This window comes from Bos indicus, chromosome 21 (genome assembly GCF_029378745.1).
Source record: "Bos indicus isolate NIAB-ARS_2022 breed Sahiwal x Tharparkar chromosome 21, NIAB-ARS_B.indTharparkar_mat_pri_1.0, whole genome shotgun sequence".
Classification (NCBI taxonomy): Eukaryota; Metazoa; Chordata; class Mammalia; order Artiodactyla; family Bovidae; genus Bos; species Bos indicus.
The window spans coordinates 31,129,980-31,185,977 of record NC_091780.1 but is presented as its reverse complement, the minus strand read 5'-3'; the positions used below and the strand labels follow the sequence as shown (position 1 = coordinate 31,185,977).

The window sequence follows — 55,998 nt, the reverse complement described above, 5'->3', positions numbered from 1 at the left end:
TACCGGGGCTTTTTTATGCCCCAGGGTGGAATTCTTACTATGTTGTTTTCCTTTAGGGTGTTAAAGATTTGATTTCCATTATCTGTAGCCAGAATTTGACTCCATTGGTCCTCTTAGGCATCTCTGTATGCTCTTTCCTCAGGCAGATCCTGAATTCTCTCCACCCTCTCACTATTCCACCTCTATTAGTCCAGTTTTTTGTTTTTTTTTTTTTTTTACTTTTAATTGAAGGATAATGGCTTTACAATAATGGCTTGATTTCTGCCTTACATTGGTATGAATTAGCCATAGGTGTACCTATTGTCCCCTCCCTCTTGAACCTTCCTTCACCCTTTCCCACCCCTCTAGGTTGTTACAGAGCCTCTCTCCATTCATCTCACCCTCTCCTTCCTCCCCATCACCCTTGTGCATGTTTGTTCTCTATGTCTGCATCTGCACTGCTGCCCTGCAAATAGGTTCATCAGTACCATCTTTCTAGATTCCATATATATGAGTTAATAGACAAAATTTTTCTCTGACTTACTTCACTCTGTATAATAGGCTCTAGGTTCATCCACCTCATTAGAACTCTCTCAAATGCATTCCTTTTTATGGCTGAGTAGTATTCCAGTGTATATATGTACCACAGCTTCTTTATCCATCTGTCGACGGACATCTAGGTTGCTTCCGTATCCTAGCGGTTGTAAATAGTGCTGCAATGTTTGTTGTTTCTACTTTTCTTAGGATTAAGAGATGGGAATGAAGATCAAATCTGGAAGGTATGGTGAGAATTGAAGAGACGGGACTCTAGATCCACAATTACTTCCTCCAGCAAGCATCTTTCCACTCACTGAACCTTTTTTAGAAATACATTTTGCCACTTGCCTTTTTCACTTTAAACAAGATTTCCTTGTCTTTAAGAATAATATTCTTACACATAAATTTTTTGTCCTTTATGAGTCTTTAAGATACACTGCTCAGTCATACACTGAGTATGAGAGAATGACCATTTCTAAGGCTCTTAATACATGTGTTTTTTTTTTTTTAATAATGCCAAAATTGGATACCATGATAATGAATAAAGCTCCAATCCGATAGACAAGAAATGTCATCACTGTTGTACTAACAATTTTTTTCATGTTCCACCTGGCCACTAGGACACTTAGGTAGTGGTTCTCAAAAAATTCAGTGCAAAAAATTGGAGTGAAACGAAATGAACAATGTGCAGGGTGAGATTATATATATGGTTTTATATTATGATATCCTATAAAATGGCCCACTAGTCTTATGACACAACTATATACCTACATTGTCTAAAATGCTAAAACCTAGTGCCGTCCCGTGAACACAAATTCACAGACAACACAGTTATCAGTATACAAGCAAGTTTTGTGGGGATTAGACACACATCTGCTTCTGCAATAAATGCTCCATTTTTGAAGTATATAAACCACAAGCTTTATAATCTGATATTTTGGAAAACTTATGAGCTAAACTCACATTAAATCAAAACAAGCTGAAGCTAAATTATTTTATAGTTAAAAACCGGCATCAAGTGGAAACCATAAATTAACAAAGTACAACACTGGTGTTGCACTAGGCTTCCTTGAACTCTGGGTATTCAAACTACACCATGTGCCTGTCTTGGTACTGAGCAAACAAATTTCTTAGGATACTGGAGTCCTTAGAATACTCCTAATAATGTACCAGTTTTAATTTATGAATATCAAGTTTTAACAAACTTTACTCATTTAGGTTGCTGTTGAGGAAAAGGGCAGAATTTTTAGGTCAATGGGCAGCTGACCATATTTACAAAACATTTATCATAGAGACTCATGGTCCTGGTTCCCTGCTCCAGATGACTCACTTCACGGGTGCTTCATCAGTGCTGATGAATGGCCAGTGGAAGGAGGAAGTGACGCCATCAGCTAGATCTAAAGCATGGAGGCTCATACAAACATAGCACTTCCATCCTGCACCTCTCAAGGAAAGGCCCTTTCCTCCAGTAATACACAACTTCGTAGCATGAGATGAATTTAGTCCTAAATGTTCACTTTAACATAAGTTACCATTAAAAAAAAGATCTATAGTATGAAGGTTATGTTCAGAGCAATTTGTGGAGGGTCTAACTTATTCATTAAATTTGTATTTTATATATAGTTGTACTAAAGCACTTTAAGAGGCAAAGACAAATTAGGGAGAACTAGAATCAGTAGGTATAAGCTACAAGGAGGTGAGTTCAGCTTGAAATAAAATTTAACCATCAAAACTCAGTCAGTGGGCTACCAAGTGCAGTAGACAGTCTCCCATCTCTTGAATGTTCAAGAAAGGATTGCCCAGTTACATGATGTTATTTGTACAAAGGATCCTGCTTTGGGTGAGAGATGTCTTTTCAACTGTAAAATGTGATTTTATGAATCAAAGTACCTGTTAGAATGACCTTTGAATCAACTTCAACTTAATTGTTTCCTCAAGGCGATCCCTATTGCAAGCTTTATCTTGGCTTTCCTTCTCATTTACCAGTCATACTGGGAATAAATCATATCTGAACAGCTAGATAACATGTTTGAAGAGAAATTTCTGGATGGCATCCTATTTCTTAAGTTACGGTATTTTATTTTCAATTATCACAAAGTATTTTATAATAAGAGTCAAATATGTGATAATACAATTTTCTTTATTAAAAATAATTTACAGCATCAGTAACATATACACAATTGTCATCAACTGAACTTTGCCTCCAATATATTTCTATACAATACTTAACATTACTGAACTTAAAACTGTTATACTGTTTTGTTGGCTTTAAATAATAGACAATGATTTATAGTTACTTAAGTGAGATATATGGTTTCATAATGACATACTATGTGTAAAACTGATAAACATCGGCACTATCACACTTCAGGAAAAAAGTCACTAAAGAAGACTAAGTCCACCTCCTTCCCCTCTCTTTTATTTAGTATTCCAAATCAAACTAAGATAGGGTCAACATCCAGTATCTTAGCACTTTCTGCTAAACCTAAAGGCAAAAGAACGATGTCTTTTAATTCAACTACAGAAAAACGTTAGTCAAATAATTTCTCCTCATCCTGTCACTTAACACTGAGCGGGTGAATGCGCACAACACTGTTTCCCTAGCTGTAAACAACTAGAATTTTCATTTAGGTCTTAGCTGTGCTTTTTGTCCTTTAGTACCAATGAAGTTTGATTCCCAGTGAAACACTGAGCACTTTGCTAAAGGGATTCTAATACCTCTCATTCAAATGTCAGCTTGGAGATACAACAGGAAATAACAACTACTATCTCCGAAACTTTTTAGGTATATTAATGGCATCCAGTGACTGGATGACATTTTCACCAATTAGAAAAACCAAAGGCATGAAATAGTGCAATGGTATGTAGCATAATGTTTTTTAAAATATGACATAAATGCTGTTGTTGATAATGACCTTTGAAATTTTACTTTTAAGTTCATAGCACTAATTTGCTTATTTCATGGGCCTATATTTCTTCCCACAATATCTGTGTATTTTTTTAAAAACACAAAATTATCCAGATATAGTCAATAAAGGAGATATGAAAAACAATAAAAACCAAGAGGTGCCACATTTTTGCAAACACAATTTGGCTGGAGGAAGAATTACAGGTGCACTCAGGGTCATACACCCACAAGTCTCTCCCCAATTGATAGCCACTGCTTATCAAGTTTTTTGGTTCACTGTATATTAACAAGAGATTTTAAGAGAACCTTTTTTTTTTTTTTCCTGAAATAAAAGATCTGCTTGTACTTTTACTGGACTAGGTAGACTGGAAACATAAATCCTTAATTCATAGCTTGCTAGCTTTATCATCTCTTCATTTCCTGGATCTGATGTCCAGGCCTCTGACCACAGGCTACACATTGTATTACAGAATGGCTTAGAAATAATACAGATGTTTTCCCCACACACAATCTGGATTATCATCTCCTCAAAAGCCTATAACTGATATTTTAACTTTCAACTTGTAAATTCTCCAACCTTAATTCATGTTTTCATGTAAATTAAAAACACATGCACTGACAAATACACAGCATAATAAAATATCAAGAACACAATCTGACTTGAAAGTACCAAAGAAAATACTTATAAAAATTTTTAAATAAAAGGGAAATCGTTTTACCAAACTCTAGTCCATCTAATTGTCTAAACACAGAATATTTTCGAAAGATTGTATGACGGATTATGTGCAAAGTTCTCAGTGGTCTTTACCCACTGGTTTGGTAGTTTCAGCATTTTAGCTTAAAACAATTTATTTTGTGCAATGTAAGCTAATTCTGAATTGCAGTAACTTAACCAGGTCATATGATGATCTCCATGTGGGGGTTGGGGGCGGAAATCACTACAATGAACCTTCTGCCTGCTAACTTTAACTTCTTAATTTTTTAAAAAAGGTATAGGACTTTCGGAATTAATTATCCAACCTTTTCTTAAAAGTCACCAAACTTTTTGTTAACAGAACATTTGATGTGGTAAACAAACATGCATACAGAGAAAATATGGTATTCAGACAGCAATAATGTAAGTGTTTTATCCTAACGGTCAGCAAAAGCATATATAATTAATAGTATCATGCATCCCAGGTAAAATGATGACTCAAAATGACAGGAAATTGATTTATATAATTAAGAAGAAACCAACATTTAAAAAATGTTTAGGGTTGAACAACCATATAATTTAGGGTGGAAAATTTTAAAATCTAGAGGAAATCATGTTAGTGTTTAATGATTAAATAAAGTTCTCCTTAGCAACTGTAAATGAGTGTGGAATTTTGGTTAATGATACCTAAAATATAGGTCATAGAAGTTACAGTATCACATAAAGTGAGCAAAGTAATCTAATCCAATTAACATAATGCCATCTGAGACTTGCCAGGGTCACAGGAGCAAATTACTGAAAAAATAAGGGCTGCATATGTGGTACATATTTTCACGGCTAATACATGGTGCTGCACAATCAATTGTATTCTGTAACAGTCCATCTTCAGATGTGGAGGGAACCTCGACTGGATTGGACAGAATGATTGTGTCCAGGGCAAGTTCTATCCTTTGACTGAGACTTAGGAAAACCCTGGCTTATATTACAAATTAAGAATGCCACTACGTCCAGCTCAATTCTGGAAAGGAATGAACATATCTGAAAGTCCATTTATAAATCAGATTTCACTTTCCACAATTTTAGAATTATCTGGCTTCTTAAATTTCCATCCACTACTCTTAAACCAACAAACAGTAGTATACAGTTTTATAGGTGCAAAACTAAACAGGAGACTTCAGGAAGGTTATTCATATAAGAATCTTCAACACAAGTTCAAATTCTGCCTTTATTTACAAAATGGTCTGATAAAATATTCCCCCTTACTTATAAGCCTCTTCCACAACACACTTCACACACTGATTTTAGCAATGTTATTAGCACCATTCGTATATTATTTAAAATCAAGATTTCATTTCAGTCACTACGTTGATTCATAATCATTTACATCCATGGATGAGATAAGTGGGCATACTGGGACTATCTGCAGCTCCATGGTAAGGATTCCTGGGTCCAGCACAAAAGGCTTTGTTTGCAGTCACCAGTTATGAAAGGTATTCACGGTGAGTAGATACTATGAGAATTTCCGTGCCACAAAGTTTAATAATCCTCCATGTTTGTACAATGTTATCTCCACATCATTTTCAAATGAAGCAATCACGCTGAATACTTTTCCAGTGCTTGTCTTTAAACAAACAAAAACATCTCACATGAGTGGTAAAATCTTGTAATGTTACTTAGTGGTTAAGACTATTTGTCTTCCTATTCAATGACTATACTCATCACATATTCTGTCTGAGAAACATTTCTCTTGCTTGAGAAACAAGTAAGATACCTAATTATAGGCTTCACAGCTAAGTAGAAAAACAAATATTTCATCCCTAATTCTAAAGAACAAGTACTGTTATCATTTAAAGTATTAAATCATTCAGATTTTGACTTACTAGTTAGGGATGTTATACTAATTACTCATGTTCATTTTGTTAAAAATCAAATATTCACTGCATATAATATCTGCTACTCATTTTCCTTTTTTCTTAGTTGTAAAGTCTGTGATACTCTAACCATGAACACTCAACTCTGGCTTCTAATGAAGTGGTGTACATGCCTGGACTAAAAATTACATTATCACAGAGAGCTGATAACAAGGAAAAGGAAGTTGAAACATGTAACTGGAAGTTCATGGTTTTTTTTTTCTGGACTAAGTATATACATTTTCTACTTTTCCTCAGAGACCAACTATATTAACACAGGTTTAAGTACCAACAAAATAAAGCCTTCTTAAACTACAATTTGTTTACTAGCTGACATTAATATGTAATTTACAGACATTGTTTATTACTCAGTTTACAACCATCTAGTTAAACATATAGTACTGTACATGATCATATATTTGAGAAATTTAGGTATACCTTTATATTTAATGTAACTCCAGGAGACAGTTCTTCAGGAAATGTTAAAGAAAATGTTTCTCTGCCAGAGAGGCCCAGGGAATCTGCACTTTCTCCTGGAAGGAACTGAAGTGGAGCTATGCCAATTCCAATCAAATGATCTTTGTGAATTTTTTCATAACTTTCAGCTAAAACAGCTTTCACACCCTGTAACAAACATGCATTTTATTTCCTTCATTCTACTACACAATTTTAAAAGGGAAAAAACTCTACTTTTGGCTTTTCTGTAAAAACTTCAAACCCATTACCCCATATGAAGGTCAATGTTATATCAAAGTATTTAAAGAAACCTTTTACAGATTATTTTCCTGTATCTCTAAGTAGCTCCTTAACTCTAACTGCCCCTCTGCCACTCCAGGATTAAGTACCGCCAGTGCCTACCACATACTAAATGTTCTCCATAACTGGGGGCAGTTGCTTGAAACTCAAAAAGGGCTAAAGCGGATTTCTGTTTAATTATGGTAGATCTAACATATGTGTTTATCAACACTCCCTCTTAAACTGCCATTAAAATAAGGGAATAGAGAAGTATAAATCCACAGCAACAAAGAGAACAGGATGTGCAAATTCTGTAAATATTTAGAAAACAGAGATGGGTGACTGACTTAGCAGAGAATGTTGAAACTACAGATTGACAAACTGAAATTAGAGTGATACCCAATCTAAGGTTTGAGTCACTCTGCAACAAAGAACCTAGAAATGGCTTGAGGCTCAGAGGCATAAGGTTCTCAGAATACTGGGATACTAGTGAGAAGTCTGTAAAAAGAAGTAAGATCTCCAGCTCAGTCCCCACTCAGAAAGAGTGGAGGTTATTCTCTGGAGAAAATAAGCTGAAGACTTGTGTATCTCTCCTTTTTTCCATTATCCTCCTCCTAAGGAGCCTTTTTTTTTTCTTTTTTAAGACATTTCCCTTCTAAACACATCTTTCTCCTATCTGCCCACCTCCCAAAATTTAATGTCACAAAGATACTGTGTATCTGTTTAAGTATATATATGTGTGTGTACTTTACACATACAAAGAGTAAGATTTTGTGTCACCCCTTGGGAGTGCACCACCCTGTAGAGCAGGGGTGCTCTCCACTGAGGAGGAACACCAGGCTCACAGGAAGGCCAGGTGAGAATATTATCAGATTCGGGGCAGGAGTAAGTCTGTTTCTTCAGTGGGTCTCCTTCCATGAAGAAACTGCATGGCCTCAAGTGAAAATATTTACAGATACTGATATACAGGGCTCTCTCAATGAAAAAGGTAGCTTATAATTAGTAAGGCCCACTAACAAAACCCAGCCCACAATCCCAGCTTGTAATCATTTTTTTTTTTTTAACATCTAACTGAATAGACAGCCAGGATCAACAACTATATGAGGAAAGCCTGAAATATTAAAAAACAAAAAAGGGGGGGGGGGGCTAAAAAACTCCAGAAAAAGAGAACTTATAATTAATATTTGTGATACAGGAGATACCACCTTTTTACCGAGCTTTCCCAATAGTGCTTTTTTGTTCTATTTTTAAAAATTGAAGTTTTGTGGCAACTCTATGTCAATCAAGTCTACAGGTTCCATTTTTCTAAGAGCATCTGCTCACTTGTCTTTGTCACATTTTGATAATTCTTATACTACAAATATTTTCATTATTATTTTATTTGTTGTAGTGATCTGTGATAACTGATCTTTGATGTTACCAAACGACGCTCAAATGATGGTCAGCGTTATCATTATTTTTTAATTAAATGTACAGTTTTTTTGATTCAATGCTGTTATACACTTAGTAGACCACAGTATAGTGTAAACAATTTTTATATGCACTGGGAAACAGAAAAACTTGTGCAACTTGCTTTATTGCGATAACTGCTTTACTGCAATGGTTAAGAACCAAAACTGGACTATTTCTGAATTATGTTGGTACTTAAAATTATTATTTTACAAAGATGAAAGAATTAGGCTTATTCCTGCAACTCCTTAAGAGTATCCACATTTTAAGGAGGGAGAGGTTAAAGATTAAAACCAAATGACATTTGTACGATTATGAGAGCTAAGAAGGCTATATCTTGACCAGCCTTTTTCACAAATACAACTGTAAAGAGAAACACAGATAAGGAATGGCAGAAAGCACGTATCACACGACCATTCTCCCCAGCAGATCCCCTATTTGCCCAACAAAGAAATGGTCTCAAGAGAGAGGTCTTTTAGCTGATAGCCAGGGACCATCATCCTCTATTTGAAAATAAAACTAAATTTTGGCTCACTATCTCTAAGTCTGTTAACCCTTCATGGAGCAAATCAGAGAAAATTAAATGAAAAAGGGGCAAGTAAAACTACCAATAGGTATAATTATTATTATAAAGCAGTAAGCTGAGACAGAATCTCCTTTCCCTCTATTATATTTATTTTCACAAATAAGACTGATGTAGGTTTAATCAAATTCAGAGTACTAAGATGCAATTAGGGACTTCCCTGATGGTTCAATGGTTAAGAATCCACCTGCTAATGCAGGGGACACAGATTCAATCCTTGGTCTGGGAAGATTCCACATGCCAGGGGGCAACAAAGCCTGTGCACCACCAGTGCTGAGCCTACGCTCTCGAGTCCTCATGCTGCAACTACATAATCCCTGCTGCTGCTGCTGAGTCGCTTCAGTCGTGTCCAACTCTGTGCGACCCCATAGACGGCAGCCCACCAGGCTCCCCCGTCCCTGGGATTCTCCAGGCAAGAACACTGGAGTGGGTTGTCATTTCCTTCTCCAATGCATGAAAGTGAAAAGTGAAAGTGAAGTCGCTCAGTCGTGTCCGACTCCTAGCAATCCCATGGACTGCAGCCTACAAGGCTCCTCCGTCCATGGGATTTTCCAGGCAAGAGTACTGGAGTGGGGTGCCATTGCCTTCTCTGACATAAGCCCTAGAGTCCTGCAAAAAGAAAAGCCACGGCAATGAGAAGCCCACACACAGCAACTAGAGTGCCCCCCATTTGCCACAACTAGCGAAAAGCATGCACAACAACCAAGATCCAGTGCAGCTAAAAAGAAAATAATAAAATACATGAATAAAATCTAAAAATTTTTAAAGCACTAGTACAATGCATATAAGATCACCTAAAAAAAAAAAAACCTATAAATGAGATCCAAGTAGACATAAAAATAAAAAGTCTAAATAAGCAAAATAAACTTTGATAGAATGTTACTGACAAAAAGGAATATTTAAAACTCTTTGAACTTTAAGATAAAATTTAAGAAGCAATACCAGCAGGTATGGTCCTTTGGCAGCCCAATCTCTTGAATTTCCTGAACCATATTTCTTCCCTGCTAAAATAATCAGTGGGATACCTTCCTTCTGGTACAGCTCTGCAGCCTCAAATACATCCAGCTGTAGATTAAAACAAACATAAAAATTTTAATACAAATTTTAATCTAGTTAGCAACTGCTTAAACACTCTGTATATATCCTTACCGTCTGTCCTGATGGAAAATGAATTGTTTTGGGAGCTGGTTTTCCAATAAACTTATTAAAAAGCTTGATATTTGCAAAAGTGCCTCTTGTCATTACAGCATCGTTACCTCTTCGGGCTCCGTAAGAGTTGAATTCACGAGGGGTAAGGCTGCAAGAGTGTTAGTTTTTATTTCAGATGGAAAATAATCACATTATTTAACTGTAAAACATTTAAAAAAACCACTTTTTTATCAAGATATCACATTTTAACTGGACATGTTTCAGTTTGTTTCTCTAAAAGATATGGACTTAAAAATACTACCTTGATACAAATAAACAAAACCTCTAAACTTCTTAGTATCAGCTAGCCAGTAAATACTCAAATCTCCCTGGTTTTCCTTTTTAGCTGTTGGTTTGCTCAAATCAGATCCAGGTATGTTTTATAAATTCCTTCAGTTTTCTCAAGACTTTTTTATAATCTGTATGTTCCTTTTCCCTCTTTGTCCCCTTATATACTTTATGTAAAGACATAAGGTCATTTGTAGTACAGTTCCTATATCTAGACTGCACTGACTACATCGCCACACTATCATTTCATATGTTGTTTTCCCTCCTGTATTTCTTGTTAACCAGATGTCAAATCTAGTGACCTGCTAAGAGTCAGGGTTTATATTTTTGCAATGATGCTTTATAGATCTTACTTCCATTGCTTCCATGATACCCACTTTTCTTTCTGAAATGCTACCAGTGACTGATCATCATCATCTAGACTGCATTAGGGACTGCAAAATGATGATGTTGTATTTCCATTATTCCTTCATTTTTCAAGCTGGAAAACCTCTATAAAGACAAACTTTCCTTCATCAATGATTTGGTTATATTGAAATACATTCCATACACAAAAGCCTTTATTGTTAAATAATGAGATGGTTCCTCATCATCTTCCAAAGGTAACTTGGTGTTTTTAATTTTTTTTCTTCTAGTATCATTATGAACTCATGGATTTAAACATATTCATTATGTTTCAATCCACTCCAGTTATTCTTTATTGATGCTCAATATATCCCATCTTTGAGCAGTGACAGATTTCAAGTTGGGTCCTGAGACCTTTTGACAGAAAGCCTGGTAGTTTTTCATAGCTCTTGCTCTTTCTTGGTTTAAGACATAGAATCAGCTTGTACATTTTCCAGTGCCAAATCTGGAATCAACCATTTCTACACGAAGAACTGGTTGCCTGTACTAAGAATTGGTATTTAGACAGCATAATCTGTGTGCTGTGGGTGTTTTTTTGCTACTGGATTGGTCACTATATAAATGAACTTTTAAGGACAAGAGAAAACTAGGCACAAGCATCTCAGCAACCAACAAGCAACTTCCATCTATCTTTAATTTCCTCTTTTATGTTAAGACAACAACTGTTCTTCTAATTTAAATATCTTACCTCAGGATGTGCATTTAAACATTGGTGGTGGGGGGTTTGAGTGTCTTTTAAAAATAAAAATTCAAACTGACGACTACTGTATTAACTATGCTAAGAAATCCATACCAGAAATTACAAAAAATATAAAAATTGTGTATTTGAGAGACTTTTTTTGGGGGGTGGGGGGAGATGGAATCTATATCACAATTATGACCAAGATGGAAATTACAACCTATTAAACAATATTTGGGAGAAAGAAAATTTTTATTTCTCACCATATAAAAAGCCGTATGTAAAACAATCTGATTTGTTTTCACTAAATCACACCAAACAGAGTTGCTATTAGCGATTTCTACCAAAGTGCTTTAATTTACACCAAACTACAATTAACTAGAAATTCAAACACAGATTTCACAATAGGACTAATGAGATTATAATAAGAGCTATGCAGTATTACATGTCAAATCAAGCTGTCAAATGTAGCACTGATTTTTATTAAGATATTTTCAATGAAAATGTCGTTTGCATAGCTCAGGCATCAAAAAGCTGATCAGGCAGTGGTACCACAAGTTCTACCTTTACCAAAACTTTATCTCTGGTGTCAAAATAATTCTTTGAAGAGGGAGCAACTCTTACGTTATTAACCATGTAGAAATGAAACAAAACGTTTCTAGTTTTGGGTTTATATATCCTATGTAAACGATTTTTACATTCACATTTATTATTCTTGTGAAATTTTCAGCTCAAGAAGATCAAGCCTAGCCTATGCATGTATATTTTTATAGCCCCCAATACACATTTAAACTGTGCAGTCCAACAATGGAAGATGGTTAGCACCATCAGGCTTTATTTGGTAGGTGAAACCAATTCGACTTTTCAACAAAGTAGCACTGAAAAAGAAAAATCCTGTTTCCAATCATTTGTTTACTTGAGGACAAGGGCTCAATTTAAGATCGGAACTTCAATTTCTAAAGTTACAAGCAAAAGCAAATACAACAGGTATTCCAGTTATTGCTTAGGTCAAATACACTGACAATCAGACACCCATGATAGCATGTAATTTTCTGAATAAAGGAACATGACGCAGTAGAAGTCTCTTAATAAGGATGATAAAACAAAACAGTCTACAAACATACACACATACCCTCTGTTTGTCAAATACTTAGCAGCAGCACTACTCCTAGCGATGCTTCCAGCAGGTGATATGTGATCTGTTGTGATAGAGTCTCCCAGGTATAATAAGACATGGGCATTTTCAATAGGCTGGAGTGCAACTGGCTCTTTGGTCTAAAAAGTAAAAAAATGTTGAAGGCGATTAACTCTTCATGAGGTTTTTTCAACTTCCTAACAATTTTTTAAAGATTAAATAGTAAAGCAGTACTTACAAGCTTATCAAAAAATGAAGGACATCTGATATAAGTAGATTTTAAATCCCATGGAAACAAAACTGAATCTGGTGCTTCTAAAGAATTCCACCGCTTATTTCCCATCTGTGAATATGGTTTTCATTGATAAACCAAAAGAAAGATAAAATGGAGTCAGAAAATGAGGGTTATGAAAACAATCAAGAAAATTAAAACAGTACTTAAGCTAGAACGAAAAAAAGAAAACAGGCCTCATCCATTTGCAAAGAAAGCCAAGATGGTGCATTCTATAGAATTATGACATCTTTGGACAGAATGGATAAAATCTGCTCATCAAATGCCAGCACATCAGATTTTCAGGAATACCCAAAGAAATAAATTTCAATACAAAGTGAATGTGAAAGGCTTCACAGAACTCCAGAAAATCCAAAGAATTTAGAAAGATCTAAACATGTTGCTAAAGAGATTAAGTGTGTTTTGAGGTATACTTTCAATCTTTAAGAATATTATCATGGAGAAGAACTTGTGTTTTTCAAAATATCTGTCCTATATCACTGCATTATTAGTCCTGCCTTCAAACTATATTCACAACTTCACCATTCACCACCTCCATTTGGTACCTAAAATGTTCCATCCTATTACCATTTTTTATTTTGGACTACTACATACAACAGGTTCTCCTGATTCTATCCTTCTCATCACCCAACCCTCCTGCCCCAAGATATTTTCAATTTCAAGACAGCAATCTTTTTTGATTATGACACACCTGTTCCACACTTTCCAATGACTACCCATCTCTCTTCAATCAGAGTAAAAGACTAAATTTTAATAATGGCCTGTAATTCCATATATAATCTGGACATCATTTCCTATCACCATCTTTCCTATTTCCTATGTTCTAGTCACACTGCCTTCACTACGGTTCCCTCCCTAAGGCCTTTTACACTGGTCCCTCTATCTGCTTAGTCCCATTCTTTGTTTAAATATATGACTAACTGTTTACCTCTTAAAAACTTTGCTCCAATACCATGTTTTCAACTATCCTATATATAAAACTGCAATCTACTTTCTGAATTTTACACAATTGGTTCTTTTTACCCTGCTCTTTAATTTTCTACAGCACTGATTACTTTCTAACATGCTGTATAATTTACCTAATTATTCTGTCTACAGTTTGCTACCTGCCTCTCCCCTTCAGAACTTTGTGTTTTCTTCACTGATACACTGCAAACAGCTAGAAGAGTGCCTGGCACATAGTAGGGGCTCAATAAGTATTTGTTAACTGACTAAATATCATTTTTGCTCTCATATTTATATTCTAAGTTCTTTTTAAAAAGTATGAACATACGTATTTGCTTGTAGATACACAAAACATCTCTGAAACAACGCTTAAGAAACTGACATAAACTTGTTGCCTTTGAGGAGGTAAACTAGATGGCTAAGGAATGGGTGGGAGAGAGACTTCACTGTCTGCTCGTATTTCTTTTGAACTTTGAATCATGTAAATGGGAACAATAAACAAGGGCAGTTTCTATGAAGTGTGTCCATGTTCAGGATGCCAAATATAAATGGTTGCTATACATTTCTAATAAGTAAATAAAATCAATTCTGATACTCTAAGTCTCTTAGATATTAGAGATTTCAGATACAAAATGACCATCATTCATCAAAAACTGTGTATTCAAAATAATATAATTTTAATTTTGATCCTATTCAGAAAGATGCATAAAATAAACACACACTGCCACTTCACTACGGAGAAGGCAATGGCAACCCACTCCAGTACTCTTGCCTAGAGAATCCCATGGATGGAGGAGCCTGGAAGACTATAGTCCATGGGGTCGCTAAGAGTCCGACACCACTGAGCGATTTTACTTTCATTTTTCACTTTCATGCCCTGGAGAAGGAAATAGCAACCCACTCCAGTATTCTTGCCTGGAGAACCCCAAGGACAGAGGAGCCTGTTGGGCTGCCATCTGTGGGGTCGCACAGAGTCAGACACGACTGATGTGACTTAGCAGCAGCAGCAGCAGCCACTTCACTAAACTATTTAAGAAACAAGTGAGTCTTACCTCTATCTTCTCTTTTAATGCTTTAAACATGGATAATACAACATGTTCTTCCTCTATCTGATGAACTTCTTCTCGACTAGGCCAAATATCATGCAGGTAAATGTTCTTGCCAGTAGGGTCAGTACCTGGTTAAAATTTTTTAGTATGAAATTCAGTATAAAAAGTAATTACATCAAAATGTTCACATCTTTTCAGACATATAGAAACCAAGTATATTATTCAACAGAGTGCTTCAGGCATACACAGCTAAAAAAACTGATTACTTGTACATTTTATATTCTTCATATGAATCAAAAATTAATAATGCATGCATTGTGATAAGATTTCTTGAAATAGTTCAAAGAATGAATGGTCTAGGAAACATTTCAAAAATATAACTTTTGGGGAAAAAAGTATGTGCAGGGTATATATGCATACATACAAAGGAAAACATACCTAAAGGCTCTGTCTGGAAATCTATATTCACTGTGCCTGCTATGGCATAAGCTACCACTAAGGGTGGAGAGGCAAGATAATTGGCACGAACACAATCACAAAGACGACCTTCAAAATTTTTATTTCCAGATAAAACCCCACAAGTAACCAAATCACCCTAAAAAAGAAAAACACACACACAAACAAATATATTCAAGAGATGGTACAAATGTGGATACACACATATAAGCAATCTCAAAATATTATATTTCTGAGGAAAAGATAACCAAAAGTCTATTTCTAATTATTAGGCACAGAACTATCAATTCTGTAAACCAGGAAGGAATTATTTCAAGGATCTAAAAATGATTTCAAAGAATCATTTTATGATTGATAAGTTACTTTTCTCAAGAGATGCAAAGACTACAGAAATATAAATACATCAATATGTATATGTGATAATTTAATAGTGAAATACAGTTAAGGAAAACCATTTGGATGTCCTAGTGATCCACATAGTTTACCTGTTTTACTGCATTTAAAACTGCTTCTGATAAGGGTGCTGTATTTCCCACACATGTTGAACATCCATAGCCAATGATTTCAAATCTGCATTTCAAAAAATACAATGTGATTGGATAGAAAAATCACAACATTTTCTGGTAAAGAAAGGACCAGTCTTATCTTTCATTTGCAGCACTATAATAAGATTGTTGAAGAGAATATTAACAACACATGAACCTTCATCAACATGTTCATTTCAGAGCTCCTGAATAATCCAATCAGACTCTCAGGCATGCTGTCTGTACTGAATGCAAACTTCTAAAGAGCTGATACTTAGGACTCGCCCTAGTTAGATTTGGTTAACTAAATCTGACACAGAAATTAGCACACTACACAAGAAAATTCCTCAAATATTACCTGCTAGGAATATAACGTGACCATTCAAAAAATGGATATTCTACTTCCCTACAAAGAGGTTTAACTGTCAAATATCAAGAGAACCTGTCTGCAAAAATTTGACCAAAGGACCCAAAGAGGCACTGTAATTGGGTACTCTGATAGGAGTAATTTTCTAATTCTCAACCAACTAAACTCAAGGAAAGTCCCTGACAAAAATTCCACGATGATACTAGGTTGGCACAAAAGTAACTGCAGTTTCACACTGTGAATTTTAAATCATTACAACTAGGCTTAAACACATTTTTATTAAAATCAAAATAGGAACAATTATACCAACACATTTTTGCCTATGAGAAATAAGTTGGCTTATTCCTGCAGTGTAAAAATCCATGTTTCAGGATTTGACGAACTGGAAGCATTTTCCCTGTAAAAAGTTGTCAAGATGTTTGAAGAAGTGGCAGTCAGTTGGCAAGAGGTCAGGTGAATATGGCTGATGAGGCAAAACTTCATAACCCTATTGGCTCAACTTTTGAAGCACGTGGCAGGATGTTGTTGTGGAGAATTGGGCCTCTTCTGTTGACCAATGCCAGCTGCAGGCGTTGCAGTTTTCAGTACATCTTATTGATTTGCTGAGCATACTTCTCTGATGTAATGATTTCACCAAGATTCAGCAAGCTGTAGTGGATCTGATGGGCAGCAGACCACTAGTGACCATGATCTTTTTTTTCAGAAAAGTGCAAGTTTGGCTTTGGAAAGAGCTTTGGAGCTTCTTCTTGGTCCAACCACTGAGCTGGGCGTCACTGGCTATCGTATAAAATCTACTTTTCGTCACACGTCGTAATCCAATCGAGAAATGGTTCGCTGTTGTGTAGAATAAGAGAAGATGACCTTCAAAATGACAATATTTTTGATTTGCAGTCAGCTCATGAGGTACCCAGGAGAAGGTAATGACACCCCACTCCAGTACTCTTGCCTGGAAAATCCCATGGACGGAGGAGCCTGGTAGGCTGCAGTCCGTGGGGTCGCCAAGAGTTGGACATGACTCTGCAACTTCAGTTTCACTTTTCACTTTCATGCACTGGAGCAGGAAATGGCAACCCACTCCAGTGTTCTTGCCTGGAGAATCCCAGGGATGGCAGGGCCTGATGGGCTGTGTCTATGGGGTCGCACAGAGTCGGACACGACTGAAGCGACTTAGCAGCAGCAGCAGCATGAGGTACCAACTTAGCCTAGCTTTATCACCTTTCCAACTTGCTTAAAATGCTCAATGATTGTACAATGGTCGATGTTGATTTTTTTTGGCAACTTCTGGTGTAGTTGTAAGAGGATCAGCTCTGATGACTTGCACTCAGTTGGTCACTATCAACTTCTGTTCCTCATCTTCAAGGCTCTTGTCTCCTTTACAAAACTTCTTGAACCATCACTCCACTGTATGTTCATTAGCAGTTACTGGGCCAAATGCATTGTTGATATTGCGAGTTGTCTCCACTGCTCTATAATCCATTTTGAATTCGAATAAGAAAATCATTTGAATTTGCTTTTTGTCTAACATCATTTCCACAGTCCAAAATAAATATAAACAGCAAGTACAAGTCATTAGAAAAAAAATGAAGCAAGAAATGTGCATTAAATGATGTATAACATAACCATATTTATTTAAGAATGTATTCCAATATCGAATGGCAAATTTCAACAATGTAAAAACTGCAATTACATTTGCACCAATAACTGAAAAACTGTACATATAATCCTCAAAATTACTTCCAGCTACTCTTCTAAACAAAGAAAAAACCCTAAAACCCTATCAGTTTTGCTTTATGTAAGACCATATGTTTCTTGATACACAGTGAAAACATTGCTAGCATCAATTATTTTTTTGAAGTACTTAAGAAATATAAGAAAAGTTATTTTCTCCAATGTTCAGGGACAACTTAACCTATGCTTAATGGATCAAATAATCTCACAAAACCACAATTAAGACAATTTACTCATTAATAATGCAACCTATTAGATTTCACTCAGTTCTGAAAACTGATCTACATGACTCACAGAAATCATGCCATACTGTTACCATCCCTTATCCTGTCATTGTTACTTGGCTTTACTTGTCTGTCTTGTGTTTCTATCCTTAAACTAGAGATCACATTTACTTCTCTGTAGCCAACACACTGCCTTGTTGACTAAATACACCCAGTAAATGCTGCATGATACAGCCTCAAGGATTTTCAAGCAATGGCAAGGCAACAAGTAGAACCCTAAGTGTTTTTTCCAATCTTCTTTTTGCATAAAAAAGCCCTAACAAGTAGCTTCAATCACTGCTGAATACTAATATTAAAAAGTGGTAACCATCACTTACCCAAGCTTACTAAGATACGGTAATACTCCACTTGAACTGAGGTAATGTGTAACCATCCCACTGCCTGGAGATAAACTTGTTCTTATATAAGGTTTAACCTGTAGACCAGCTTCAACAGCTTTTTTAGCCAAAAGACCTGCAACAGTAAATAAACAATAATTTATTATGGCAAAGTTTCTCTCCCTCTTTCCCTCATATTAAAGTACAAAGTAAGAACGGGTTCATTCTACAGGTAACCTCCAATATAGGTTAGGGTGAAAGTCTGACATTCACAAAATTACTGTCATTATCCTGTCCATTTTATTCTACTGATTTATTTCATTTAAACAAAAGTTGTGGTAGATATACTAGTGCCTTTATGTTATACATTGTTAAGATATGGTTGGATATCAAGGCATCATGCACACAAATGGAAGAATATATAATAATATCATCCACACATGATATTAATGTGTATCATGATTTAATGGTTCCAATTTAATTGGATATCAAGGCATCATGCATACAAATGGAAGAATATATAATAATATCATGTACACATGATATTAATGTGTATCATGATTTAATGGTCCATTAAATGAACCATTTTAAATGCTATAATCATAATGCAGAAATGGCAATTTAACATTTATTATACTTGATTTTATAAAATTTGTGAACTGTTCTATGTATATAGTTGATTTCATGTATATTCCTTGACAATGATCTTTTAATTCCTTTATATCTCAGTGGAATCTAGCACACTGCTATGGTAAATGTCTAACAGATTATCAAGAGATTTACTAATTAAATACACTTCTAAACTGATAGAAAAAGTAGATATAACCTAAAACTCAGATACATAAGTTACAATTTTGAAAATTTACCTTCTTCGTAATAAAAATAAAATAACATAAATCAATCTTAGGCTCCTTTAGACCTAATTAAAACCTCAGAAAGGCTCTCAAAATCAAACATAGAGGACTTCCCTGGTGGTCCACTGGTTAAGAATCCAGCTGCCAATGGAGAAGACATGGGGTTGATCCCTGGTCCTGCAAGGTTCCACATGCTGCAGGGCGACTAAGCCTGTGCACCACAACTACTCAGCCTGTGCTCTAGAGAGCATGCTCCACAAGAGAAGCCACTGCAATGAGAAGCCTGAGCATTGCAACTAGAGTAGTCCCTGCTCACTGCAACTAGATAAGAGTCTACATGCAGCAGTGAAGACCCAGCACAGCCAAAAGAGTAAATAAAAATTATAAAAAAAGAAAAGCATCTTCAAGAAAACAAAATCAAGACACCTATACTTATGCATAATCTAAGAAACAGAATATGAACATAACAGAACACTGTCTGGATATAAACCACAACCTACCTGCAGCAAGCATGACAGATGGATTGCAATTATTGGTACAACTGATGACGGCAGCAATGACCACAGATCCGTGAGCCAGCTTATAGTCACTTCCTTCATAATGAATAGAGACGATATCATTTTGCTTTTCAGCTGCAATTTGGAAGCCTTTAAATCCAACCTACACAAATTTGCACATAAATATATAAACTAAATATTCTTGATATGTATAGAAAAAAAAGATGGGTAGAAAATATAGCAGATCCTTGACATCTGATAAGTTCTGACTATTTGGGAGTGATGCTGAAGGCCATGACTTTCAGTAGTTATAATTCAGTTGAAGCATGAATTTGAATAATTGTGACAGGAGTCTGGTGGTACTCCTAAGCTTTTATCTACTGAGTGAGTCCAGCCAGCTACTCAGGACCCAGGTTCTACTTGGCTTTGCTGTTCTTTATTTATTCTAATTAACAGGAATTCTCAAAAGATGGTAAACATTTTTTCTTTGTTTGAAAATGGCCCTGAAGATTTGCTTCAAAAGATCCTTATGTCTACAGGTGTGTAGAACAGATGAGGTAAGATGGTAATTGTTTAAGGGAGGTACATGGGAATTCATTACACTATTTTATTCCTGTAAAGTTTTAACATTTTCCACCAAAAAAAAAAAGGAAGAAAATAAAGAAATTACAAAAGGCTCTGAAAATAAAGCCAGCTATTAGTTCTCATAATAGAGAAAGTGACAAGATTAAAGCCATGATTCTTAAGACAGAAAGTACAAACCCCAAAAGTCAAAGAGGTCACCTGGTATCCAGTTACTTTACCAGATTTAAAGACAGTCATTGCAACAATATGGTAGTTTTTTCCTAGTCTGGGAAATCACAGAAAGTCTAGACCACTGCTGCCCAACAGAACTTTCTGTGATGATATAAATATTCAATTGTTATGCTGTCCAATACAAGAGCCATGGCTACATGAAGCTATTCAACTTAAAATGAAGCTATAGTGACTAAGAAACTCAGTTTTTAATTAACTGAAATTTTTATTTAAATATACCCAATCAACCTCTGGTCCTCACAGTGAATCTGGGAACAATCTCATGAGATGTCTGACTGACTTACATTTTGGACAGAGGAACAGTGAGCTGCTGGTGTGTGCCATAATATATAAAAATATAGCAGTAGATTGAGTTCATAGATCATCCTGCTAGTTCCTGGCTACTTACTTAGCACAAGGTGTACTGACAAATAAGGTAATCTACCTTTTCATTTAAGCAAGCTTGGAAATCACTTTTCATATCTGTCAAAGCAACTCTATCCTGAGGTCTTTTTGGACCACTGACAGATGGAACTATTGAATTCAGATTAATCTGGATCACCTAGAAAATGAGAGAGAGAGGGAGAAAAGGAATTAGAATTCATAAGTACAGATTCCAACTTGAGTGCTACTTTCTGATGCAGAATGAGTATATTCATATTCGTTTTAATATAATCTGTTTCAATGATGACATACACTCCCAAGAAATAAATACATTAAAACCTATTTATGAAACGTATAAAAATTTGCTAAAAGACTAGACCAGTACACAAACTACCGCAACACCAACTGTATATAGTCTACATAAAATATTTTGTTTCTCAAATGTTTTTCCCCCGACAAAGGTAAGACTGTCTTCACAGATGCCTGGTGATAAAGTAGATGCTTGTGCCAGCTGTCACTTTATTGCTTCTGATGTCCAAATTCATCCTTTGCCTACTCTGTGATAACATGGGTAGCCTTGGTAAACATTTTTCTGTTCTCAGCTTGCATGATGTTAAGTCTGGTCTACAGAGGGTTCTGGGGGAACATAGCAGAAAAAGGGGTTTGCTAATCCTGGTTCTAATGCATCTAGCCAGCCAGGCCCCTGCAGACCATGCTTTTATTCCTTTTTTTTTTTTTTTAAGTCATATTTTATAAAAATCCCACCTCCCAGCTAGGTTTCTGTTTAATTTCTTCTGGTATTTCTACCATTTTCCAATATACATTTCATTTGGTATAATAAATTCAAATTAAATTTCTCTTCACTATGGCTTTCATCATTATTTAACAGCCCTGTTTATTCTGGTTTATCACAACTGAAACATCTGCTTTTTTTACACCTTTGTTTCACCAACCCAGGTGATCCTAGTCTGTGCCTTTAGTATGTGAATTTCTCTTGAAATGAACATTCTGATGAATTTTAATTCTATTTCTTATAATATGCTCAAGTTTTTTAATAGGCAAATTTATCCCATTTCACTATACCACCAAAATTTTTCCTTTAATTACGTCTCTAAAAAAAATGTGGACAAAGCACTAGATTCAATAAACAGAGCAGAAAGGGACCAGAAAATAATCAAAGAAGTTCAAAGATTTACCCAAATGTCCCACAAATTCAATTCCGATGGGTTCTATCCAGCATTCAATATACCTATATATATTCACTAATTCACCTGTTACTGAACATCCGGCATTTATGTGCCAGGCATTTTTTTAGGAGCTAGGGATAGAGTGCCAAACAAAACAGGTGAAGTTCCTGTCCTCATGGGGCCTACTTGTATTCTGGCAATGGAAAGACAGGCAAATAATCATACAATTTAACAGACACAAGCTAGGAAGCAGGGACACAAGCTATGAAGAAATTAAAGCTAAGAGAGAAAACGGATTTCCCAACAAAAAAGAGCTTAATAGTTAACCATACCAATGATAACACCAACCTGATTTAGATCCCTGACACACTTTTAGAAAGTGAATTTTATTAAAACTTCCCTGCAAGTAAATTCTACCTACCTCAATAGAAGTTTCCAACAGAGAAACATTTGCTTAGACTATAAAGATATGTTTAACATTAAAGGCTACATAACTATCTTCTTATTAGATAATAATTGTTATCATTTATTGAGTACTTACTATGTTCTTAAAACTGTTATAATGAATTTGCATTTAACCTCTTAAAAATCCTGAGGCAGATACTATCCTCATGTTTCAGAGATAAGGAACTGAGGCAAAGAAGCTAAAAAAGTACCCAGGGTTGCATAGCTGGTAAGTCTTAGAGCTGGGATTCAAACCCAGGAGGACAGGCTCTAGAATTTACAGTCTTAACTACTATTAGGTGGGTTATTTTGTAGATACCTGGGAATATTCAGGTTCTCCTAAATTATCTTGCTCATTTCGAAACAATTTCACAGCTTTAAGGTATGCTTCCATTGACTCGAGTTTGGCTTTGTCAAAACCTAAAAAGACGATTAAAACAAAAAAAACCCTGTCAGGAATTTCTGAATCTTTAGGAGTAAGGATGCTGAACTTCAATGATGAGTAAGAAACAGATGTTACTTATAACTAAGCACTCAGAAAAGATTTCTTTACAAATTTATAATATTACAATTACAATATTGATATTATAAATTGATAATAACAATAGCAAAAATTTTGCTCTTCATGAAAACTCTACTTTATAAAATACATACCAGAACCCCCTTTTAAAAGTTACTCAATCACTCTGGTGGTCCAGTAGCTAAAACTCTGTGCTCCCCATGTAGGGGGCCCAGGTTTGATCCCTGGTCAGGGAACTAGATCCCGCACACTGCAACTCAAGATCCTGCATGCTGTAACTAAGATCCAGCACAGCCAAACAAATAAATATTTTTTAAAAAGAGCTACTCATCACAGACAAGGTAAAAAATACTGAGCCAGTTATATAATACTCACAAAAATATTGTTTGCAAGAGAAAAACCAGTGATGAAATTGAACCTAATAAATTACTCATAACCACCACGAAAGATGAAATTCCGTACTTTCCCTAAACAACAAACACCGCTAGTGTACCAGTCAAAACGAAACCAAGTAAATGAAAGAACAGTTTTAGAGAGCAGAGAGATTTAACAGCATCTTCCAAAGGTTCAAATAATTTAGATGTTAAGAATAAAAGCTTCCGATTAAACATTTTGGTAGTTATCCGTAAGCCTGATGAAAAGTAACTGTGGTAGATTATATTTGCCAATTACTACCACAATATATATCCCAAGATATATGTTCTCTTACAATGTGACAGAGGCAGAAAATATGTTCATTCTCCAAATGCAGGCAATGTGATTTCTAGCTGGCTAATGCATCCTCTCTCTCTCCCCCAACCCTCCTCTCTCGGGTTACTAACCCTTGAAAAGCCACCATGAGAGAAAGCCCAGATTACATGCAGAAACCACATATGGGTGTTCTGGCTGACAGTCCTGGCCAAGTTCCCAGCTGACAGCTAGCATTCACAGCCAGACATGCACGTGAACAAGCCTTCAGGATTCCTGGCCCTGGCTTTTTAAGTCTTACAGCTGAGGCTCCAGACATCACCAAGCAGAGACAAGCCATCCTGGCTGTGCCCTGTCTGAATTACTGATCCACTGAAACTGTGTAGCAATAAATGATCATTGCTGTTTTAAGCCACTAGTTTTAGGACAATTTGTTACTCAGTAATAGTCATTACTACATTAACTCATATTAATGTGAAGAATGAGGCATTTCTCTCTTGAACCACACTATAACCCAAAGAACAGTTTAGAGAAAACTCTGCATTCTATGAGAACCATTCCCTCCAAGGTTTCAAATGACCAACCATCCATTTTGCCATTTGATTCAAAACTTAAAATAATCCACCCCCAAACTGAATACTAGAACATATCTCCCCAATATACTTAATGATTAGAGATTAGTATCAATAGTTTAGTAATGACCTCTTGAAAAATACAGAAACTGACTTTTAAAGAACAGGGGTCTTATAAAACCAACACGTTCTCATTTTGTACATATTTTCTATATTAAATGGTCAACAGAAGAGTGGTCAAAGTTGCCAGTCAAGTAGGCTACAATAAGAATTTGGAACCTGTAACCCTATGCTGTTTTACACAAAATTAAGTGCTGCTTATTCTTTAGAGACAGCACTGGTTCTCAAATAATCTTGTCTTGTGACTCCTCTCTTCCTGGATGTAGAAGACAACAATGGTGAATGTGGGAAAGCATGACTTACATTAAACTGCAACGTCTGATCACTAACAGGGTGAAGGTATCCATTATTATGGGGAAAAAGTGAAGCAAAGAGCAGCAGTTTGAATAATTTCTCTAAACTGTTGTAATGGGTCACAGTGGACTAGTTTGAGGATACAACACTCTTTAAGCACAGCTGATGCAGTTTATTTCAAACTTGCTATTTCAAAATAAGATCATATCATGAATATTAAATAACATGTACACGGTAGTAATTTATTGTAAAATATTTCCTAGTCATCTTACATCTTACCTGTATGTTCTAAATGTTTTAATGTCACATTGTCAACAGGGAAAAAGCTGAGGATAGCACCATATTCTGGACACATGTTTGCTATTGTAGTTCGATCTACTATAGATAATTGTGAAACTCCACTTCCAAAAAACTCAACAAACTTTCCAGCCACTCCTACTTGCCTGAGATGCTATATAAAGAGATAGATAGAAACACATACAAAATTAGCATGGATTCTCTGAAAACCATAAAATCTAATTTTTAACCCATTACTAGTGACAGTGAAGGAAAGAGGTCCTCTGTTATTTTTATGAAACATCAACTCACTCTGGTTTCCAGCTAAAAGCAAATAGTCAATAGAAGAGTGGTCCAAAGTTACTAGTAGGATAAAAAGCGCTTGAAAATTCAAAATGTCTCTGATATCAGGGTATACCATAAACTCTATTATATATCTGCTAACTGGCAGTCTTCTTTTTTTCTTAGCTTCTAGCCAATGAAAGCATCTTAGATTTAGTGAAATACTAATATACTGATGAAACTGTGTATTTAAGTTTTAAAAATTATATACTGCTATAAAGATTCTTCAAATTCCAAATACTGGTCCAAATATTTACAGCATCATTAATTATAGGTAAATTTCATTTTGACAGAATTTAACATATGGCTTCAAACTTAATTCCTTCTAAAATTATTTTTATTACCAGGTAACCAAAACAGCTACCCAGCTTTTCTGAATTGTAAAATGGTTGCAGAATGGCAGGGAGTGTGCTCAGGACAATGACTAAGTATGAAACAACCTTCAGTCTATGAATAATATTAAGCTCTAACATTTTAGAAGCACTAAGGATCATTTAATCCTAACCTTTTTATACATGCAGAAACTCAACCCTAAAAGAAACATGTTTATTTTCACTGTTGTATTTTTGATGGTAAAAGCAATATAGATTAGAAATACCAAGTCAAATGCTGCTTTCACCAAATTTATGAGGTACCACAATATACATTTTGAAAAACAATGATTAATTCTATAAAGATATGACTAGAACAGGACCTCCAAAAAGGGACAAAATATTCAAAAAGGTACACACACATATAGATTTAACTTTCATTATCAATAAGCAAAAATGTCTAAAGTAGATGTATAACACTGTTAAGAAAAAATACAGCCAGAGCAATCTAAAAAGCAGCATTAGTTTTCAGGATATGCGAAGGAAAAGAATTGATTTTTCTAAAAACATAATGGGCTATTCCTTTCCTCTAGGAATAATCCTTCAATTCTCAATTTAACTTCTTGATCTTTTGTTACCATACACTGAATCAATCATTTCTGCAAGATGTCAATTTTTTTTCTAATTAGGGAAGAAGGATCAATATTAAATGGTGAGAAGGAGGCAATACCGTTTTCTTTCCCTGCGGAGTATTCTAAAAGCCTTCAGCCCAGAAATCTAACCAAAAATGCTGAGACTCTGGGATCCAAATATGAATTCTATTTGGAACATTTGCCAGGTTCCTTCATTTAATGAAATGGGACTTAATCATAACAATAAAGTTAGTGAAAATGAAATTTAGGGTGGAGAGTTACAAATTATTGTCTTTAAGAAACCCTAGATTACATGTATTAAACGCATGCAGCCAACATTTTAAAAATTCAGAGAAAAAGTTTCTATAGTTTCTTTTTATATTGAAATACAGTTGATTTATAATGTGTTAGTTTCAGGTGTAGGGCAAAGTGACTTTATAAAAATGTTGAAACAGTCAACAGAAAAATTTGACACTACCACACTTTTACCCATAGTTTTTTTAGTATTATCTAACACAGTAATAGTTCCCAGAAGACAAATGATTCAATTAAATATTAAAGGAGATGCAATTAGACATTTCCTAAGTGGGATTTTTTAAAATTCAAGTAGGCAACAAGTATTTACTGAGGCAATAAGGCATAATGGTTAAGAGCATGGACTTAAGAACCTGACTGCTTCGATTAGAATTCTTGTTCTATACTTAATATTCAACCCTATGACCCTCTGGTTAAGTCACTAATCCTTACCTTGTCTCAGAATTAAAATGAGGATACTAACAGTACAATCTCATAGGCTTGTAACGAAGAATAAATGAGTTAACACTTCAAGGGAACGATGACACAACAAACTGCTTTGTACTTACCAGTATAAAGTATTACTATGGTGACAACTACAATGACAAAGCTAATACCAGCACCAGAGTGCTGAGGATAAGGGGATAAACTGAAATGCCTGCTCGCATGGGGCTCTTCCACTTACAAAACAAAATCATGTCTACTGAGTTATACAGCTAGTAAAATTCTAGCTTACCTTTGTAATACCAAGAACAACATCTATGGACGTAACAAAAGGATTCGATGAACCAGTTAATTCACATCCAACCACCTCTGGTAAAGTAAGAGAAACTGGCAGGCCAAGCATAACTGCTTCTGTTTCAATGCCTCCAACCCCTAATGTAATAAACACAGGTATATGAGTATGGTGCACTGAAAGATAAGTCATCTTTTCAACATCTAAATCTCTAGTGTCTCACGAGTTTGTCTTAACACAGTACCTTACACAGAATTGCTATAATGCTATCATTGTAGATAATGAAACTCAAGTCCTCTCAAAAGAATGACTTCACTCACAAGGTTGAAAAAATTTTACTTTTACCATTATTTTAAATTCAGAAAACACTTAGTGTCTACAATGCTAGTTACTGTACTGTGCTCAAGATACAGATATGAATAGAACCCAGCCCCCCTCAATCTCAAGAAGCTAAAAGCCAACAATTTAAAAACCCTGTAAAAGAGTAAATGCACTCTGAAAAAGGGAACAGCTGGCACAAAGCCATGAGGTGTAAGAGCACAGCCTACTCAGAGAAATAAACAAGCCTTTAAGATGTGTTTGGGTAAATGGCTAGGGGCACCAAGTTGCCAAGGACCCTATTAAAAACGTGAAGAAATTTGGATTTATAAAGAAGGCCAGGAAAAACCACTTGAAGGACTTTGAACAAAGGAGTAGCCACATCGCCTTCACAGACATCATCATCATTAGAAAAGTGAAGTGTTTCTCGCTCAGTCCTGTCCAGCTCTTTGCCACCCCTTGTACTGTAGCCCACGAGGCTCCTCTGGCCATGGGATTCTCTAGGCAAAGATACTGGAATGGCTTGCCATTCCTTTCTCCAGGGCATCTTCCCGACCACCATCACTAATCACACCACAAACGGCAGTGCTGTGCTGGTCACCGTGCACTGTTCTTTTCATAAATTCTCTCTTACGCCACACTGTCCACAAACACTTGAATTTAGATTTAATTTTTGTTGTTAACTGTTATAGGTGAAAAAACAGCCTCAAATAGGCTATAAAGACCCTGCTATTTACGTTCTTTTATAATGTTCCTGACATCCTCTCTCAAAAGAATTAAATGTATTTAGTCATTTACTTACCCCACCCCAGAATCCCCAAACCATTCACCATGGTTATATGAGAATCTGTGCCAACAACACTGTCTGGGAAGAGGAGGTCCTTCTCTTCAAAAACCACTCTTGACAAATACTCTAAGTTTACTTGATGAGCCATTCCGGTTCCAGGAGGGATCACAGCCACATTCTTAAAAACTCTTGAACTCCACTATATTTTATTCAAATTTAAGAAATCAACTGTTAGCATATATCTGAATTCAGTTCACAATTAACATATAAATAAATATTGAAATGGAAAATATTTTACCAATGTTCATTATGGTCCAAGTTTACAATACATAAAAACAAATATGCAGATACTAAACCTACATGTATTCATTTTGCAGATTATTCAGACAAAATAAAGTCAAAGAATAATGTTCTAACAGTCCAGATAAACAGCAGCTTTCAACTATGTTCCAAGGATTTTGAGGGATAGAAAAAGGGGAAGGCTCAAGTAGAAGACTCTGCAGGCTCACCTGAACTAGAGCCACTGTTTTTAATATTTTATTATATACCAGGGTTTCTGATTAAGATTTTACTTGAAGGAAAAAGGCAAAAAAGGGTTCTACTGCTAATATTTAAAATTTTCTGGTCTAAAGATATTAAAAAATTGTACCTTTCAATATTTTATAAACTTCTATTAAAAAATTTCCCCCAAATCATTTATACCTTGAAAAATTGAAGCCTCTCTCGATTTCTGCCAAATTCTACTTCTTGGTTTTTTAATACTGTTTCAGGTCTAAAAAGAAAAAAAACTGGCATTAAATGGATGTATTATAGAAAAGAGCTGTCTTGTTTCTAAGTCTTCATTCTTATGCACTTACATACAAACACATTTTTAAAATTCTAGAATAGTAATTTACTAGACTTTTCAGAATCAGTTATTTTCTTTTCAACAATGAAGTTCTGCTTTAAATAAGACCAGAAAGCTATTGCAAGGGCTTAATATTTAAGTCACGTCCACACCAGTGTCCCAAACTGTACTTAATATGCATCACTATGAGATTTGGCTAAAATATTAGAAGTAGCATGGTAAGCTTTGTTGGATTTTCTAGTGCAAGGAAAAAGGAGAGTAGTTACCTTAATGAATATACAATAAGCATGTATGTTTCCACCCACTTGACACTTATACCACTTTAACTAGGAGATGATTGTTAATTATCACTATGTGGCAGTGACAAACAACATCATTTTATAAGTTTAAAAAGAGTTTTGGGCAAAAATCTTGTATTCATCCCACCACAAATTGAAGGTTCTACTTTATGTAAAGTTTTAGTTTAGTTTACATGGATTATATTTTATATAAATTATTTAAACTAAGAGATAAAAACAATTCACTGCCAAGCAGTAAACATACTGCCATTTTTAGGAAACTATTTTTATCTAATGGATATTTTAAAAAAATTTCTAACGGCTTTAAGTTGTTTATTTCATCTGCCAGCTGGTGATTTAAGTTTTGACTAGAATATCAATATAACCTAAATTATACATGTCCTCCAGGGTTCAGATAATTATAGTTGTTTAATTGTCAACTTTTTTTAAAACAAAGATTAATAATTCATTGCTGAGTGATCATCTGAAGCCATAGCAGACCTTAATGAGATTTTTCTTAGGACCTCAGGGAACAAAGCTTTCTAGAGCCATTCCAATTATTTTAGCTTTCCATAGTACATGAAAGCTACAAAGTACTTTACCAACATTTATTAGCTCATAACCTGACTCCAAATTAAGCAATGATTTCAAGTGCCAGGTGTATGCTCTGAATTCTCTACCCCTCCATTTTCTGTCTACAATACTTCATTGATGCATTAAAGCACGTGAAAAGAGTTACTATTTTCATACAGCGAGACAATATCTAGTTTTAATATTTTGCAATTTAGAGTTAAAATTAAACAGAAATGTTATACCAGATTGGATTTTTAGAAATAAAAACATACCACCTTAGGGCTTCATACCATTTATAAAAAGATAACCAAGAAAAATCAATGGTTTTTTGAATTAATAAATTTTCCTTTTCAGAAAATTAATTTCTAAACAAGAGACATCAATCTCAAAAGTTCAACAAGTCCCTAAAAACCAGGAAAATTAGGTAAGAGGAATAGAGTACTTACATAGAATTGACATAGCAAAGGACCCACAGACTATACTCAATTCTTAGGAAGAGCATCTGAGGTCACTTATAACCCAAGGTTTTATAACAATACTGAGCATAAAACTGAGAACCACCTATAACTTGAAAGATCTAGTTTAGGGACAAATGACTTAAATGTTACTATTTGGCACTTATGATGAAATATGCATTCATAATATCCTTAACCTATACCTTAAATTTGCTGAATTTTTTAAACCTGAAAAAGTCTAAGTTATTTTTAACTAACCTTTAAAAGATTTGATAGTATAATAACAATGGGACAAACAACATAACTCTCTTGAAGACTTTGGAAACTTTATAGTATACAAAAACATATCACGGAGCTTTTATTACTTTGAAAAAATTACATAGTAGGAAATTTAACCAACTCTTAAGAAAAGGATTCTTTTCCAGGCTGGTTTACTACTTTCCATAGTACCATTTAGGAAACTGCTTTTCTAAAACAGCTCAGTAAGTCTGTGACATGTGATAATGAGAATATTCTTAACACAGAGGTCCCAATGCAATAAGAAAGAATAAGAAATCTCCTAGAAGGAAAATAAAGCTAAAAAATATAAGTAGGGATTTCTACAAAAGAAATGTGAATGAATAATGAGCATGTGAATGAATGGTATAAATTCACTAAAATAAAAAACTCAGTTTAAGATATTTCTCTGCCTACATTAGTTACAAAAATTAAATATATTTATAGAAAATTCTTAAAAGTTTTCTTCTGAAGAAACAGAAATAGATTATGGTATTTGGAGACTACCATTTTAATTATTTTTGCTTCTTTCAGTACAACAGGAAGCACAATAAATATGAAGGCAATGTAACTGGGATCAGGAGGAGAAGGAGAACTGAAAAATAACTTGGCACTAACAAATATTTTAAAAAATATGTCATACTCAGGCACTGGTTGCAAATGAAAAGGACATAGGATGGGTGTGTTTTCAATCTGTGAAGAAAATTTTCCTGAGTTTCGGCCTAGTTCTCCAGAATCACACGATCCTCGGCAGGTAGTCTGGCCTCTGCAGGGAAGCTTCTTAGGCTGCACTCTAAGTGGAGAGAGCTTTCCTGCTTTCTGTAGGTCACCACCTCCAGGATTTGGAGCATTCTGTATTGCACTATCATTCCAAAAAAAAAGGAGACAAAATAAAACCATTTAAAAGTGACAGAAATTTAGCTCTTCAAAAAGCACACACCAGCAATGCTATCTGGAAGTAACAACTGAATGTTATTCAAAGGTTAAAGTATCATTTAAATCAGGTTTTAAAAGCAAATCTCAGATTACAAAAAGGAGGGGAGTTAATTTACGACGATTAAAAAAATAATTCTAAGTGCCCATTAAAATCATTTTCCTACAATAACTTGTGGCAAGTAGCAAAATTGATCTTCCCCCCCATCTAACAACTTAAAAGAATCTGGGAGCCAGAGTTTAACCTACAGCAAAAGCTTTAATGAATTGTCTTATTCCATTACTCCAGGGAAACTAAATAAGCTGGTGCATGAAAACATAATCATGTCTTCTCAAGTTTGATTTTGATCAAAAGGATCATTTAAATGTAAGAAAATTTATTTCAGTGGAAGGAAAATACAACTGTAGTAAGCTCAGTGTTTACAATCATCAATTTAATATAATTAAAGACGTCCATCACTCATATCTTTAGAGTCTCTCTGGAAGGGAAATTAAAAAACAAAAAGGAAATGAAGGCTTTTTTCAGATACCCACTCTTTGAAAAGCAGGTTCTAGGCTGATACATTTCTATAAAAATGGCAGCAGAATACACAAACAGGAAAATCACTTTAAACTCAGACTTAGTTAAATATAAATTTCACCAATCCATCAATTTTCACCAATTTTTCTTTTTGTATATTAGTCAGTATTAAATGTTGCAAACTTTACTCTGGCACAAATTATCTCTATTCCCTTTCCTCTATACCATATACTCCTAGTGGACTGGCTGGCAGTCAACTTGCATGTCTGTTTTTATAAATATCAGTATTAAAGTACCATTTGTTGAAGTCAATTTGCAAGGAATGGTCAACCGTGAGATCTGTCGGACAGGCAGGATGGACTTTCTTAGGGTCACCTCCAAGAGTTTTCACTGCCTCCCTCATAGCAGCAAAATCCACCATTGCCGGTATTCCACTAAAAAATAAGGAATAATTAACTTCTAAGTCTTCTTTTATATGTGCTCAAGTGACCAATATGCATTTATTCATTTTTAAATTTAAAAAGTATCCCTTTTTAGTTTGCATTCATGTTTGATAATGTATCCAAAGTTATATGTAGCTTAGTTTCATGAGAATATTAAATATTATCTGAGAACTTGGGTGCTAAAAGGTCATGTGCCAAAGGTAATACAACAGATGATTCTTAGAGGCATAAGGTAACTTCAAGGAAACTGCTGACGCGAGTCCTTTTTCTTGTCTTAAATTTTAAGATATCCCGTCCCTTTTCCCCAGCTCCAGCCTCTTCACTCCCAGTGCCTTGTCTCCAAAGTTATTCACTAAACATAGCAATCTATGGATAAGATCTGTATCTGCATACGTATCTCCAGCCAACTATATAACAAGCATTTACCAAATGACTTTGAGGTGCTAGACACCAATAGTACAAGGCTAAATAAATAAGGGAGAGTAACTGTTCTCAAGGAATTTGTAGGAAAGATACAGTAGCAATTACAGAAGAGTATTTATACACAGGGTACACAGAGAAGTAACATACTAACCAGATACAGGTGAGTGGGTAAAGAAAATGTTCTTATTTGTTTAGCCAACTCCTACGCCTCCTTCAAAACTCAGCTAATGGTTAAGTCTTCCAATAAATAATTCTTGGACACCCAAATTAGGCAAAGTCTTTCAAGCTATAGTAAAGACTTCAGATTTTATTCTAAGTGTGATGGAAGCCTACTGGAGAATGGAGGAATGATATGACCTTTATCAACATTTTTTAACCAAGTCACTTCACCTACTGCGAAAAGATAAAACTATCCAATCCAACTGTGGAAGCAGGGATACTTGTTCAGAGACTATTATAGTCATAGTCCAGGTAAGTGAGAATGGGGTTAGAATGAGAACAACGGAGGTGTAGATGGTAAAAAGCATTTGGATTAAGGACATGTGTACTTCAAAGGTAAAGCTCACAGAACCTGCTGATAGACTGGATGATGTATGAAGGAAAGAGTGGAAGCAAGGTTAACTTCTAGGTTTTTGCTCTAAACAGCATTATTCACTATGATAGAAAAAACTTGAAAAGGAGTAAGTGAGGGGGCTGGGCAATGACGTTTAGGACATATTAAGTCTGAGAAGCCTATTGGCTATGACAAGTAGCTTATTGGGATGACAAGTAGCTTATTGGGATGACAAGTAGGCAGTTAGGTAGAAGCAGTTTTTAAAATAAATGGCTACAGGAAAATAAGCTTCTAATTTTTTGAAAAAACTTTTAATTTAGCATTGGAATATAGCTGATTAACAATGGAGTGAACAGTGAAGGGATATATGTGTGCGTGTGTGTGTGGTTGTGTGTATCCATTCCCCCAAACTTCCCTCATCCAGGTTGCACATAACACTGGGCACAGTTCCACGTGCTATACAGTAGGTCCTTACTGATTATCCATTTCAAATATGCAGTGTGCACATGTCCATCCCAAACTTACTCTCTCTTCCCCTCAGCAACTGTAATTTTGTTCTCTAAGTCTGTTGAGTCTGCTTCTAAGTTCATTTGTTCATTTCTTCTTAGATTCCACTTATAAGGGATGTCATACGATATTTCTCCTGCTCTGTCTGACTTACTTCACAAGTGAGACAAATTGCTTTAGTTTCAGTTCAGTTCAGTGGCTCAGTCGTGTCCAACTCTGCGAGCCCATGAATCGCAACATGCCAAGTCTCCTTGTTTATCACCAGCTCCCAGAGTTTACCCAAACTCATGTGCATCGAGTCAGTGATGCTATTCTAGCCAACTCATCCTCTGTCATTCCCTTCTCCTCCTGCCACCAATCCCTCCCAGCATCAGGGTCTCTTCCAATGAGTCTACTCTTTGCATCAGGTGGCCAAAGTATTGGAGTTTCAGCTTAAGCATCAGTCCTTCCAATGAACACCCAGGACTGATCTCCTTTAGAATGGACTGGTTGGATCTCCTTGCAGTCCAAGGGACTCTCAAGAGTCTTCTCCAACACCACAGTTCAAAAGCATCAATTCTTCGGCACTCAGCTTTCTTCACAGTACAACTCTCACATCCATACATGACCACTGGAAAAACCATAGCCTTGACTAGACGGACCTTTGTGGCAAAGTAATGTCTCTGCTTTTGAATATGCTATCTAGGTTGGTCTTAACTTTCCTTCCAAGGAGTAAGCATCTTTTAATTTCATGGCTGCAGTCACTATCTGCTGTGATTTTGGAGCCCCCAAAAATAAAGTCTGACACTGTTTCCCCATCTATTTGTCATGAAGAGATGGGACCAGATGCCATGATCTTAAGTTTTCTGAATGTTGAGCTTTAAGCCAACTTTTTCACTCTCCTCTTTCACTTTCATCAAAAGGCTTTTTAGTTCCTCTTCACTTTCTGCCATAAGGGTGGTGGTCATCTGCATATCTGAGGTTATTGATATTTCTCCTGGCAATCTTGATTCCAGCTTGTGCTTCTTCCAGTCCAGCGTTTCTCATGATGTACTCTGCATATAAGTTAAATAAGCAGGGTGACAATATACAGCCTTGACGTACTCCTTTTCCTATTTGGAACCAGTCTGTTATTCCATGTCCAGTTCTAACTGTTGCTTCCTGACCTGCATATAAGTTTCTCAAGACGCAGGTCAGGTGGTCTGGTATTCTCATCTCTTTCAGAATTTTCCACAGTTTATTGTGATCCACACAGTCAAAGGCTTTGGCATAGTCAATAAAAGCAGAAATAGATGTTTTTCTGGAACTCTCTTGCTTTTTCGATGATCCAACAGATGTTGGCAATTTGATCTCTGGTTCCTCTGCCTTTTCTAAAACCAGCTTAAACATCTGAAAGTTCATGGTTCACGTATTGCTGAAGCTTTAGTTTAGAGAAGGGAAATTTTAAAATTTATAAATGAATCTTTACAATTAAGAGACATCTAGGAGTATGACTCTAGAAAGAAAACGCTCTGAAAATTCATCATGAAAAATAAACCTACTACTCACGTAAAATCTTGAAGAAGAACACGGGCAGGGAAAAAGGGCACTTCAACATTGCTCTGTTTGGTTTTCCAGTCTAAAATGTTCATAACATCTTCCTTTTTCATTAAAAAGCCATCACAATTTCGCACAGCAGCTTCCAAGAGGACCCGTATCGAGTAAGGCAGAACATCTGATTCAAGAGAAAATATTACTATTAATAAGGGAATAATCCTAACTACATACTGTAAAAATTATAATAGCAAAATGTCAGATAAAGACACAGATGTACTGTTTCTCAATTTAAAAAATTTTAGTCAATAAGAAATAACGATTTGCTGTACAGTACAGGGAATTATAATATTCAATATCATATAATAAACTACAATGGAATATAATCTGAAACATATATATAAAACTGAATCACATATATAAAACTCTGTATACCTGAAACCAACAAAATACTGGAAATCAACTATACTCCAATATAAAAGAAGTTTTTAGTCCAGTAAACAGGAAGTAAAACACCATTCTTGTTAATATGAGGCTTTCTATAAATCTGACTTTCCTGTATGTAAGCTAAGACCCTGAAAAGGCAGAGATAAAGCCTTTACCTATACTTTAATAAAATAACTGGAAAATTAATTAATTAAAGAAAACCTTTACATAAGAGCTGCACTAACTTGGGCATATAAGATTGACAAATACTTAATTCAGGAAAGACACAGAAAAACTGAAAAGCACAGATAATTAGAATGAATACAATAATGAAAACATTTCTATTATGTTAAAAAATTGTTAGTTTGTAATAAATTTAAAAGAATCTTTATAAAAAATAGTTAAGGTTTAAAAATAAATCAGGGTGCTTAAGTGAGCAAAATTCATTTCACGAAAATTGTCACTTAACTCTTGATTACTAGTTTAAGAATACTAGAGAGAAATAAATTTCAATATTTAAAAAATTTTTGATTATATTAAATTCTCACAACAGATTTTGCCACTTGGAAAGTATTTCCTTAATACTGAAAGGAAAGACTGAATCAGTATGAAATTAAGGAATTATGCTAAGCCACGGTAACCCACACAATGGATTACTATGCAGCTGTTTAAAGGAATGATAATCTCTAAATACTAAGAAGTGATCTCCAGCCTACATATTCATTAAGAGAAAATTAATGCAAAACCATGTTTATAATATATACCTTTACAGTAAGAGTAAAAAATCAAGTATAAGAATATGAATGTATTAAATATAAAATTAAAAATTATATAATTTAAGTGTATTATATCTAATTTAAAATATTACCTATTAAAAATGTAATAATGTACATACACCCCCCCAGAAAGAACAATGAAAAGATAAACTAAAAAAACTCAGTATGTATTCCACACAGTATTTTGGTTGCACAGTATTTCATTGTGGAACATATACTAGGGGCAAAAACATCCATAAAGAAAAAATTATATTCAGTTATTAGTATTGTTATCTGCAATTTTGAAATTCTCATATATAAGAGAAGAAAGTAAAAAGTTACTTTCTTTTTACCATTTTTACTATGGTTGGGAACCAAGATTTAAGAGTAATGACACAAGTGTAAAATCAGAGTAGCTAAGTTAAAAAAAAAAAGAAAAAACCTTACATTTTAATTTGTATCATCAGTACAAATTCATGATTGTTTCTTTAAAAAGAACATGTACTGCTTACCTCTGATCAATGAAAATGCCTAAAATGATGACAACCCAATAGTAATGAACCGCTAGCAACTCAGCCTGCTGTTTCTAAATATTATTTCCCATTATAAAAAAAAAGAGTTCCTTGCAGAAATGATTGGTTCCATATTCGGAAAAGGACATGCACAAAATGAGCCTGGAACATTCGGTATCAGAAACCAAAGAAGTTATCAAAAGCTAACAGGGACACTAATGGGTCAATCTGAGCAATAAAATGAGTAATGACTGTAACACATTAAAATATATCAAATATATAAATAGCCCTTAGTTCATAATGACTCTTTTGCTACAGAGAATACTCCAAAAACTGACAAAGAGGGGAAAATAAATCGTCAACCCCATCTTTCCTGATTTCAAATAACAAAATAGTTAAGAAGAGAAAGTTTCTTGTAATAGAAGAATTACAGCTAATAAATGTAGAAGGGCAGTGATATAATTAGAAAAATCACCAATGTGAAGCATCTAATGAAATAATAGATCTATACAAGGATCATAAGTGGATGATAAAATCATGAGGTAATATATGAATGGGGAACTTATAATGGATGGATCAAGCTGAGAACAATTACACCCAACTCAGCATCACCAAAAGTAGGACATTATAGATGTTAAATGCCTCTTGATTTAGCAAGAAGTACAAGCCCCCAACTATGAAATATTCTTTGCAAAAATAATAGAAACATGAATCTAATCAAACATCCAGTTACCAAGAAACATGGGAGATAGTACGACAATAAAATGAAACCATGAAGAAGCAATCAAATCTACAATGTAGTACATTCTACAGAACAAAGAACCTGTTTTTTTCAACATAAAAATGGCATGGAAAAAAGAGAGAGGATGAATATTTTTATTAAAAGAGATTTAAGAAACACAAAGACCAAGTGCCATGTGTGGACCCTATTTGGATACTGTGTGAATAAACCAACATTTACATATTTCTTATAGAAATATATAAGAATATACTTACATAATTATATAAGAATATATTTATACCAGGGAATCCACATTAAACCAGAGAAATGTGAATATGGACTGGATTTTAGAGCATAATAAAGAATTATTGTTAATTTTGTTAGTTACAAGTCCTTTTGTACATCGGAGATACATACTGGAGTACGTTTACAGATTTTTTAAAATGGTGGAATATTTGAAACAAAAGACTGACAAATGTTGACAACTGACTGACAAACACACGGTGGGTTATTATGCTATTTTCTCCCTACTTTTATGCTTGAAAATTTTAACACACACACATTAAAGCATAATAAAGTTGTAAGTAAAGAGGATAAAGGACTACATAATCAGAAATACTAAATTCAAAGCCACTATTTGCTATCTGCAATAGGTATGACTTTTGGAAAGTGACTCAAATTGATGCATTTTCTCATTTAAAATGGGGATGCCAGCTACATAGCAGATGTGAAGAATACCTTACTTCATCATCTATCTAGTACATGTAAAACCCTCTAACAAACATATGACAAATAGTAAGTACTTAACAAATATTCATTTCCATTTTTCCTCAATCAAAAATAATGAAGCCCACCCCCCGTCTCCCCCGCCTCCAAACCAAGAGAAATTACAGAGGGGACATTTTTACAACAGAGCATTTGGAAATAACAAGAAGTAAAATTTATCACAGAAGCCAACACACAAAATTAACTTTGGTTAATTATTCTGGAAAAATATATCCTCAGGAAGCTTTTTTGTTTCAGGTATCTTCATAAAAAGCATTTTGTCAGATTACTAGCAAAATACGGTAAAAATAAACACCAGTAATTATCTCCACTCTCTCCTGAAATCCACTAGGGTTAACAGTAAAGAAAGTTATAAACCCACAAGAACAAAGAAACAGAAGCAAAGCTAACAAAAATTTTGGAAGATGGTCCTTAATTGACTGGTAATAGACTGAGCAGATGGAGAAGGCAATGGCACCCCACTCCAGTACTCTTGCCTGGAAAATCCCATGGATGGAGGAACCTGGTAGGCTGCAGACCATGGGGTCGAGAAGAGTCGGACACGACTGAGCGACTTCACTTTCACTTTTCCCTTTCATGCATTGGAGAAGGAAATGGCAACCCACTCCAGTGTTCTTGCCTGGAGAATCCCAGGGACGGGGGAGCCTGGTGGGCCGCCATCTATGGGGTTGCACAGAGTCGGACACGACTGAAGCGACTTAGCAGCAGCAGCAGACTGAGCAGAAAAGAGAAAGCCGAAACTAAATGCCCACAAAAGGAAAAGGCAATCAGAAACAAAGACTAGGAATCAGGATAGCCTGCAATAAAAGAGGAATGTGAAAAACTAGAAGGCAAAATCCCTTCAAAATCCCAAGTGAAAATAACTTTCAGCCTAGAAATCTGTAAATAGATAAACTATCAATTAATTAGGCAAGGTCTCTGTACAGCACAGGAAACTGCTCAATGTTATGTGGCAGCCTGGATGGGAGGGGAGTTTGGGGGAGAGTGGATATATGTCTATGTATGGCTGAGTCCCTTTGCTGTCCACCTGAAACTATTACAACATTGTTAATCAGCTATACATACGCCAATACAAAATAAAGTTTTAAAAAAGAAAAACAGCCAAGCAGTGGCAAATTAAAAAAAAATTAGTCACAGGCACCCTTATGTAGGAAGCTATCAGGATATGGTCTATAAAATAAGGAACTGGAGAGTAAAAAATCATGAAATTTAGGAAACAGTCTAACATAAGAAAGAGCAGAGACTCTTCTAGGGCAATACTGTAAGTCAGCCACAGTGCGGTCAGCCTCAAATGCAGCATAAAATGAAGTCCAGATGGTATGCTGCCAAGAGATGGTTATACTTGGTTATACCAGGAGTTTAGTTCTTCTGGAGAGCATGGAGATGAATTATCGATAAGGACACAGAAAACTAAGCAAACAAAAAAGGACAATCATTAATTCCAGAAAAAAAAAATATACAAAGTTGTAGGAGAAACGAGATGCAATCGTCATTTACTACATGGACTGGTTGAGAATATTTATAGTTATAAGTACCAAAATCACTGCAGATGGTGATTGCAGCCATGAAATTAAAAGACGCTTACTCCTTGGAAGGAAAGTTACGACTAACCTAGATAGCATATTAAAAAGCAGAGACATTACTTTGCCAACAAAGGTCCATCTAGTTAAGGCTATGGTTTTTCCAGTGGTCATGTATGATGTGAGAACTGGACTGTGAAGAAAGCTGAACGCTGAAGAATTGATGCTTTTGAACTGTGGTGTTAGACTCTTAAGAGTGCCTTGGACTGCAAGGAGATCCAACCAATCCATCCTAAAGGAGATCAGTCCTGGGTGGTCAACGGAAGGACTGATGCTGAAGCTGAAATTCCAATACTTTGGCCACCGGATGCAAAGAGTTGACTCACTGGAAAAGACCCTGATGCTGGGAGGGATTGGTGGCAGGAGGAGAAGGGGACGACAGAGGATGAGATGGCTGGATGGCATCACTGACTCGATGGACATGAGTCTGAGTGAACTCCGGGAGTCGGTGATGGACAGGGAGGCCTGGCGTGCTGCGATTCATGGGGTCGCAAAGAGTCGGACACGATTGAGCAACTGAACTGAACTGAACTGACTGAGTATTGTTTTAACCAAAATTATAACTATATTAGGAAGAGGTACGTGGTATATACGCAGAAGAAAAGTGCCAAATTCTCATTTTCCACAGTAAAAAGTCAGTAAAGTCTAAAACTGAAAGATCAAGAAACAGCTGTATAGGCAAGGGTATTTAATAATATGGAGGAAATTATTAAAAGAAATGACCAAAAGGATTAAAAATAGTATTCTCTGCAGAATAAAAATTTAGGGCAGAGCTACTCTTTCGGTTATAGTTTCAGTGGTCTTACTGTTTTTTAACTCTCCCATTTGAAAACTAGCATTAAAGTAAAAAGCAATTATCAAATAAAGAGTGTGCTAAGAGTGGACATTTCATCATTAAGGAGTACTGACTTGCAGATCTGTCTAATTTCATGAAAACTACTAGAGGCCCACAGCAAGGAAAGATGCAAACAACGCCTTCTCCCACAAACAAAACAATTTATTTCTTATTTCTCTCTGCAGTCACCAGCCTCCAAGATGATACCAGTAATCTTCACCTCTCAGCATTCATGCTCTCACACAACCTACACTGAAAATCAGCTGTTTGTGTTACCAACAGTATGGCAGAGATGACAGTGGGTTTTTCTTTCTTTCTTGCATTGAAGTACAGTTAATTTACAATGTTGAGTTAGTTTCTGGTATACAGCAAAATGACTCAGATACACACACACACCATTATGGTTTATTGTAAAATACTGAATCTAGTTACCTATGCTATACAGTAGGTCCCTCTTGTTTATCTATTTTATAAATAGCAGTATATATCTGCTAATACTAAACTCCTGATTTATCCCTCCCCCGTCCCCTTCCCCACTAGTAACCATAAGTTTGTTTTCTATGTCTGTGAGTCTATTTTTGTTTTGTAAATACGTTCATTTGTATCATTCTTTTAGATTTCATATACAAGCAATAACATTCTGTACTTGTCTTTCTCTGCCTGACTCACCTCCCTTAGTATATATAACTGCTAGGTTCATGACAGTGCATGACTTCTAATGCTAGGTTACAAGTATTTCAGCATCAGCCTTCTTCTCTTGGATAGCTCACTCTGGGAGAAATTGGCAGTCTGTTATAAGGACAATCAAGAAGCACTGAGGAGAGGCTCATGTGGAATAAAACTGAGGCCTCTGTGCCAACAGTAAGCCCGACTTGCCAGTCATGTGAATGGGCTGCACTAAAAGCGGGTCCTCTAGCCCATCAGGCCTTTAGATAACCGCTGCCCCAACTAACACCTAGCTGTAACTTCATGAGAGATCCTGAGCCAGAACTATTCAACTAAGACATTTTTAAATTCCTGACCCATAGAAACTGTGGGATAATGTTTACTTAATGCTTTAACCACAAAGCCTTTTGATTTAAAATGTATTATGCAGTAACAGAAAACCAATACAATTTTCTTCTTCAACTTTTTAGACAGTAATATCTATAGTTATTCATTTAAGATCTACTATGGCTGTATATTGTCACCCTATTTATTTAACTTATATGCAGAGTACATCATGAGAAACGCTGGACTGGAAGGAACACAAACTGGAATCAAGATTGCCGGGAGAAATATCAATAACCTCAGATATGCAGATGACACCACCCTTACGGCAGAAAGTGAAGAGGAACTCAAAAGCCTCTTGATGAAAGTGAAAGTGGAGAGTGAAAAAGTTGGCTTAAAGCTCAACATTCAGAAAACAAAGATCATGGTATCCGGTCCCATCACTTCATGGGAAATAGATGGGGAAACAATGGAAACAGTGTCAGACTTTATTTTTCCGGGCTCCAAAATCACTGCAGATGGTGATTGCAGCCATGAAATTAAAAGACGCTTACTCCTTAGAAGGAAAGTTATGACCAACCTAGATAGCATATTCAAAAGCAGAGACATTACTTTGCCAACAAAGGTTCGTCTAGTCAAGGCTTGGTTTTTCCTATGGTCATGTATGGATGTGAGAGTTGGACTGTGAAGAAGGCTGAGCACCGAAGAATTGATGCTTTTGAACTGTGGTGTTGGAGAAGACTCTTGAGAGTCCCTTGGACTGCAAGGAGATCCAACCAGTCTATTCTGAAGGAGATCAGCCCTGGGATTTCTTTGGAAGGAATGATGCTGAAGCTGAAACTCCAGTACTTTGGCCACCTCATGCAAAGAGTTGACTCATTGGAGAAGACTCTGATGCTGGGAGGGATTGGGGGCAGCAGGAGAAGGGGACGACAGAGGATGAGATGGCTGGATGGCATCACGGACTCGATGGACGTGAGTCTCAGTGAACTCCGGGAGTTGGTGATGGACAGGGAGGCCTGGCGTGCTGCAATTCATGGGGTCGCAAAGAGTCGGACACGACTGAGTGACTGATCTGATCTGATCTGATCTGATGGCATATGTATCAAGGTGTTTTATATACATTACCTCATTTAATTCTTAAAGTATATCTATAGGTGGATACTCCAGAGCCCTAACAGCACAGACTAGCTACCTCGGCTTCTTCCTACTTTACACATAAGCCTAGATACCTCTGGATTTATCCTTTTCCCAATTAAGAAGGCAGCTGTGGACCTCTTCCTACCAAATGCCAACTTACTATAGGAGCTCTGTATGCAATTCCCAGTTACACATTAGGACTCATCTGAGATGAGTCTAACAATTTTCTCACCTTTCCTCTCCTTTTCTATCCTTGAACTGGATTTTTCCCATCATCATTTAAAGTTCCTACCTCCAGTTTCACACAAACTTGTGTACACAAGTACACACACAGTTTCCAAGTACTGCTTTCTTCAAACTCTCAACCAAGTTTTTTGAGTCCCTCATATTCCCAATGTCCACTTTCCTACACATTTCCTCTTATACTTCTAAACTTCAGCCCAGACTAATCTGATTTCTCAAAGTATCAATGAAAGAGTTCTAACTAGAATTACAATATCTTCTCTACAATATTCAACGGAGCTAACAATTTCCTCCTCTTTGAAACATTCTTTTTCTACTGACTTTCACAATACCATTTTCCATGTCTCCTATCTCACATTTCTGCACCACTTGCAAGCAGAAGCGATGACTGGCTTTGTTCCAGACTGTCTTTAAAAAGATGTTAATATAATGACTAGCCTTGGGAGATAAACACAGTGTCTCTTATTGGAGCAAAGGGCAGGCATGCAACCGTCCGTTGTGAAAGATTTGGGTTCCCTAAGTCAGATTTCCTCTTCGTTAACACAACCTCGTGTGCAGGTTTTACCTGGCCCTCTTCAACAAATGCTGGTACCAAGCACACCGCTTTGCTATGGGTAATAAACTATCCATTGTCTCTGATCCAACAGTTTTGTGTCTTCTGCCAGCATTTAGCAAACTGTCAGTTTAACTTGCAAGGACAGCAAACTGTTCGCTCCTTTACAGTTCTTAACATTTTCTGGCAGCCCTGTTTTGGTTTCCTGGCCGACCTCTACTCCTTTGTCGTTGTTAAGTCACTAAGTCACGTCCAACTCTTACCGACCCCACGGACCCCAAGCCACGGCTCCTCTGTCTACTATCTCTCGGAGTTTGCTCTAATTCATGTCCATTGAGTCAGTGATGCTAACTAACCGGCTCATCCTCTGATGCCCCCTTCTCCTTTTGCCTTCAATCTTTCCTTTACCTGATCTTCAAATGTAGGAGTTCTTCAGAGTTCACATCTAGGCTCACTTCTTTTCTCACTCCATACTGTCTCCTCTTAGGAGCTTCAGTTGATCCCGTGGCTTCAACATACTATCTCCACAGTAATACCAAAATATTCTTCTGCAGTCCAGGTCTGTCACCTGAGCTCTAGAACCATGCAGCTAACTGCCTCACAAACATCTTTACCTGAATACTGGTATGTGCCCAAGCTCACTAGTACCTAAACGGGACTCAATGATCTTCCCTCTGCCCTGTCCCATATCACTATCATCTTCTGTGTTCCGAAGCTCAGTGAACAGCACCACCATCCACCCACATGCTTATGCCAAAGCATCTAGGCATCATCCTTAAGTTATTTGCTTTTCCCACCATTTTGACATATGTACTGAAGGTTCAAAAACAATGGTGGATAAAACTGCTGGTGCCTTACAGGACTCAGAGCAATGGCACCAACTGTACTTGTACTCACTGTCTTCTTCATTTTCACTGTATTGTTCACTTTCATACAAAATACCAGGTTCACTTAAGAATGTCCTTGATGAAGCAGAAAAAGTATTAATTGTATTAAATCTCAATCACTGAGGTCAAGTCTCAATATTCTGTGTGACAACAATTAAGTGTATAAAAGCATTTCTGCTCAAAACCAAAGTACAATAGTTGCTTGAGGGAAAAACACTTGTGTGACTGAATTACAAGCTAAATTAGCCAGTTTTCCCAAAGAATACTATTTTTACTTGAAACAACAACTGACAAACTCTGGTTATTCAAACATGGATATCTGGCTGACCTTTTTTCAAAAATGAATGAAGTAAGCCTGTCTGTCTCTTATCTAGTCCCATCAACATCTACTCACTGTGTGCACTGAAGATCTTTGAGAAATAAAGTTTCACTGAGTTATACAGATCTATCAAATGCAGACACATTTTATTATACAATATATAAAAAATGCAGACATACATCTTTATTAGTATCACCACAGCCCCCCTTTAACATGGGCACCGAGAGCCCTCAGGCAGCTATGCACTCTGAAAGACTCCTGCCTGTGCCAGTACCTGGATCAAGAAGCTCCACACAGAACAGCCTTTGCCTTGCCACTGCCTGCACTTTCCCTGCAAGCTGCCTGCAGGGTCACACAATGAGCAGCTGCTGCTTCTGCAAGCCCCCATGTGTCCCATGACTCTGAAGGACTCTTGCCCCCACCAGCATCTGTTATCCATACACATCTCCACACCACCAGATGCGGCTTGCCCAGTCCCCTGCCTGATCGAGGATGGCCAACTGCTTGTGCAGCAACTCCAGACCAGCTCCAGCCTGACCAAAGCAGCAAACGTCTCTGCTATCTAATGAGTTAAACCACAACTTCTCCAGTGATCTCTGACTCGCTTCCAATCTGCTGTTCCTTGGGTATTCTCTGTCAGCCTTACAGTAACATATAATACAGCATTTCCGAACATCTTACAGTTACTCTTGTATCACAGTTAATAATTATTTATATTATATTTCCCTTTCCATTACTAACCTGTGTGCTTTCTTAAGCACAAAGATACCATCTTAGCCATCTTTCACTCGCCAAGAACATGTCAGTACTCCATGCTAACTGAATAAATTAAACAGGGTTGTTGAGAGATACATGCACCAAGCAGAGAACTGGGCTGGATTAATGCCACCTGTTCTAACCAGGAATTTCTAGAATCCTATCAATCTGGAAAGCTAATCCTTTAAGGATAGGTAATCAAAAAGACACCTGGGGAACCAGAACAAGCTGGTGACTTAAACTGAAAAAGTACAATAATGTGTGTTATCATACTTCTGAAATGAACTGATAACAATAGATATCCTTTTGATCAATTACTCAGTAGATCTCAGAGGTGGTTCAACCTTTAAAAAAAAGATGCTGAGGCCTGCTGTTTTACATGGGAGGCGGCTGATGAAAAGCGTCTCCAGGACTGCAGATCTTACCACTGAAGGTTAAGTGGCTGCTACCAAGATTAGGCAATATAATGCATCTCTCAGTGCCGGGCTCAGAAACCGGCCTACAGATACGTTTTGTTTTACACAGAGTTTTAACATTTTAAAGTTCAACTGCCAACACTGAAATATTAGAGATTTTTTTAAACAGGAAAACCCAAATTTCTGGCTCCTTAAGATAAAGAGAAAATTTTATAACTCCAATCTCACATTTTTGCTGGAAGTGAGTAGCATTTACTCCTTTATATAGGGCATCTGCTCTCCAGTGTAACACAATTACAGCCAGAGCCACTCTGCTTGTATATGGTGCCTCTACAGTCCTGTAAGCGCGAGCATACAACCCCCAGCACAGCAGTTTTACACACACAGGCTTTGGATTCACAGGTCTCTGTTCAAACTTCTCCTCCACCGCTTATTACGTAATACTTAGGAGCAGTATCTTGGCCAAGTGGATAATAACAGAACTTATCCTAGAGTGAACACAGTAAATAATAAACACTAACTAGCACTTTATTAATGCCATTAAATTGGGAAACAGAATGGTATTAAGGGAGGTGGACACTGGTCTGAAATCAGAAGATACAAGTCTAACACTAAATCTTCTCACTTAGAAGATATGTGATCTTAGGCAATTTATTCAGATTTTTAGTCTAATTTCTTTATCTGCATAAAACTATCTTCCCTGCCAACCACAAAGCAATGTGGTGAAGACAGATAATGTAAAAGGGTTTTGTTATTTCTCAAAAGTGATCATTCCAGGTTTAAACAGTAGATGGAGAAATTACCCATAGGAGATACCAGTATTAACAACAGGCTTTAGGTAAACTAAATATGAAAGAGTAATATACTGAAGACTGAAGCAAGGAGAAATTACTCAAACACTCTAGGCCTGCCTAAAGCCTCATAGAGGGTATCTTTGGAGTCCAGACTAAGAGAGTAAGGGGACTGGTAAGAACCTGCTTGAGTAGCTTTAGGGTAAACCTAAAATCCCTGTTTGAGGCCAGGAGCCTGGAGAAAAGATTAAGAAACTCTTTTAGAAGGCCCTGTAACCCCAGGTCTAAGAGGTGGTTCAACAACAATGATTTTGCAACAGTATTAACTCACCCCCGTGTCTCATTAGTCAAGGTATTGTTTCTCTCTCCCTAACCAGTACCAGGCTGGATGGGATTGATTTCCAATAAACAACTCTGACCTTTGCTGCTGTTGTTTTAATTTTGCTATGGAGCACCTAAGGCGGCGGAAAGAGAAAACAGATTCCTGCTTCTTTAAGATTTTTTTCTTGGCACTCACTGACAAAGGTAGAGAAAACCAAACAAAACAGTATCTATTATTGACAAAGGTACAAGCAAACTCACTCTTCTCATCTGCTCCTGGTAAGCATGTGATCTTGCACTATCTGCTAACTCAACAGGCGGACTTCATGATGTCTGTCCAAACTGCCAGCTGTGGAATGGAGAGTGCTCAGTGTCCCATTACCTCCCTGGCTATAGCACTGAAGCAAGAGCCAACCCCTTGGCAGGTAAATGACCAATGGCCTAGTGGAAAAAATACACTAGGACAATTAGATTCCTCTCTCAGGAATTTGCAGTCAGGACACAGACTGAACCAGAAAGTTGTTAAGCACTAAGCTAGAGACAGAGGCTGCCATTTGTGGCCATGTATCAATGTAGCAAGCGGAGGCAGCTTGTCTGCAGTGGAGCAGAAGAGTGGAGAGGGGTCAGGAAGCACTGAGAGGAACATTAAAGAGCTCTCTTAATTCCAGGCCCACTGCCCATTTTCTTGAGATACAGCCACCTTTCATTGCCTGGGAGCTCTGTAATATCAGAATAAATCTTTCTTCACTTGAGCTAGTGGGTGTCTGTTCTCTGCTACCAAAAGGACCCAATCCAGAACAGAAACTATCTACAAAAGCACAGTTAAAACCAACAGACCACTGGACAAAATATGGAAGGCTGGTGAATGCATGGTTATACATGGAATAAAATCACATTGTGCTAAGTCGCTTCAGTCGTGTCCGACTCTGTGTGACCCCATAGACGGCAGCCCACCAAGCTCCCCCGTCCCTGGGATTCTCCAGGCAAGAACACTGGAGTGGGTTGCCATTTCCTTCTCCAATGCATGAAAGTGAAAAAGTGAAAGTGAAGTCGCTCAGTCGTGTCCAACTCTTAGCGACCCCATGGACTGCAGCCTACCAGGCTCCTCCGTCCATGGGAGTTTCCAGGCAAGAGTACTGGAGTGGGGTGCCATTGCCTTCTCCTGAATCACATTAGGTAAAGGTAATCCTTAGCAAGTTATGCCTTGTGTATAAACATTATAAGCAAACTATTTCATTGCTTACCCAACTTACTACCCTTTCCAGAGTCCATGGGAGAGACAAGATTAGAAAACAAGGATTTGTGCTCCTGTCAGTAAGATAACTGACCAGCAACAGATGTCTGATTTGCCCAGTCAAACTATAGGTTAACTGTAGTCGCTCAGTTGTGTCCGACTCTTTGCGACCCCATGGACTGTAGCCTACCAGGCTCTGAGGAGCCTCTCAGTCCATGGAATTTTCCAGGCAAGAGTACTGGAGTGGGTTGCCATTTCCTTCTCCAGGGGATCTTCCCAGCCCAGGGATCACACCTGGGTCTCCCGCACTGCAGGCGGACGCTTTACCATCTGAGCCACCAGGGAAGCCCTTAAAACAATAGGTAAAAAAGTCATTTGGGGATATAGGCATTAGCGGGCTGGTAAGCCCAGCATAACATACAGAGAGGGCTGGCAGTGGGAATACTATCTATTACACAATACCAGTAAGTAAAGTGGGCTACAGAGAGAGAAGACTGCAGAGCAGACATTCAAAAAGAAACAAGGGTAAAGAGAACAGGCAATCTCCACATGACAGAACGAACAGCCTCTGGCTTAGAAATTCTAGTTCCCATGAGGCCTGACTGAGCTTTCTTCCTTTGCCATTGGATGTCTGGAAACTGCAACAGCATCTTCTTTCTTGAATGCTGAGTTAAGTGAGTTTTTGTTCCTTATATTGACTGAAGGGCAATGACTGGAAGAGACAGTACATATACAGTACCAGTGAAAAAGAAAAGTACCTGATGGGGATGGAGGAAACAATAATGTCAATCCAATAATGCTATATAATGAGCTGGCATCAAAACTTAACTACCTCACACACAGCTTTGTTTATAAATACAGAAAAGATGGTAACAACTTCAATATTCAAAGATCTGGTAACTAAACCATGAGGCTTTCATATAGACAATACTGTGCAGCCCTGAGAAGCTGTAGAAAAGTGTATATAACCCTTTCTACTCAAAACTCACACTCCCTGGTTCATAAACCACACAGACTGAGAGAGCAAGGGATACTTGTATTCAATGACAAACAAAGATGTTCGTGATATATTAAATTAAAAAAGATTACAAAACAATACACACTGTATTTTTGTTAAAGTAGCACATTTACATATATTTATATATGCACATAAAAATGAAACTGTCTCTACACTGCTTATAATGTTTCTGTCTGTGATTTTCAATCCCAACCTAACTTCTTATAATCAATAAAAACTCTCCTAAAAAATTAAATACAGATTTTCTTTTGGAAATTGTAAGGTAGGATTTGGAAAACCAAGTCCTAGCTCCACTACAGGATTGAGCAGTACTACGGTTACAAAGGAAGCAATTAGGAAGGGAAAGAGAAAGATGAATGAGATAAAATGAGATAAAGAAGGCAGCCTGAGGCTTTATACCAGCCTGAAAGCCCTTTTGCCCAATAACAGCCACTTGCTAAAATATGTTTCACTAGAGCCAGGCCAGTGTCTTCACCGCCCTCCTCCTCACTCATTTTCATTTATGTCTTCCATTATGCTTGCCAGCCATTCTAAATCCCCCAAGTGTTAACTGGCCTCTGTAATCCCTCTGCCATTCCAAGCAACAGTGATTTCTCTCTTCCTGGGAACCAGGTATATTTTCAAATTCAGAGATCTACTTAAGAAAATCACTCAAAATTTCTAAGGTTGTAGTCAGTGCACTCAAGTGCCAGGTAAACAGCTCCAGATGGTTAAAACAGCATTTTGCCACTAGTGAGATTATATAAGTTTAAAATGTGATCAATATGCACGACGTGCATATTCCACTACTGTAAGGTAGTCGCCAAGTTGTGTCCGACTCATTTGCAACCCCGTTTGCTAGTCCTGGCAGGACTAGCCTGCCAGGCTCCTCTGACAATGGGATTTTCCACTCAAGCATACTGGAGTGGGTTGCCATTTCCTTCTAATGGGGATCTTCCCCACCCAGGGATCCAACCTGACTCTCTTGCACTGGCAGGCAGATTCTTTACCACTGAGCCACCCAAGGAAGCCCTTCCATAAGGATCCGTTGAGTATAAACTAGAGAAGCAAAAAGGTAAAATGGCAATAAAAAAGCAAAAATCAAATAATTTGTGTTGTATTCTATCTAAGAACAGACTTAATAAAGGGAAGCATTGTTAGTGAGTCAGACAGCCTAGGCTAGTTCACTCACCACTCACTCCCAACCACTTTTCCCTTGTCTTTCCCTATTGCAAAAGTCAGAAAACGGAATCTTTCAGGCTTTAAAGTTGAGAGAGGTAAGAAAATTTTGGCCAAGGAGATAAGCTCCTGGGGAGGGTTTTTCTTCCTGTTTTGCCCTTCCACCTGCTTATAATATGTGCATAATGCCTGGAGGTACAACAGCTATTTGCAACCCGCAAAATGAAAGCAAACAGAAAAAAAGAGAAAAGCCTAAGTCCCTGCTGATGTTGGTGCTATACAGTCCCAGTATGTCCACACCCAGACTTCTTATTAGATGAGAAAAATAAACCCCTATTTGTTAGAGTCACTGTACAGGAGGATTCTGGTTCCTGCAGCTGCAGGCATTCCTGACACAGTTAGCAGGGAGCTTAGAAGAGTGTTCTAGACTACCTTTTCTCCCCAACACGTAAGAGAGCCAGAACGTTTTCCCTTCATTAAGTTACTCATTACAACCATGATTCTCAGCCTGGTAGGTATCCGAACGTGGGAATCAGAGAACACAGTGGTCGGGAACCGTCGTGATCACCAAAGTGAAAGTGAAGTCCCTCAGTCGAATCCAACTCTTTGCGACCCCATGGACTGCAGCCTACCAGGCTCCTCCATCCATGGGATTTTCCAGGCAAGAGTTCTGGAGTGCGTTGCCATTGCCTTCTCCGGGTGACCACCAAAGCAATGTCTCTTAAGCACAGGTCTGGGAGGCCATTCAATTTGGTCCCTCCACAAAAATCCAAACAAGGATTTTTCTGTTTTTCTACTCAAGTTTCTCCTTTCTTTCAATATCAATTCTTCCAAATTTTATTCCCTATTAAACACTCATTAAGAAATTATTTTGGTAACTATACAATAAACCTCTCATAGTAACCATTCTATTAAAAAAAACAACAACAATATCTTAACCCCAGAGAAATAAAACCCAAATTTCTGTTTTAAAGGCATTTATATATACAGGCGTTCTATTATTTTATTTATCATGGTTATAAAAACCCTGGTACTCTGGAATTCAATTATGTACAGATGCTCACAACAGCTTATTTTCCAGAGATAATATAGCTCTTACACTATTGATCATTCTCTCAACGTATTTTATAGTTGTTTTGATTTCCTGCATTTGGGAAATACAGGCTATCTTCAAGTAGGCACATTTCCACAAATTATCCACAGAAAGAACTTATACTCAAAACTAAAAACATCCCCACATATGTTCTTTTACTTTACTAAGCTATAAAATGTGGGTTAAGAAATTTCCAGGCCAGAATCACTAGATATCTGAGATAAGTGAAAGTCACTCAGTCATGTCCAACTCTTTTTGACCCCATGGACTACAGTCCATGGAATTCTCCAGCCCAGATCAGAATACTGGAGTGGGTAGTGTTTCCCTTCTCCAGGGGATCTTCCCAACCCAGGGATCGAACCCAAGTCTCCCACATTGCAGGTGGATTCACCAGCTGAACCACAAGGGAAGCCCAGATATTTGAGATAAGTACAGTGGGAAAAAAAAGATCTTTCATGTATATAATCAACTTAGCTGTTCCCTTTTCAAAATTAATACAAACTCATCAGTGAAAAGATAAAATAAATGTGAATGAACAACACATGGCACTAAGAAAAGATAACCTCTCAAATCACAGCAACTAAATAGGCAGAGTAAAAGATTTTGGTGAAATGTTTATTTTTAAATGGCAACCTAATTCTCAGACAGGCATCTTCTCCAAAATACACTCTAAAATATCTAAATCTTCTCAGAATACACAAGAAAATACTGCTAGAGTATAAAACCTACAGAAAAATCAAAAGCAATCTTCTTAACCAACACAAGAAGGGAAAAAACAAAAATAAAAAATCCCAAGGTTAAAGAAAACTTTCCAAAACTACAACAGATTTGGCATTTAATTTCTCTTTTCACTGAAAAGTCAGAAAAGAATAATCTAAATTACTCTTTCAAACATGTCTTCCCTTTAGTAGCCTGGTTGAGAAAGTTACTCAGTTGTCAATAAAGTCAAGGCTTCATCCAATACTATGCGGTTCCGCCAAATTCACTCTTCTGAGGCTTCAGTGAAAGGTTTGATCCTGATCAGGAGCCTGCAAAGGTCTGCCAAGAGGGCTGGTGCACAAGCCTGGGCAAACCATGCCCTGGTCAACAACTCAAATCAGTGGGCCCTATTGATGATTCCTAATAAAAGGACACTAGATAAAGAACTCTTGGAACTGTTCACTTGAAAAATTAAAATATACATTTAATAGCTCTAGAATATCATCAGTCAGGTTTTTATTGCTTTTAAAAATGTATTAGTAGTTTCTTCAGGGAAAGAAAAAATCATTACAAAACTAACTTAAGATTTGAAAATAAGAAGCTACGGTATGGGCTTACATCCTCCTCTCACGAAAGCTGTCCCAATGTTAGAGATATGTGTAGGTGTGCCTACTATGACATGGTGGGAATAAACTTAAAATTTCTTCAACTCAGCTTGACAAATGCATTTTTATTATTAGAAACTAAATAAACCCAAGAAAATGTAAGCAACATTACCATACTTGGTGCCTCCAAGTCTAGGAACATTGAAGAACTTCTTATGTGAACTGTCATTTAATGTTTCAATAAGGTACTCAAAGGCATATCCTGGGAAGAAAAAAAAAAAAAACCTTTCATTATACACTGTTACAAAGTGCCTTATTCAAAGTGAAAACACCTAGAAACCAGATTTGTCCAACAGAATTTTCTCCAATGGCACAAATGTTCTGTATCTGAGCTGTTCAATAAGGTAGTCATTAGACACATGGGGCCCCTGACCACTTAAAATGTGGTTACAGAGACAGAGGAATCCTTTCAAATTTTATTTAATTAATTTAAATAGTCACACGTGCCTAGTGTCCACTCTACTGGACAGTACAACTCTAAACCATGACTCTGTCAAACAAAAACTGGCAAAATAATTAACTCCTGAAACGCGATAATAAAGAATACCTGGAAAGGGACAATAAGAATGATTTAAATGATGTATACACACGTTTGTGAAGACATGTCCTGAAAATTGCATAAATACAAACAGGGCAATTTGAGAACACCACAATTATGTTAGAACTGATTTTTTTTAAATAATCAAAAGATAGACATTTACACAGCATTCAACAACATGAACAAAATCAAAAGCAAACCAAACAACTTATCAGATAAGACCTTAATAGGCCTTACGCCTAAAGATAAAAGTGAACAACAAAATATCTGGGTAAAATAGCAGATTTTCCCTAAAAGACCCGTCTTTCTGGTTATGCACGAATTGAAGCTTATCTACGAGGACCCACGGGTCTCATCTGAATGTGCCCCTGCTTCTAAGGTTCTTGGGGGAAGTGGCAGAGAGGCACCCTTGAGGTTACAGAACCTTGAGATCTTTTGTGCAGACTCACTGCGGTGGGTGGGCAGGACCCCCAACACTGTTAGGACCTTGGTCTGAAATGAGATGCGATAAGCATAGCCCACTTTCTGAGAGTACATAATGTTTTTCTTTTTCTGCTGAGGGGGAAGAGAGGAAGGTGGATGGTGGGGGAGGAGACCCAGCTCTGCAATAATTAATGGTCAGAGAACCGGCTGACCAGTGATCGGCCTTGACCACCCCCGACCCTGCTACTAGAGGCAAAGAGAGAGGGAGGGGCTTGAGTCTGGACAGCGGAATAAACAACTAGCTGCGTGAGACCCAAGCGATGAGACACTGGCCCCCATCCTCATCTCTTACAAATGGGGGCGGGGGAGGGCGGGGAGAAGAAGATGGTGGGCCTTTCCTCGACCTTAGGGCCACTAAGGAACATAGGGAAGCCCTGGCAGCCAACAGCGGCGCCAACAAGCTGAGGCCGCCAAGGGTCAAAGCCAGCGGCGGAGCAGACGTCCCCGGCGGGGTCACGCTGAGGGGCGAGGGCTGCGAGGCCGGGCTCTCGCGGCCTAGGCGCAGAGAGTGCGGCCCAGCAGGCAGGCCCCTGGGGAGCAGGACCTGAGCTCGGAGGGCCCCCGCGCCGGCCAAGCGACTCCAGGCGACAGAAGCAAAGAACTCGGAGCCCGGGTAGCGCGCGTCTCCACTGCCAGATCCAGTTGGCGGACTGAAACTAACCTGTACTTGGGGCGTCCATCGCCGGAGACCATATTATCCCTGCGGGGAGGGGGCCCGCGGGGGAAGGAGGGGGAGGCCGGGCGGGGAAGAGGGGGAGGAAGGCAAGCGGACCGGCACAGGAGGAAGGAAAAGAGCAGTCTCGCGCAAACACCGCGAGAGCTGCAGAGCCGGCCCCAGGTCTCAGCTCGCGGGATTTGCCTCCCAACTCTCGCGAGATCCTAGGACGTGGAAACAAAGAGAAGGGGGCGGAGCGAGGCGGAAGGCTAGTCTTTGCGCAGTAGCTTCTGTTCGCGCAATTTGGGGCAAAAGGCTGGAGAGGCGGTGGCGTAGGCGTCACTGGCTCTGCCGTCTTAAAGATCTGTTATATAGTTGTAGCCTCAAGTGTCCAGTTGAGGTTGTGAGGTCCAGCGGTGTATGGGCTCCTACAGGGTATCCGGTGGGGTGTATGTGTGGAGGAGGAGGAAGGTCGGAATTGGGACTCTTAAGAAAAACAACAGGGAGAACCGCTTTCTCCTGAAGATAAAGCTTTAGGTTAAATCTGTCACATGTGTAGCTTGTAGGTCACTGGAGAGGGTGGTAGGACTGATAGGCACGTA

At 37.2% G+C, this 55,998-nt stretch overlaps 1 protein-coding gene across 1 annotated transcript; it reads right to left on the bottom strand.

Annotated features, from left to right (window-relative positions):
* Positions 1 to 2,637: 2,637 nt before the first annotated feature.
* On the bottom strand, positions 2,638 to 55,547 carry IREB2 (iron responsive element binding protein 2). Its single transcript, XM_070775312.1, has 22 exons — positions 55,403 to 55,547; positions 53,833 to 53,922; positions 35,838 to 36,003; positions 32,681 to 32,818; positions 31,575 to 31,793; positions 29,205 to 29,274; positions 28,518 to 28,701; positions 27,398 to 27,537; positions 25,086 to 25,257; positions 22,933 to 23,033; positions 21,044 to 21,160; positions 19,807 to 19,966; positions 18,453 to 18,588; positions 15,718 to 15,802; positions 15,215 to 15,371; positions 14,780 to 14,904; positions 12,729 to 12,833; positions 12,488 to 12,630; positions 9,945 to 10,092; positions 9,738 to 9,860; positions 6,467 to 6,652; positions 2,638 to 5,739 (listed from the first exon to the last, which is right to left on the bottom strand). Exons 1-22 carry the CDS (start codon positions 55,419 to 55,421, stop codon positions 5,629 to 5,631), a joined length of 2,895 nt encoding a protein of 964 aa, XP_070631413.1. The 5' UTR covers positions 55,422 to 55,547; the 3' UTR covers positions 2,638 to 5,628.
* Positions 55,548 to 55,998: the final 451 nt, after the last annotated feature.

Bases quoted from the DNA above. Each gene is read 5' to 3' on its own strand.
- IREB2 (XM_070775312.1), bottom strand. The intron at 28,702-29,204 runs GTATAAATGATT...AATAAAATATAG, and splicing joins AGAGGCTTCAATTTTTCAAG to TGGAGTTCAAGAGTTTTTAA. The intron at 27,538-28,517 runs GTAAGTAAATGA...TTATTACATTAG, and splicing joins TTTGGGGATTCTGGGGTGGG to GGGTTGGAGGCATTGAAACA.